The 72,089-nt window shown below is 32.8% G+C and overlaps 4 protein-coding genes across 7 annotated transcripts in view; 3 read left to right on the forward strand and 1 right to left on the reverse strand.

The window, feature by feature from the left end:
- Positions 1–19,559: 19,559 nt before the first annotated feature.
- Positions 19,560–22,067, reverse strand: LOC105777443 (sm-like protein LSM3A). Its single transcript, XM_012600719.2, has 3 exons — positions 21,823–22,067; positions 20,749–20,844; positions 19,560–19,875 (listed from the first exon to the last, which is right to left on the reverse strand). Exons 1-3 carry the CDS (start codon positions 21,937–21,939, stop codon positions 19,795–19,797), a joined length of 294 nt encoding a protein of 97 aa, XP_012456173.1. The 5' UTR covers positions 21,940–22,067; the 3' UTR covers positions 19,560–19,794.
- Positions 22,068–40,365: 18,298 nt separating this feature from the next.
- On the forward strand, positions 40,366–43,612 carry LOC105777419 (fructose-1,6-bisphosphatase, cytosolic). Its single transcript, XM_052626153.1, has 13 exons — positions 40,366–40,522; positions 40,626–40,788; positions 41,030–41,077; positions 41,169–41,243; positions 41,321–41,382; positions 41,498–41,564; positions 41,686–41,799; positions 42,107–42,193; positions 42,505–42,575; positions 42,652–42,717; positions 42,992–43,078; positions 43,201–43,276; positions 43,360–43,612. The coding sequence occupies exons 2-13, from the start codon at positions 40,630–40,632 to the stop codon at positions 43,471–43,473; spliced, it is 1,026 nt and encodes a 341-aa protein (XP_052482113.1). The 5' UTR covers positions 40,366–40,522; positions 40,626–40,629; the 3' UTR covers positions 43,474–43,612.
- A 16,797-nt stretch (positions 43,613–60,409) lies between these two features.
- LOC105763321 (probable sugar phosphate/phosphate translocator At3g11320) lies at positions 60,410–63,901 on the forward strand. 3 transcript variants are annotated; one of them, XM_052626167.1, is made up of 6 exons: positions 60,412–60,847; positions 61,309–61,604; positions 62,414–62,517; positions 62,649–62,877; positions 63,146–63,408; positions 63,632–63,901. In XM_052626167.1, the coding sequence occupies exons 2-5, from the start codon at positions 61,344–61,346 to the stop codon at positions 63,182–63,184; spliced, it is 633 nt and encodes a 210-aa protein (XP_052482127.1). In that variant the 5' UTR covers positions 60,412–60,847; positions 61,309–61,343; the 3' UTR covers positions 63,185–63,408; positions 63,632–63,901. The 3 variants fall into 3 exon arrangements, with proteins under 3 accessions (XP_052482119.1, XP_052482123.1, XP_052482127.1); XM_052626159.1 differs by having other exon boundaries at positions 60,410–61,604; XM_052626163.1 differs by having other exon boundaries at positions 60,411–61,604; positions 63,173–63,408.
- A 7,151-nt stretch (positions 63,902–71,052) lies between these two features.
- Positions 71,053–72,089, forward strand: part of LOC105777401 (RNA-binding protein 2) — a 3,203-nt gene continuing 2,166 nt past the window's right edge. The window contains exons 1-3 of one of the 2 annotated variants that reach the window (XM_052626171.1): positions 71,110–71,213; positions 71,320–71,428; positions 71,530–71,575. Coding sequence is in view for 1 of the 2 variants with exons in the window: in XM_052626168.1 (XP_052482128.1) it covers positions 71,341–71,428 (88 nt within the window). In the remaining variant the exon portion in view is untranslated. Of the gene's footprint in view, positions 71,214–71,319; positions 71,429–71,529; positions 71,576–72,089 lie in introns of both variants that reach the window. The other variant, XM_052626168.1, reaches the window with a different exon arrangement.

A 72,089-nucleotide genomic window follows, 5' to 3' on the forward strand; every position in this document is an offset into this window, starting at 1 on the left:
GTGTGACTTTGAAAAATCACAAAAAATGGTGGAGATTGAATTAGAGGTTGAATAATATATGAAATTGAAGCTGAATGAGTCTATTTTCACATAAAAGAAACAGAGCAAGAAAAGAGTTATATATTTTGAGATTTTTTAAGTTTAGTTAGAAAGAGATAGAATGAGTTTGGAATCCCCTATTTTGACTTTGGAAAATTTTCAAAAATTATACAAAAATAATTATGGGATAAAGTTTATATTTTTAGAATCCTAAGTGAATCTATTTTAGTGAAGAGAGGTCAGAACTATCGAGCAGTGAAACAGGGGAAACTTTAAAGAATAAACTGTACTATTTGGCTAAACCAAAAATTTTAAAAATTTTATGGTAAGAATATATGTGAATCTAATTTCGGGGAAAATTAACGGTTCTTAATTTGAAACTCTGTAGCTCCAAGTAAAAATAATTTAGTGACTCTAACTCAAAGAGACAGTTTTAAATATAAATGTAAGTGAATAGTGAAACTATAGAAACTGTTATTTCTAAGAGTGTTATGCACATTAAGGATGTGGAATGGAGAGGAGGAGGAGGAAAATTGGAAGATCATATGAATGATTTGTGTATAATCGGTCATATGCTCGATTATAATCGATAAACGATTGAAAAGAAATGATGTTTATAATTGTGCATTATTAGTTATGGTTAAAGTTCATGTGAGAAAATAAAGTTTCATAGTATGTGTATGTGGTATACTTGATATATGATTTGGTATGTAGAAATGTCAGAAATGGTTTATGAATTAACTCATATTGATAAGTTTGATACATAAATAAATGTGGTGCTTATCCATGCCTATAATGCTTATACTATATGTTTATTTGGCTAGCATGTTTGGTGTGTATGCTTAGGCTTTGGCCAAGTTGTGGCTGGATTACGCCACATTAAATTTATAAAATTATGCATTGAGATGGTAAATGCCTAGATGGAAATATGCTTGTGATCATAAAAGGGTGGTAAGGTTTAAAGTTTGTAATCTTTATTAAAATGGTTTATCATGTGGTTAGTCTTCAAAAAGAACTAGCTTGCGACTATGGTTGAGTGTAATGTTTATATCTTGTGTGATATGCATAGGAAACGGGAGTGGAAAGGAAATGAAATACTAAGTTCATGCTTGAAGTGTAAAATGACGCAAAAAGGGGACGTTAAGTTAAACGATAAATATGTATTAGTATTGAACTTAATGAAATTGAATTGTACGTGAATTAAATGGAAATTGCAAATGATCTGATTTGAATTAAATGAAATGGAAATGAAGTATTGAATTGCATGAGTATGTATTGGGTCTCAGAAGGCCTATTTGTTACAAATATAGTATTTTGAAGTTATAACGTGAAGATTTATAAAAGCATGTTAAAATTTGAAGAGTTTAAATTTGAATGAAATTTTATAACTCGGTTTAACATGTTTATAAGTGTATGTGTTCTAGTAATGCCTCGTACCCTATTCCAGTGTCAAACACAGGTAAGGGGTGTTACACGTCAATAATCTATTAGTGGATTAATAGAACTTTTAACGGCAATGACAAATTAAAGTAATTATCTTAATTAAAGTGACTAAATTGACAAAAAAAAAAGAAACTTTTAAGTGACCAAAATAGAAATACACTATTTCAAAGTGACCTATGATATAATTTACGCTATTTTAAAAAAAATCTAATTTTTAAATATTAATTTTTTAAGTGATTGAAATATATTAAAAAAAACCTTAAAGTAAAGTGGGGTCAACAACCATAAGTCTTCTTTTTCTACAACAATTACAAATGTCTACATATGATACTTCACAAATTTTTACTTTTCTTCAACAAATTTCTACATAACTTTGAATCAACTATCGATCCATTGTTGACATCACAACCACTTTATAGTTTGAGTTTCTTAATCGTAAGTTTTTATTCCTTTTTGGTTTATAAATTTAGTGTTTATTTGCTTTTTATTTATTTTTAATTATTTAAAATATGTTTTCAAAGAAATACATTTTAACAAGATTAAAACAATATATTCAACAAGCTCAAAGGATTTGAAATTTGCTTCACAAAAAATACTACATTGACAATTTTTATGTTTTTATTTATTTTGAAGAATTTTTATATGTTTTAAAATTACTTTTTTTCCTCTTTGTATGTGAAAACCAATGAATCTAGATGTGGTATATTTATTTATGTGTATATTATTTTATACATATACTTTAGTATTTTCTAGTAGGTTTTTTTATCGAAACTTTTAAAAATACAAAAATTAAACATAAAAAATTAGAAATTGACTTAAGATATTATAATCTAATACAAGCCAATACATAAAAGTACAAGCAATATTGATCGAAATAGACCGAACAAAAATTGACCCGAACAAAAATTTAAATTATTGGTATCCAAATAGTACTAGCTATTCCATTCCCTTGCATGTAAAAGTGTAGTTATAAGTTTAAGAAAAAATAGTTCTAATGTAAATATTAATTGTAAATTAATAAGAGAGAGAAGGCCAAAATTAGCCTAACATGTCAATTTTTTTAATTAGGCTTTTAAGCTTTTTTTTTAAATTTAGGGAAATAGGTCCTTTTTGGAGAGAGAAACGCAAAGCGCTTTATTACTCTCTCCTAGGGTTATGGTTTTAAATATTTTTAGGTTTAGGTTTTTAATATTCTTAGGGTTTAGGGTTTTAATATTTTTATGGTTTTTTGGCTTAGGGTTTCTTTAAAAGCGTTCGGGGTTTTCGACTGAAACCGGGGAATTTCAAAGGTATTTTTGAGGAGTCGAGAATGTGGTAACACGCCTCATAGCACATACATTTCATAAGTTGTGGCGGGATTGGACCATCACCTCAAAAACCCATTCTGGAAAAATTTGATTTCGAGGTGATTGTGATTTCTAAGATAAGGGATCACAGTCGAAGTGGAGGTCCCAGTCGGCGGCCTTGATTTAGTCACAGGTTTAAGTATAACTAGGGGCCAGTTGACGGTTGTTACGTGGTCACAAGTTCAAGATTTTTGGATACCCCACAAATGATGCCTTATATATACCATATATAATATTAAGGTCAAAATCATAGGGAAAAATGGGGAGATTTACAGTGTAATCAATATAATTTTTTTCTCTATTTCCACGTAGCCATTATCTTTAACCTTTCATTCTTATTTGAAGGCTGACATCGAGGTGGACACAAGAGGACTCTCGAGGAAGAGCGGATGTTTCGGTAGAAGTAGAAGTCAAACTTGGTTTGGCGTGGAAGCAGTTGTAGTTATTAATGGGTTGTTTAATAATGGCAACCCCTGTCAGCCTGAAAGAAGCATATACTATCTCCCCCGTTATACCTCGATCCACAACTGTGTAACGACCACTGATTGTGACCTTAGCATATACTATCACCCATGACAGTACAAAGCAAAATCATCTCACAACTCAACTTCCCCAGTATAGGCTTCAGAAGCAATGGTCCCATCTCGGCATGATATATGAAATGCCTGTGGCTCGGAGCAATATTGCATCACCGACGACTCAATAATACTTCGAACATCGACCAAAAATTTTTAGCAACAGAAAGTTTTAAGACCGAGAAGTGTTTTGTATAGGAGGGATGAGTAGGTTGTGGGAGAAGATTTTTGAGAAACGATGAAGCATGGAATTGAAAACACGTTGAAAGAGTAGTGTCTTCTAGGAATATATTCAAAAAGTGCCTACAAAAGGTTGAAAAATTGGAAGGGCATGTACTTTTGAAGAAAAAGGTTAGAGAAAGCACACCCAACTAGGCACGCTTTCCTACTAAATCAGTAGGTAGGCTCGCCCAGCTGGGCGTGAGTTCTCTAACCCTTTTCTGGATGAAAATTAAAAGTAGAGGGCCATAGGCAATATTTTTAAATAATTGATGCACGTTTTGAGGCGTCGAATACTATTAGGAGCACTATTTTCATGAAATTATATAACTTCAGGAATGTGCTCTCGAATAATACTTTGCATTCCATCATCATTGTTCGATGAATATGTGTATTCGTAAACAGATATTTATGCACTTATTCCCTCTCTCTTTGGCTTTATTTTCCTATTAAAGGATGTAATTTGCATATCCAAGACACACAACAAAAAAATATCAAAAAATGAATTTTTGAATCGCGAAACTCATTTGTACTTCTTCCGACAGCCCTCTACATTTTTTTTGGTTTTGTCAATCCAATTCATGATTGATATTGAAATGAGTCAACGAGTGAAATCTATTATTCACTACAACGGTCAAATCTGTAATCCAGAGGTCAGGTGGTATTTGTAGGAGCAAAGTCTATGGAATTGGCGTTCAATCATGACTACGGACTAGAATCAGGAGGAAAGTCAGAGGATCAACCTGGGGAAGAATTTTGAGGCTACAATATAGATACGTTGCTTCTGTTGACCCGTATAGGTACGACCTATTTGATATGAATTGTGAGCTCCAACTCAAGACGATCATACCATCACACGTTTTAAGCGAAAATGTTGTAATTGAGTTATACGTCGAGTTTGCCGAGGTTGATGAATCTGGCCTATCTTTGGCCACTGTTCCGGAGGAAGTTAGAACTGGAGTTGAAGCAGAAAGTCCCACTACACAGTTGTGTAGTAAGTTCACTGGCTTGTTAAAAAGCTGCTACTACGGTGTCCCCGAAACATCTATGAGCAGACACTCGTCGGCCTCTGATACAGATCAAAACTTTGAGAGCCAGTGCTAGTCAGGATTTAAGCATAACCCTAATCCCAACATTTAGGCTCGACATTCAATTAGTGCATTCGATTTCAAATTTGGTACGAGTTTAATGTCATAGGCTGGAAGACCTTATATTGGGATTTTATCGACATACACTAGACACCAAACCGATGTAGATTTTTGCAGGCACACGGGCTACAAAAGAACCTATGACTTACTCTTTCCACGGGGACCGATGAGGGTACATCGAACCCCTTACTAGAAGGGTACAATGAATGTGCAGATTAGGAAGAAGATGCGATCGAGGAAGAAAATCCTAATGAGCAAGAAGATGCAGTCAAGGAAGATGATCCTAATAAGCAAGAAGATACGGTCGAGGAAGAAGATGCAAGTGAGGAACAAGGAATAGTGGATGCATTTGACGAGGAGGAGTCAGACCTTGAGCCAATCCAACAGTGTAGACCTGATGGTTGGAAGGTGGCACTATTTTTCGAACCGGAGCCGGTTCCAGAGGAGTCAGACCTTGAGCCAATCCAACGACGACGGCTTGGACAATGCTCTGAATCCAAATCTTTGATATAGGGCTTATGAACCTCCGCCCCACATGACCAACATCGACCTATCGGCAGAGGGTGGTTTAGAGTTTTCGCATCTACCGCACAAAACACTTGGCCATACAAGTACATCGCGTGACGTACAAGTACTAGAAGTTCGTATGGAATACCCAAGAAAAGATTCTTTCTTTCCTATACTGAAGTGGTACAACTTCAAGAATGGCATGAACTACCACATTACGATGTCCGGATCTGAGAAATTCAAGGGAAAGTACGCAATTCGCTATGAAAGGTGCAAATAGAAAATCATAGCATCTTTACAGAATAAGACCAAACTGTGGACGATAAAGAAGTATTTCGGTCCACATACCTGTGTTTCAATAGGTGCAACTCAGGATCATCCCAGGCGATACCGACATGATTTTAGACATTATTCTACTGATGGTGAAGGCGAGTCTTAGGATTCCCGTCCCAATGTTGATTTTGAACATCTGTAGCCAGTTTGGCTACACCCCATCGTACTACAAAGCATGGGTTGGAAAAAAGGAAGCTATGGACAAGTTACACCATGGTTGGGACAGTTCGTACAACTGCCATTGCCAATGCTATCAGGTGTTGGATTGGTACATTCCAGGTTCCATAATCGATCTAGAAATGCACCCAGAATGCTTCGACGATTGATTAGTCCCTAGGAAATGAGCATTCCATCGATTCTTTTGGACATTTGAGCAATGTAGAGAAGTTTTTCAGCACTGCAAGCCTTTGATGCAAATTGACAACACCTGGCTGTATGGGAGGTAAGATAATAAGTTATTGATTATTGTTGCTCAGGACGGTAATCAAAGGATTCTACCGATTGTGTTTGGAATAAATTTTGGAGAAATGATAGATGGCTAGGATTTCTTCTTGAGCAGGTTAGGTAACACCCTTACCAGTATTCGTCACCAGAATAGGGTACGAGGCATTACTAGAACACATACACTTGTAAACGTATTTAACCAAGTTATAAAACTTCATCTAAATTAAAACTTTCAAATTATTAACATGATTTTATAATTCTTCATAATATATCCTTAAAATATTATATTCATAATAAATAGGACCTACGAGACCTGATACATATTCATGCAATTCACAAGTCTTAATAATTCAATGTTTCATTTCCATTTCATTCAATTCCCAAATTTCTCATGTTCACAATTCAAATCATTAAGTTCAATACTAATACGTATTTATCATTTAACTCAATGTTTATTGATTATACCATTCATTAACACATTTATGAAATTCTCAATTTTTGCAATGAAAATATCACCTTAGCTTATATAACAACATCAGTTCAACTCATCATCCTGGTATAAATTCACTACCACTTATCCATTTACTAGAATTCTTTTGGGCCCATTTGTCACTTACCATCCTTAATCAAATTAGGGAACGGTTACGAAAAATTGAGTACTTCACTTCCACTTTGTAATAGTATAACTATGGTCTTACGTATGATCACTCATCACTTGTCCCTAATCAGATAAGTGTAGTTAAGCTACCACTTATCACTTGCCACTTGTCACTGATCAGATAAGTGTAGCTAAAGCTACCACTTATCACTTGTCACTTGTCACTAATCAGATAAGTGTAGCTAAAGCTATCACTTATCACTTGCCACTTGTCACTGATCAGATAAGTGTAGCTGAAGCTACTACTTATCACTTGTCACTGATCAGAAGTACTCAAATCCGACGTTCCGCTCAATTTGATCATTTATTCGGTTTTCGTATTGTTATTTTATTCTCAATTGATTAACAAATATATCTCATCATACATTATATAATTCATGAAATTAATATGTAATCATTAAATTTCAGCCATATGAACTTACTATTTCATTATCTTTCCACACTCATTTCCTATGCACATCACACAAGGTATAAACATATCATTCAACCATAGTCGCAAGCTAGTGTATTTAAACATAACTCTTTTTGGAACTAAACACATGATAAACCATTTCACTAGAGATTACATTATCACAACTAAATATGTTACCATTTCAACCACTACTTGGCCAAAGCCTAAGCATGTACGCCAAATATGTTAGCCAAATACACATATAGCATAAACATTATAAGCATGGATGAGCACAACATTTATTCGTGTATCACACTTACCAACATGTGTTAATTCACAAACCATTCATGACATTACTTCATGCCAAATCATATACCGAATGTACCATACACACATTCTATGAAACTTTATTTTCACACATGAGCTTAGACCATGACCAACAATGCACAAATATAAGCATCATTTCTATTTCATCGTTTATCAATTATAATCAAGCATATGACCAATTATACACAAATCATTCATATATTTCCGAATTTTCCTCCTCCTCCTCTCCATTCCTCATCCTTAATGTGTATAACACATTTAAACAACATTATCCATACTATCACTATTTTTCCCGTATGTAAATTCAAGCTGTCTGTCTGATTCAAAGTCACTAATTTATTTATATCTCGAGCCACAGAGCTCAAAATTAAGATCCGTTAATTTTCTCTGAAACTAGACTCAAATATCTTCTAACCATAAAATTTCCAGAATTTTTGGTTCAGCCAATAAGTACAGATTATTCTTTAAAGTTTCCCCTATTTCACTATTCGATAGTTCCGACCCCCTTCACTAAAAATTAATTATCTCTTTGTATAGAATTCGGATGATGTCCCCTTTTGTTTCTATTGAAAATAAACTCATTAAGGATTTTAAATATATAAATTATAACTCAAAATTATTTTTATACAATTTTTAATGATTTTTCCAAGTCAAAAAAGGGGAACCCAAATTCATTCTAACCTTATCTAACAAAATTCATTATATTCTCATGATTTACAATTCCATTATTTACACCGTTTCTTCTATGAGAAACTGAACTCAATGAAATTTAATTTCATATTGTTTTTCATCCTCTAATTCAATTTCCATGATTTATGGTGATTTTTCAAAGTTAACCTACTGATGCTGTCCAAAACTGTTTTAGTGCAAGATGTTGATAATCAAATTTATAACATCCTCATTTCCTTTCTCTACAATATTTTCTATCAATTTCTCTTGTTTCCTTCACTAACATATCAAGAACATAGAACCTTATATAATAAAACCCTACATTAACATCAATTTCATACTTTTTCAATAATATCAAACTTAAAAATATATTGAAACCTTGATGTTCTTACCTTGCTCTATTGATTTCAATCTTTAACTTGATTTTCTCTCTTCTCCAGCTTCTATTTCTCGAATCTAACTTGATATTCTAGCTCCCTATAGTCTCCTTAACATTTTTCTCTCTTGGTAGCTATGGAAATTCTTTTGATTTCTAGGTGAAAATGGTAAATTTTTTGTGGAAGAACCAAATTGTAAAGAAAGCAAAATTTTTTTTCTTCCCTTCTCTTCTAACGTGAAATGCATGGGAAAGGAAGATGGTTCTTCATCTTTTCTTCCACATATATATATACTAAATAAAATAATAATAAAATGATAAAATGTCATTTAAAAATCAAATTAAAATATTAATAAACTAATATTTATTTATTTAATCTAAAATATCTCCAACATCATCATTATTTTCTAGATTTCTCTTTCTTCTAATTGACCATTTTTCCTTTAGATCTTTTAAAATTCCATCATTGAGTCATCACTTAATCTGGTAAAATTATAATTTAGTCCTCATAATTCTTCATCTATTCAATTTGGTCCCAATTCATCCATTTTCCTTAGTTTCTAGATTATTCCACCCTTAAAATATTTACACTATTTTTCCTTCAAATTTTTCATATTTACAGTTTAACCCCTCAAATTTTGAGTATTTACGCTTGGATAACAAAACTTTTCTCACTTTTGCAATTTAATCCTTTCTTTAATTAATATGTCATAATATACTTCCCAATGTTGTCATAACTCAAAATTCTCCTTTTTGTCACTTTACTTCATTACTATATCAAAGATAATATCTTATTGTAAAAATTTTCGGGTTATTACAGGTTATGTCACTGCGTTTGCCCGCAACCCGATGTATGTGTCATATCAAATAGGGGCACCGAAATCTTGTCTACTATAGAGCGCCAGGGTAGCCTTTGGGATCACACCCATCATAGGTATTGTATATGACATGTCGGATCCAACTACCACTCAAAATGGCCTTCGAAAATTGAGCGAGATGTAATCATCGACATGGGTATGTAGTTGGCACTACCTACACAGTCATGTCATACCCTATTTCATTCCTTGTTTGCATTCATAGGTTTGCTTTTCTTGACAAGTTACGAGCTTGTCCAACATCGTTTCCATGAAATGTTGAACAACTTGAGTGCCATCAACAGCTACGGTGCAGCATGCCTCGCCAACATACCCTTTGAACAGTGGACGCAATTGTATGACGGAGGTTTATAGTACGGGCATATGACACCAAACTTAACAGAGCGAATCAATTTTGTACTAAAAAGGACACGTCATATGGAAATAAACTCGGTTGTGAAAGAAATATACTTTTTACTGGCTATGTTGTTTCCAAATAGGGTGGCGGCATATGCTGGACAGATAGTGGGTGGCCATACTTGGTGTGAGTATGTAATGAAAGAAATCAGACGAAAAATGATGAAAGTGAAAAATATGTATTTAGTGTGCCACTCGCGTTAAAACCTGGAATTTTGAGTCATAGAGCACGCTAGGCCAAAATAGGACATGTTAGGAGCATCATATCGTGTCAACCTAACAGAAGGAACTTACGATTGCGATTGTAGGAGGTTCTAAGCTCTTCGGTTCCTATGTGCACACGTAATTGTCGCATGTTAGAACCTAAGAATTGAGTACACGCCTTACATCAACGATGTGTACGATCTAGAATGCATGCATAGAGTATGGAGTCTTGAATTCCCACTTGTCCCAGACGAAAGTACATAGTTGCCAGTGTTCAGCGTGCTATTCGAGTTGGCACTAAACATGAACCTGCGTTGCTTCCCAAGAGGTCTCTTGAATACCACTCGGATATGGAACAATATGGATATTCAGGAGAGGGACGGTCAACAAAGTTTATACAGGTACTGTAAAAACTCGGGGAATACAAAGGCAACATGTTCTATGTTGAGAGGTACTTTGGGGCCTCAATGTCGATAGCATTATTTTTGGGAAAAGAATATATTAATTATGACTCTTCCATTGTTTTAGTGTTCAAAATTTGTTATTTATTATTAATTTACGTATATCTTATCTCATAATGTAACGAAAACAAATATAGTGTAAGAATGAAAATCTATGGTTTCTTTATTTATGTCATTTATATTTACATCGCAGTAGTAATAAAATAAATAAATCAATAGCGTCATGGGGGAGAATGTGTACTGCAAGGCTGTGGACGACGCTCGCGAGGAGGATTTCTTCGCACAATCGAATTTAGGTTTAATTTTATTCCAAATTAATGTTTGAAATCATGAATACATCTATTGAATTCTAGGTAAACAACAAAGGCAAATACCTACAACAGTTGCAACCCAATACATTTGTCCAAAAATAGGGATTTGACCCGTTAATGAAGAACTGTAAAGGAATATGGAAAATCGCGACTGAACGGGAATGGACTACCTTTTGCCTACCACCCGAAAAACCGACAATAATACCAGTCATATAGGAATTTTATCTCTCATTGAAAGAAAGAGAAGCAACAAGAACATATTATGAAATGCAAACATATGTCAAAGTCAGAGAGGTCAACGTCTTAGTAACAGAAAAAGGTATTTTTCTATTTTATGATACTTCATACTACTACCATGATTACATGTTCAGAACAGATCTCAAACAATTCAAAAAGGAATACATGAATGAAGTTTTAAGATTTTTAACTGAAGGAAAAAAAGAAGGGATGTATCAACCAGGTACAAAGATACCAGTATCATTCAATCAAGCATTAATGACTCCAAGGGTAAAAATCTAGATGAAGTTCGTATGTTCAAGAATTTGGCCCACAGTAGATGTTTCTAATATCAACCTGATACAAGCTATTTTGGTATATGTGATCTTACAAAAGAAGTAGATATGCATTGGTACTTGGATTTATCAAAACATGATTGAGTGTGTACAGAATAAATCAAAAAGAACATTCTTCCCCCACCTAATAGCGGAATTATGCAAAATAGCAGGAGTACCTATAGATCCACTAGACACGTAGATGAACCCTTCAAAGAATTATTCAGAGACGATCTATATAAACAATTTGTAATACTCTATAGAAGGCAAAAGGAATAGCGGAGAAAACTGGGGCTACAGGAAGAAGATGAATAAGGGATTTCTTCTTAACCTTATTCTCTAAAAAAATTACGACTTATAAAAATATATTTTAGGATTAGACATATATAAGTTTAGGAAAATTTATTTAAGACCTAATTTGTTTAGGGATTTGTAATTAATTTAGGCAAATTTATAGAAATATTAGGATTAGATACTTTGTGTGTTTTTAATGGAAAACCTCACATGAAAGAAGCACAACATTTATAAGCTTATAACGAACAAGGATGGAAGCACCCACCATTAGACCATTGCAATGTCAAAATCAATCGAGTAACTTCTTTTCTTATCTATTTAGGGCTGCACATTAGGGACAATGTGTCATCTAATGTGTAGGGATAACATAGGAAATTTGTTTTAATTTTTTTATACTTTTCCTTTAATTTTTATTGTCAATTGTGTGCTTGAGCTTGTAGAAATACAAGTTATTGGTTAGGAGCATGTATATAGGTTAATTGTGTTTACTGTAAATTTGGCATAATAGTGAATGATTTTAAATTTTTATTCTTAGACTACTAAGTTCTATATATACACTATAAATAGGCATTGAATAATTGAATATACTAAATGATATAGAAGATACAGTGAAACGAGAATGCTTGTATATATGATAAATAGTTGAATTTGTGATTATTTGATTGATTAAATTTGTGAATATTGAGATACCTAGGGATGACTTATGACATTTTTTGGTATACACCCAGAGCCAAAAAGCTAACCTTGTTTATCAATCCTTAGTACCTATTTCGAGCCAGAAAAACCTCTTCTTGATGAACCTTCATGCAAAACCCGAGCCAAAACGTTAATTTGTACTTACCATTTTTATTTAGTCATGAATTGCATGAATCTAGATGTCTGGTCATACGTATTGAGGGTTAAGTAGACATATCAAGATGGATTTTGTAATAATAGAGTGAAATAGGAAGAAGTAATGTAATATAGTGATTATAGGTTAGTCAGTATGTGCAAAACAAAAGAAAACAAGAAAAGCGAGTAGAAAAAATACATGAAAATTCAAAACCATTATGAGTAAGATGTGTGAAAAAGAAAAATGTGACAAAGTTACGAAAATAGAAAAACTCAGTCAATAGTGCACATAAACTCCTAAGCTAGCTGTAGTTGTTATATTATGTTGTGACTTCCTATGTGGAGAAATAAGGTGGTGAGAGGGCAAGGGTTGCTAAGGAGGAAGAATAGGGAACAATACGATGTGCCAAACTATTTTTGTGCTTGAACCCATTTTGACGCTTCTTGTTCTTGAATTTCATATATGTCCTAAGCCTCAGAACCTTACAAGCTGAAAAGCCCTATGTGACTTAGGTTAGCTTATTCATGAATCAATATTATATTAATTAATTGCATTAAAGATTGCTTGTATTCTTCTAGGATAATCAAATTACCTATACGATTTACTGATGGATGCATATATTTGAAAACATTAATGCCTGTATACTTTGTAATACACTGAACTTAGGTATTTGATATTAAAAGTCGCAAGTTGTTTATATATCATGCCAGGATTATGTGTAAATATGAAAATGCCTAGTTATGTACTCCACAACCAATTTTTGTATCATACTTGCTCAAGGGTCGTCTTTTACTTTTGGCTTTATTTTGCATTGCTTAAGGACAAGCAATGGCTTAAGTGTGGGGGAGTTTGATATGTCGTAATTCGATGTAGCAAATTAAACTAGTTTTCATATTTAAGGAGCTTGAATACGAGAAATTTTAGTATGTTTTAGTTATGTTTTCTTAGTTTAATTTAAATTTAATAAAAAGTGTATTTTGAGTCTTTTATTGACCTTAGAGGCCGAATGAGGCCTAAAGACGAGCTAACATGCTTATTAAGTGTGTAGGAGACCATTCAAAGGCATAGGAACTCGAAGCTAGTCATTGTGTTGCCACACAGGGAGCTTGATGTCACAACATAAGGAGTAGAATACAAGAATTCCAAGTCTGCCTTAGGTGTCGCGACACAGCATTGGGATGTCGCGACACACCCATAAAGTTACCACTGAACTATGTATATTGCCTTCGATGTCACGACATAGACATTAGGGTGTCGCGGCACCTTCCCTATACGGGATTAAATACGAGTCAGGGGTATTTTGGTCTGTACAATGAAAATCAAACACGAGAACATCAGCTAAGCTAGAGTTAAGGATGAGAACTACCCTAATTCTATAAATAGGCTCATTTAGTACTTGTTTAAGGACAAATTTTTATATTCTAAGTTTTTCTCTATAATTTAGTTTTCAGTTTTCCGTTCCTTTAGACTTTGGATTTCTTTTCATTTGTTGTCTTTGGGAGACTTGATTTGTAAACACAATCAAATGCTAGTGGATTTCAGCACTTCTTCATTCAAATACAATCAGGATTCTCTAAATTTTATTCTTGATTTATTCTTATGCACATTTCTATTATCAATTTTGTTATGTTTATGGATTCCATGATAAACTAATCCTCTTATGAGGGATTAGCTAATAGAGGTGTGATTGAATAATTGTTATGTAGGGTTTTCTTAGCAGATCAGCTGTTTGGGAGAAGAAGAACTTAAATCATAGGCTTGACGACCCTAAGAAGTCATTTAGGAGGGAATTAACCCAAAATTGGTATTGCCTATTTGTGAACTCCTTAGCCCCGAACCAGTCCAGACTGTGAGGTTGAGAGATAAGTAGTTCTTGTCAACTCGTTAGTTTAGTGGAAGATTGAGAGATCCTACTAGGGTAGTGACTAGTTGATTGAACAGAAAACCCGAAATAGGAATTAGTTATGATTACCAAAGCAAGCTAATCACCTATGCCTACATTTGATTAAGTCTAGAAATTAGTTTCCCGAAGTCCATTTTTATTTATGCAGTTTTTATTTCTTTATTTATAAAATCCTAAAAATCTTTCATTTATGTTTTGTCATAATATAATTTATTTAAACTACTAATTAATTCTATTTACGTTTAGGTTAACTTTAATTTAGTACTCATCTCCCTTAGGTACGGTCCTCAGAATAGTCACCTATTACGTTGTAAAAACTATATTACAATTTGACCCGTATACTTGTGGACACTGCCTCAAATTTATATTTTTAGTTCTAGTATTCACACTCTAGACGTTGGTATGTCCGGAGGCAGTCACCTTTTTGGAGGGAGTTATTACAAACGCAATCGATAAAATTTTTCGATTACCATCCCAGGCAACGACAATCAACAACCGATGTTGATACCTTCTGTACAGTCAAGTATCGTTAATTTGAACCAAAGGCTTACAGTGCTAGAAAGCTTACCTACATTGATTGAATGTCTAAAAGAATCAATGGAACACTCTTTTCCCAATGACCAGATGATCGTCGAAGTACACTGGGTGCATTTCCAGATTGGTTACGGAACCTGGTACGTACCGATCCAATACTTGACACCATTGCCATAAATAATTGTACGAACTATCCCAGACGTGATGCAACTTATCCATAGCTTTTTTTTACGACCCATGCTTTGTAGTAGGACGACATGTAACTGTGCTAGCTACGAATGTTGGCAATCAACACCGGGATGGGAATCTTGGGACTCGCCTTCACCATCGGTAAAATAATGTTAAAAATCATGTCTGAGTCTAGCTTGGGATGATCCTGACTTACACATACAAATTACAAGTTAAAATAATGTAATAAAAAAATGAAGACCCTAACCAAGTCATATTATGTTAGAAAATGGAGTGATCGCACTGCGCACTTGTCATAACACAAGTATGTGGACCAGAATACTTCTTTATCATCCAGAAGTCAGTCTTCTTCTGCAAGAAAGCCATGATTTTCCATTTGCAGTTCCTGTTGCAATGCGTGCACTTTCCCTTAAATTTCTCTGAACGGGACTTCATGACGTGATAGTTCATGCCGTTCTTAAAGCTATATCGCTTCAGTGCAACAATGAAAGAATATTTTTGGGGTATTTCATGCCAACTTCCAATACCCGGACATTTAACGATGAACTTGCATGACTAGATATTCTGTGTGGTAGCTGCCGAAACTCTAAACCACCCTCGATCGAGAGATCGATGTTAGTCATGTAGGGCAGAGGTTCATATGCCCTAAATCTTGGATTTAGATCCGGAGCATTGTCTGAGCCGTCATCATCAGAATTGCAAGGTTTTGACTCTGTTGGAACCTGCTCTATTTCAAAAAAAATGTCTGAACCATTCGAACCACACTGTCGGATTGGATACGAGTTTGACTCCGATCCTTCAACTACATTTGATGCCCCTTCTTCGTCACCTGCATCTTATTCCTTGTCTGCATCTTCTTCTTCATCGGGCGTTTTTCCTCATCTGCACATTCATTGTTACATTTAACCAAGGGGTTCAATGTACCTTCGTCGGACCTGATCGTAAGAAGTTAGTCCTTGGTTATTCTACCCCATGTGCCAGCCAAAATCTGTACCAGATTGGTGTTTAGTGTAGGTCGATGCCCTACGGTATAAGTGCTTCTGCCCTAAGACATCAATCCACCGAAGTTAAAATCGAATGCACTGATTGAATGTCGAGGTTCGAGTTACGCTCATACCCCGACTGGTAGTGGCTGCTAAAGTTTAAATGTGCCGCAAACTAAAACATGTCTACCCATAGACGTTTCGGGGCCATCATAGTAGAAGTTTTCTAACAAGCCGATGAACCTATTGCACAATCGTGTAATAGGACTTTTTGCTTCAGCTTCGGTTCTAACGTTAGCCATAACGATGGCTAAATATGGATCACCTCCATCAGCCTCGACAAACTTATCATATAAATCCATTACATCATTTACGCTTGAGCAGTGTGATGATATGACTACCTCGAGATCGAGCTCGCCTTTCATATCAAATAGCTCATACCTATAAAGGTCAATAGAAGAAGGATATCTACATTGCAACCTTGAAATTCTTCCCCGGCTCGAACCCCCCAGTTTCCTCCTAATTTTAGTCCAAAGCTCAGGCAATTGAATGGCTCGGTTGATCGCCTATTCCACGGACCAGGCTCCTATAAATACCATCTCGACTTTCGTATTACAGATTTGACTATTGTAGTAAATGATGGATTTCACTCGTCGACTCATTTCAATATCGTTTACGAATTGGATGAGTAGAAGAAAAAAAATCTTCAGACGGTTATCCAAAGAAATGCATACGACTCTCGCAATTCAACTCTTCGAATATGTTGCATATCTAAGTTATGAATATATCGTTACTTTAATAGGTAAATATAACAAGTAAAGAGGGAATGTGTGCTTCAGAATTCGTTTTTGAGGACACGCTTTCATCGAATAATGATAATGAAATGCTCTTCGGTACTCAAAAGCACGTTTCACAAATCACATAAATTTTATTAGAAGCGTGCCTCAAAGGGTATTCAGTTTCTCAAAATGTGCATAAGATTTCACCATGATTCTCGAGGTCAAGTACTTCTTTTTTCAGCCTTTAAGAAAAACGTTAATGAAGGCTCGTCTAACTAGGCGAGCCTTCACTAACATTTTCAAAATCTAGAAAAAAAAGTACTTGACCCTACGAATCTTTCTGCAAATTTGAAGCACATTTTAAAGATATTCGATAAAGATGTCGATCCTGCGACGCATTTTCGACCACGAGAATTTTCTACTTTGCAATCTCACTCTTCCCGTGAGCCTATAAAAGGAGGTTTTCACTTCATACTCCATCATCCCTCAAAAATAATCTCTCCCAGCCTCCATCCCTCCACTATACAATATTTCTCTTTCTTCGTTTTCTTCCCAACTTCAGTTAAAAAAATTCGATCGCTAATAAAATTTCCGTTCAAGGTATTCTTGAGTCGTCAGTGATACGATATTGCTCTGAGATGCACACACTTCATATATCCTACCAAGATGGGATCATTACCTCCGAAACCTATCCTTTGGAAGTCAGGTTCCGGGGTGATTTTGCTTTGTACGATCACGTGTGGAAGTTTACGTAGAGGTCTCAATCAACGACCGTTATGCGGTCATGGATCGGGGTATAAAGGGGAACCAGTTGACAGTCGTTACGCGAGCACAAGCTCAAGCTTTTCAGATACCCAAAAATGTTGCCTTATAAATACCATACAGAAGTTTGATGGCATAATCATACGGAAAAACTATGGGGCTTCCCATTATAATCGGTGTAATTTTTTTTCCATTTTCAGGCAGCCAGTACCTTTAACCTTCCTTTTTATTTAAAGGTTTGCACCGCCGTGGATGCAAGAGGACTCTTAGGTGAGGAGCGACTGTTTTGGTAGAGTAAAGGTGATGCTCCTTTCAAGGCGACAAAGATTGTCGTTATTTAACAACCCATTAATAACTATAACTGTTACCGCGCCGACCTGAGTTTGACCTATACTTCTGCCAAAACATTTGCTCTCCTCCTAATAGCCCTCTTGTGTCCACCTCGGTGTCAGCCTTTAAATAAAAATGAAAGGTTAAATATACCAGTAATCTAGAAATAGAGAAGAAAAATTACGTTGATTACATCAATCTTATGTATAGTATATATAAGACATTATTTGTGGGTATCTAAAAAGCTTGAACTCGTGACTGCATAACGACTGTCAATTGGCCCCCGATTATACTCAAACTTGTGATCGTATCACGACCGCCGACTGGGACCTCCACCTAGACTTTGACTCATGATCATATCAAGCACTGTCACCCCAAATCTCGAGTTCCCTAGGATGGGTTTCTGAGGTGATAGTCTTATCCTACCATGATATATGAAATGTATATATTCTGACGCGCATTATCACATCCCCAACCCCTTAAATCTACCTATAAACTTTAACATTTTCACCCTTAAACCCTTGAAAAAAACTCTAACCTTAACAAAATTAATAAACCCTAACCTTAGGAGAGAGTATGAAAGCATGTCCTGCCGGACGCGCTTTCACACTCTCTCCAAAATTAACCTATTTCCCTAATTTTTTTTAAAAAGGCCTAAAAAGCCAAATAAAAAAACCTAACATATATAATTAATTTAGCCAAAATATATATTAACATGAATTTTATAATGGAATTATTGATATTTCTTTCAATAGTGAAATTGACTTTTTTATTTAATTCATTATTAAATATAATAAATTTAAATTTATATAAAATTTAACAAAAATATAAGTAAACTATTATTTATTTAATGTAAATTTCACAATGTCATTTTACATTTATTTTTAATATTATTCTATACAATCAAACAATTATTCAGATATTCAATTCAATTAACTAAACATTATAATATCTATTATTTTTCCCATTCCTACTAACTATTTCATTCTTACCATTAGAGTGACCCAAACCTGCCACTAGCTTCTTTGCATTTTATTCCCAAAGAATAAATTGAATGGTAAAATCAAATTATCAACTATGGAATTAAAAACCATTTCATTCAACCTGATAACATAATAGTAATACACATTACACTTTTAAAAGAGAAAACACAAATTCAAACCTTAAACTTGACACTGTTAGAAGAAACAGCCATAAACCCTAGTCATAAACAGTAAAATAGATAAAAGATTAAAAAAACATTTCATTCATTAAAGCCACGGCTCTACAACACCATTAGTTACTTTTGTCACGAATAATCATGTCTAGATGATCCACATTTAAGTAAAAATACTATGAAAACCCTTACATTAAGAATTGGATTACATTTTACATTCTTTACTCAAAAAATAGATAAATTAATCCCTTATATATTAAATCAAAGAGACAATAAGTTCTTCTATTACAAATTTAATTGATTTCTACGGTTAAAAACTGGTTCCTATTCGTCATCATGAAGTACAAGTAACGTGCCTAGTTATTTCATCAATCAAGCCATTTTTTAACAATACAACATTAAATTTTTAACCAAAAAAAAACCCAATTTACTCTTTGATCTAACGTATAATGATTAATTTGTTACTTTTTAAATTGAGGAAACAAAAAACAAATTAACTCCTAGAAAAAGGACTTCCACGATACTTTTACCTCCAAAATTTATCACGTTAAGCATGAAAACTATAAATGGTGGGGGAACATTATCTCTTCCGTCAAAAGGTAGATCAACAAAGTCAATTGCCCAATGATCTAAAAATGTGCAAAAACTCCACTGTTCCCTAAATACGTAACAATAGGGTCAATGATAAACGAGCAGTAGCTTAGTAGTAAATTTGGCACAAGGTGATTCCTTCGTGTGCTTGAAACTCCGTCCTCCCAATCAAGCAGTGCGTAGAGGTGGAGAAACCAGTATGACTCCATCTCCTCTAACAAAGAGGAACGGAACTGTACGCCTCGTAGTCTGAAACGGAGGGAGGAAATCGGGTCATCATCTAAAAACAATAAAAAAATCCTTTTTCTTTATCACATTCTGATTTGACTTGAAAAGTTCAAGTTCAATAGCGGCGTTAACATTTGTTTCTGCTGCAAATTCCTGATTCTTGCAATACCAGGATAAAATGAGTTCATTCTGTTTATCACTTGGCAAACACTTAAGTAGAAAAGTGCAAGGATAGAAATAGAACTGTCCAAAGGCCAGGCCAGGCTACAACCCCAACTTATTATTCTCTTTGCCTAGGCCTTGGCCAACCTAACCTGCTGGTCTGAATTCACTATTCAAATAATATTTTAAAAAAATTTTTATAGTATTTATTTTCCAAATCTACCAAATAATTGATGGATAGAAAAGTCATCTTTTTCCTATTTTTCTACCTTTCTAATCAAGCACAAAATATATATTTTCTATCTTTTCACTGTCAATTTTTCATATTTTCAATTTTCATTCTACCCTACCACAGTGTCTTAAATTAGTTCCTTCATTAACTATCCCTTTAAGAAATCTCAGCAAAATGCACTTAGCTGCCGGTATCAGCTAAAGGAAACACTTCTCTTCAGATGAAGGAAGAAACAAGTTTCAATAAAAAGTTGAACTTCATAATTCGAATGAAAAATTAAACAACTTCGCAAATGCTAACACCAAACAAAACAAGCAGAAGCATTCTTCATGGAAAATATGGGCTTTAAACCTTAACGTCAGAGATCTCAAGTTACCAGTGATCACTACAGCCAAAACTTATCAAACTCACATATCATCTATAATTCATATCTTAGCTTTCAGAACAGTTAATGCTATAATCCAAATTTTTGAAAAGGAGGCAGTGAAATAATAGCATACCCGAACAATCTCTTCATAGGTTTCATCATCTATTTCAACTGTTGTAACAATCTCTTCAACATCCCCCAGAATCATATTCAAATGCTGATCATATGCCTGCAAACCACATTAGAGAAGAACCGGGTATCAAACAGAAGGGCTACAATATTCTGAAACATTATGAGCAATTATATTGGAAAGTATTGAGAAAATAATTGCGAATTGATATTAGTAAACACAAAAACTCTTTTGAGAATCAAAGTGATTTTGTAAGCACTAAAGAAAGTCATTTGCAATACAACAGTTTATTGAGACTAAAACAATATTATCACAATAATAGCCACGTGCTGTAGTGAACCAGTGAATGGAATATGTTAACAAAACTAGAAAATCACGCGATGCATGTTTAGATTAGATCAACATTGCACTTTATCCAACCCCCAATATCACTAGTTGTCTACAAACCACTACATTTTGACTAAAAAATATTTAAATTATTATTAAAACAGATGGTGTTATTTGAAAGAAGAGAGGAAGAAAAACTGAGGATGAAGTTGGATTTAAGCAATACAACAATTCCATTCAAAGTTCAAAAATGATTTGATACCAAAGAACTTCAGCCAGAAGCATAGACTTTGTTTTGAAGTTCAGACACAGACATGAAAAACAAAAGGTGATCTAAAAGACTAGACTAGAACTTATCAGTGCTGTATGTCACAAATAAGCTTCTACACCTAACAACCATCCAATAAACTGACTCATATGTTTATCCACGGAACGATTTCTTCTGAAGCTGCAAATAAACAGAAAACTGACAATTCAGAAAATATACCCATCGCCCAAAATTTTGAATCATTCCGTTTAGGCATTCCTTAAGCATGGCTGTGCAATCGACTGAAATTCATAAATAACGAAAATAAAAATTGCAATATCCAAAATGTGCTAACTTAAACTAGCAGAATTAACAGAACCCAAGAAAACCCTAAAATGTGAAACCCTAAGAGCATCTGAACAGTAAAAATCGGAACCTAAAAAAGAACAAGTAAAGGGAACCCTAAAACTTTATAATGAAAGCATAACAAAGTTAAACCGTACATGGAGCTTGCCACGGAGCTCACGGTCGGAACGGAGCTTGACGTAAATACGCTCGTCGAGGCTAAGCCTTATCAGATCCAAGGGCTCCTTCACCGCGCTGTCTTCCTCGGTGGCCATTCCCGTTCGCCCCTATGTACACAAAGAGTAAACCAATGGTTTTAGCCTGCAAAAACAAAATTTTAAGTGCTACTGTTCTGCTGAGCCTGAGCGTGAGAAAGCGCCCGAATACATCTGGTAGAACCCGTGCACCCGATTTAACTGTCATTTTGGGCTTCGGCATTTTAGGTTCTAAAATTGGCCACTTTATTGTAATGGAGTTAAATGTAACTAGATTAGAGTTACATTATTATAATTATAATCAAATCGAGTCAAAGAAAATTAGTGTCAAGTTTGAATAAAACATTATGATTTATTCGCAATTTTTAGATAGAGTTAGTCTCATATAGCAATTATCTCTATATAGTTTATTTTTCTTCCAATGAAACTTTTGTTTAATGGGAAAGTGGATTCCTCGTTTAGATTAGTTTAAATTTTGTTGATTTATTCAATTAATTATTTAATTTTGTGCTTGTCTATTGATTGATAAAATTGTTATGACTTCCAAGAAAAATAAACACTTCCAAAGATGATATAATAACAAATTTAAAAAAAAACATTACTCAATAACTAAATCAAAATTTTATTAGCTAAAGATGAAGAATTTGAAACGATGATGCAAGCTCATTAATAATCTAAGCTCAAAAAGGAAAAATCATTTATCAACAACCACTAAAAATAAAAATAGAAACCCATAAAGAAAAAAAGAACATTTTTTAGCCAACAACCCACCAATTTGCTAACGGTGACAATGAAGAACACACAAATTGAGGGGAGAGTCATGATTCTAGTGAATGACTGCTCAAAGGAAGAAAAGAAAGTTCAAGGTAAGCAAGAAGAATATTTTATTTTATGGAGTGAATTAAGGGTCGATTTACCCAAAAAAAAAATTAATTTCACCTATTCGTTTTCTTTTTAAAAATGTTTTACTAATATATATTGTTTTTGCAGATAAAAAAAATGCATCCTATAAAAAACATTTTCAATCACGTTAATTGAAAACACATTCTGTTCAATTTATCTTTTTGGTCGATAGTTAAATATTAGTGTTTATGTCATTAAGTCTCGGGTTAGATTCTCTCTTATTCACATTTGTATTTTTATTTCATATTGTTTTAAGTTTTTTAATTAATATTTTTGGTATATTAGCTATTTTAGTTAGATAGTTAGATAACTGTGATTTCATCTTTGAGTTTTTATTTCATGTTGTTTCAAATTTTTTTATTTTTAATTAATGTTTATAATTAATAAATATATTGTTTTGAAGTTTTTTAATTAATAACTCTTTTATTTATAAAATCAAATAATAATTATATAATTATTTTTAAAAACTTCAACTAATTCTTTAGATATATTTTCTTTTATATATAATATTTATATGTCAAATATTTATTTTCTTCACCTATATTGTGGGGCATGGTGATTTCTAATATTATAAAATCAAATAATTACTTCAAATATCATTATTATTTCAAATAGGTAAAATATTTCAAATATCATTGTTTTTTCATCTATTATGGGTATGATATTTTAAATATTTTATATGTGAAATATTTCGAATATCACTATGTTTATATGTGAAATATTTTAAATGATTTTTCAAATACACATACAAAATATATAATATGTCAATTTACTACACTCATAATATGGATTGAAAAATAAATATTATACATATAAAAATTATTTATTAAAAATAAAATAACTATTCGATTTTATAAATAAAAATTTATTAATTAAAATATATCAAAAGATGAATTAAAATGAATTTTTTGAAAACAATATATTTATTGATTATAAACATTAATTAAAAATTAAAAAGAACTTGAAACAACATGAAATAAAAATATATATTAAAATGCTTATAAGAGGAATCAAACTTAGGAGTTAAAAGATGAAATCACAATTATCTAACATCTAACCAAAAAAACTAATGTGTCAAAATATTAATTAAAAAAAAACTTAAAACAACATGAAATAAAAAAAATACAAATGTAAATAGGAGAGGAATTGAACCCGGGACTAAATGACAAAAGCACTAACATTTAACCATTTGACCAAAAAAACTAAGTTGTTAATTTTCAGTGAAAATGTTTCCTATAGGACACATTTTCACTGATACGACAATAAAAACGCGCCCTATACGACACATTTTCCTTTCTGTCTCCAAAAATAACAAATATCAATAAATTTCTAAAAATAAAAACAACATAGATAATGAAATATAAATTTTTTTCAGCATATATAGGTAAATCGACCGTGACTTAAGTGATGAATATCTCCTCTTGATACTCTTGAAAATAAGAATAGGGAACAAATAAAATAAGATTGGAGTTTATATATAACACTTCTACATTAAAATATTCCAAATATATATAAAAAAAATCTCCGTTTTGTTTGTGAGTTGTTTTTAGTATTAAAATACTTGCAACTTAGATCACTTAATAATTAACGCTTTCCTTGGTAATGATTGAATTAAGTTTGAATTTTTTTTAAAAAAAATTAAACTCAAATAATTTAAAATATAAGTGTCTCAATTACATCTCTAGCCTCAACCTTGAATAAGTAAAAAAAAAAAAAAATCATTTTCACTAGTTTGCTATATTCTACAAAGTGGGTCAAAGTCTTGCATTGTGCAAGTTGTTTAGTCAACTTGTTGAGATGCACAAGGAGAGGCTAATGAAGAAGCTGAAAGAAGTTGTACTAGTTGAAGTTAGGGATTAAGAAATAGGGTGGTTACACTCCAAAGTTTTAAATATTTTAATATCGTATTATTCTAGGAAGTTTATGAAATTCTTGAAAACAAAATATTCGATTAATTACAATTTGTAGTGAAGTGACACATCAGAGAATTGTTATGAAGTATTATGAACTAAATTGAAAAGTTATTAAGTGATAAGGTATTAAAGTACAATTTTTCAAAAGAAGAAATTAGTGGAACAATTAATATGAGATTATTAAGAGGGTATTCTAAACATTCCATAAGAATTATTTAGTAATTAGAATTTATGAATTTTTTGAGTGCATGGGAATTATTGTTAACCTTAGATTTTAGTTTTAAAACATGAAATAAAATATAGAGCACATGTAACAGTTTATTTTTAATGATGTCGAAACCGTGATTTTGGGACTATAATTCGACAAACGAGTCAATAAATATTATTAATTTAATATTTACGAGTATTTATTAAAGTCATACTAAATTTTAGTTAAAAATTTTAATGTTTAAATAGTTAATTAAGTAAAAGGACTAAATTGTACAAGTTGTTAAAGTAAGTCATTATTAAATTATGTGTTGTATGGTTATATAATCAAGAATGGAGGGTTTTAATTAGTAAATTGACATATTGAAAACATATTGGATGGTAATGTAGTGGGTTAGTATGAAATTTGATTTAAAAAGCAAGGTTAATTAAGTAATTTAATAAATAAGTAAAAGAAAAGAAAAACTAAACTAATAAAACATGCTATCGTATTTCTTCTCCACTACCACCGAAATTGGAAAGGGAAAAAAACTATTGTTGCATCCATAAGGTTGAACAAGCTATAGACCATTGCATGGTATGAATTGTTAACTTGTTTTTAGTCATTTTTATGTTTTTGAGTTCGTTTTAACTTAATCTAGTTAATCTAGGGGTTAATTTGTAAAAAATTTAAAAGTTTAAGGACCTACCATGAATAAGATAAATGTGTTTGTGAATTTAGTTAATTGATTCTTGAGTTTAGTTGTTAAATAGAAGTATTTTATGAAATAGTTTTGATGATTTTATTGTTTAAGGATGAAATGGTGTGCATGGTAATTATTGTGAAATTGTGTTAGACATGGGTTGTAGTGAGGTCCTATGAAATTCGGTTAGTTTGGATTTTGTTTAAATGTGGTCGATTTGTGAGTTTTTAATTTAAGGACTAAATTGCATAAAGAGTAAAATTTTAGGGGTAAATTTGGAATATGATGTTAAAAGGACTTAATTTATAAATTTTGTTTATTTAAGTGTTGGAATTGTATTAATAAAATGAAATTACTATTTAGATCAAGAAACGAACCAAATGGATTTGAATCATGGGAAAACTAAATTAACGGAATAGTTATCGATCTTGTTCTTGCAACCGTTTTTGGTTAGGCAAGTTTGTAAGTTAATTTAATAGTTAATTAATTGGTGTTTTGTAATAAAATTCTTATCTATATATGATTGATTCATCAAATTCATTGGAAAGAGAAACGAGAAAGACCATGATGGAAAGATATCATAGCATTTTACCCGAAATGTGTAAGGCCATAGTTGAAAGATATTATGGCCCTAACCTGAAAATATGTAAGACCGTAGTTGAAAGATATTATGACATTAAATTCAATACAAATAAGACCATAGTTAAAAGATACTATGGTATCACATCGGTAACGATCAAGACCATAGTTGAAAGATACTCTGACACTACTTCGGGAATGCATAAGACCATGGTTGGAAGATACCATGGCATCCTTTGGAACGATGAATTATTTCGAAAGGTACATCATTGGAGTGAATACTTCATTAAACTATCGAGGTTTGTTGTACGAAAATGAATCAAATGAACATATAGATGTTTTATGATTCAATGCATAATTAAGTTTAAATAATCTTGATTTAGCATATTATGTTACATTCTATACGAACTTACTAAGCATAAATTCCTTACACTGTCTGTATTTTTCTCTTATAGATTTTGAAAAGCTTGATAGTTGGAAGATCGAGTCCAAGTACACACACTATCTGTTCATCATCTCAGTAGATGTTTTGGGTCATTTGGTTCTTTTGGTTAATTTGTTCATGTTTTCATGTTTGGTACTTGAAATGATGATATTTTGTAGTCATGCATATATGTTTGGTATTTTGGTTTAATGGTATTGTAGTAAATGCTTTTGGTCTTTGGTGGATGCTTTATGATGATAATTATAAATGTTGTTTAAAAGATGTGAAGAAATGAAATATGATTGCAATCATAAACCAACTAAAAATTTGACGAAGGCAAGTGTACCTATCAATTAATAGTATAGCTATGGTGAGCACAAATATTGTTCCAATGAAGACTAAAAGTACTAGTAATTATTGTCTTTCTATTATTTAACTAAAAAATTAGAGTGATTGATTAAAACTAAAATTAACTAAAGAACACGACAAAGAACGAATCAGGAAAACAAATGATTAACAACTAAGAAGCGAAGCAATACCTAGGAAAGAATTAACCTAGATTTCATTTGTCAATATCAATCTGAATTAAACAATTTCTTGACTTAGTATCTTGATCCGTAGAAATCCTTAAATTATGCTAATATCTCTTTTGAGAGTAAGAGCATCTGTCTCTAGGTTGATTAATTAAAATTTCTTTCTAAGTAAAACCTCTATTATCGTATTAACTCAATCTATAGATCCCCCTATTAGATTTGACTCTAATCCGGTAAATTTATGTCGTCCTATTTCTAGGATTGACTGCAACTCCACTCAATTATGCTAGATCTACTCTTAAATATGGTCTATTCTTCCTTTGATTTAAACACATTAAACATGGATCAATAATCTAGAAATATTAAACCAATAATTAAGCACACATAATTGAGAACAAGATCCAAGTATTTATTGCGTAAAAATAGAAATCAAATAGGAAAATCCATCCTAGGGTTCATCTCCCTAGGTATTTGGAAATTTAGTTCATGATAGCAAATAAAAACATCCCAAAGACAGTATAACCATAAGAAATAAAAAAAAACTCATAATAAACTTCAAAGAAATCAAAAGGAGATCTTCAATCTTGATGGAAATCTGTTTCAAAGTCGGCTTCAATGGTGTTTTCCGAGTTGTTTTCTTGAATATTCTACAATGACTCCCTCCTATCTTCTTATCTGTGTCATATATAGGTCTTAGAATGCCCGAAAAACCTAAAAATTGAATTTTCCCACATGTATGGGGTGTGATTCGTGAAATCTACATGGTATGGCATATGGTCGTGTGGCAGCCTGTGTGTAATGACCCAACCCATGTGGCTCCTGAAACTTGCTCTGATTTCCTTATTTTCGCTCGTTTTGCTTCCAAATGTTCTCCTAAGTATAGAAACATGAATTTAAAGGATTAGGAGAAAAAAAATCACCTTTTTAAATCGAATAATCATCCAAAAAAGCATTAAGAATGAGACTAAAATATGTTACTTTTGGCATTTATCAAATATCCCCACACTTAAACGTTTGCATGTACTCAAGCACAATCCTCAATCCACAATTAAATTAGCCTCCCTCAATTTATTGTTTTCACCAATCATGTTTTAGGACAATTCATAGATAATCATGCATTAAAAATTCAAACTAAAATGACACTAAAAAGAACAAGCAATTCAAGCAAAGATTCTTAACACATAAAAGCATTAGGCATCTCCCCTATCTCAATAACCTCACTAAAGATCACTCAAAGCACTCATAGTGTTTAAAGTTCTAGTAATATGCACTTAACAGTCGAACGGGAAATGTTATTACCATATGCTTGCTTGAAAATCAAATCTCTACCACTATAAAATAAGACGACACACCAATCAAGAGGTCTTTCCAAGGTTGTAATGGGGCTTAGGTTAAGAGTATGAAAAATGTCAGAAAAGTTGGTTATAATTGATAGTTGAGTTGATAAGTTATAAAACTAGAAAAACAATCCGTTGCTGAATTAAAAGAAACTACATCAACAAGAATACTCACAAATAGAAACGAGCTTGTCAACAAAAAATGACACTAATTATTCAAGCTCAATTAATTTTTTTCTCTTTTTTTATTTTTTTCTCTTTTCATTTGTTTTTTATTTTTCATTTTCTTTTTTAGAACAAAAATAATAATAAAATAAAATTCAACAATTCAAAAAAATGAAATATAGTTAGGCAACTAACCAAATCAAATCTCGACAAAAAGGTAGTCAATAAAAAGGGTACATTTACAACATAGATTTGAGTTAAGGGTTAATGTTAACGAGTTAATAAAAAAACACATGTTAAGATCAATAGGGTTTATTAGTGGTTAACATAACAATTAAGGTGGTTAAAAATTAGATGGGTTAAATCCTAAGTGCCTCTATTATGTTAGTATATCAAATCAATAATGTGGTCTCGACATGTATAATCGAAGTAAGTTCTAGAACTCCAAATCAAGTTGGCATACTCACAACAAAAAATAAAATGAGCACGAAATAAAATACTATAGGCTCAAAAGCTCACAAAAATTATGGTTTTGATGTCAAACTTGCAAATTTAAAATTTTAAAATAATTTTTCAGTTCTTGGAGACAACCTAAAATTATAAATTTTGAAAAAAAACTTATCGTGCTTGACTCTCTCGTGTCTTAAATTATAAACCACACAATGCACAAAAATCTACAAATGATTCCAAAACCGAATAAATAAAAACTCCAAATTAAAATAAATTATTTCAATGTTAGGTTCGAGAAAATTACTTAAACACAAATAATAAATTCAGGGGCTATATCGCATAAAAAATTGCCCACACTTAAGATGTACATTGCCCTTAATGTACAACAATTAAAATCACAGAATAAGTAAAATATCATAAGGAGGAAGATAACTGAAATTGCCTTGAATTTGGATGAATTCGTCGAAATATTAAAAATTGGAATCGTGGCAATTCTAAATGAAATGCATGTTTTCGATCAAACTAATAAAAAATAGAAAAAAAATGACTAAGAAGATAAAGAGATAACAAAATAGAAAAACAACCAACAAAACAATAAAAGTACAGTGCATTGTAAAATTAAAAAAAAACAAAAAAACAAAAACAAAATAAACAAAATATAAAACTAAATGAAATCACTTTAGTTGGGGTAGGAAGGAAACAAAAGAAGAAAAAAATTAGCTTTAAAAAGGAAAAAAAAGTTCATGGTCATATGCCATGCCATGTGAGCCACATGGCCGTTTGGCCAGGTCGTGTACGCCATACGGCCGTGTGAAATTACCCAAACCATGTGTGATTCAAAAATAGAGAAAAATAAGTCTAGTAATGACACGGCCTAGGACATGCCTGTGTGTCCAGGCTATGTGTCAGGCTGTGTGCAATGCTCTTTCGTTTCTCCCATGCTCATGTGTGAGCCCATGTGTCTCACACGGCCAAGTCTCTAGCCCGTGTAACTCTCTGTACCCGTATAGGGCAAATTAAAATTGTAAAAATTAGCTCTAGAATGCACATGGCCTAAGACACACATGTATGTGTGGACCATTTTTTTTCAATTTCTTTTCTTTCTTCTTTTATTTTTTCTCACTTAAAAAAATCTTTAATATTTTTTTCAATTTTTTTTCAAATTCTTTTTAAGGTAATAAAAATAAATGTACTAATTTTTATTTTTTTTTCAAAATTTTTCAGATATTTTTTGAATTGTTTTTTGTCATTTTTAAAAAATAACATGAAAGTAAAATAAATAAACAAAAATAAAAACACTCGGGTTGCCTCTCGAGAAGTGCTTATTTAGAGCCTAAGCTCGACTTCCTTTTTTAAGCTCACAGTTAAGGTAGATCTTAGAGCCAAAGCTCCTCTCTCTTGTTATCAGTATTACCACCAAAATAAAGTTTGAGATGATGAATGTTTACCTTGAATGTGTCATAATCAAGGTGTGTTACCTCAATGGTTCCGTATGGAAATATGGTTTTAATTGCACATGGGTCAGATCCTCTTAACTTAAACTCTAAAGGAAAAATTTGTGGATCCGATTTTTCTAACAGCACTTTGTCCCCAACTTTGAATTGGTTCATTCTCTTTACATGCACATCATGATGTTGCTTTGTTACTTCCTTTTGCTTTCTGGGTTTCCCATCAACCTTTGTTTGACTTTCATCTAGTTCGTCTAGCTGCAGCATTCGCTCCTCACTTGTCCCTTGAGTTCTATCACTTTGAACAAAATATGGCTCCAACATGTTTCATGAAGGATTTCCTACAAAGAACGTTGAGCCACATGATTACTAACATTAATAGAAAAATTAGTATCATCTCGCTCACTAAGGACTCAGTAAATCACGTGCTTGAAGAGTAATCTTTTCATCACCTACACGAAGCACAAGCTCATCAATACCCACATCAATAACAGATCAATATCAACACCTTAAAATAGGGCCTAAAAGTTTTAGGGGTATTTTAGGAATTTTAGCTTTAGAGTGTGCAGAATTTCTCAACATTGTATATCGGTATTGTTTTCGAATATGGTTTTTAGAAAATTAAATCAATTTCTAAAAATGAGTTTTAAATACCTTTAATTTTGGAAATAGAATTGATTTGTAAAAGAGTCAAAAATTAGAGTTTTTAAGAGACAATTAGACTAGATTCTATAATTCACCCTATATCTTCCCCCACCTAGTTTATTTTCACGTTAAATTCTCCCTTTTATTTGCTCTTGCCGTCCCATGCTCTCCCAACTCCTCTCATATAAATTTCTTTGTCAAACCTAAATTTCTTAGAATGCTATCACTTTCCAAATCATTAAACCTCCATAAAATCCAAGAAAAACTCCCAAAAACACCATAGATTCCTCCATAGTCAAGTTTGTGGGTTTTTCAGATTTTCAATCAAATGCTCGATTTTTTAGCAACTAAGGTAAGGATTCAATTCCTAATTAGTTTTAAATGATATTTGGTCTTTTAAACTAAAGTTTTAGCCATTAAATCATATGTTTTACATAAAAGCCAAAATTTGAGTCTTTAATGGTGGATTTCGTGATTTTGGGTAAAAACGTGGTTTCAAAGTGTTTTTCAACTTGTTTTAACATGATTAGAAGACTTCTAAACTTTATTTAAAGTTTCATTAAGGATTTCTAAGGATTTAATGAATATTCGTGAAAATAGCCATAAACATGTTAAAAATTTCGATACCATGAATTCAATAGTTTTGTATAGTTTAAAGGTTGAGAATTAGTCGTAGGTAAATAATTGGATGAGCAAATCAGTTGTAGGTGAAAAGATTAAGTATAGAGGAAGATATTTGAGTTTCAAGTTTGTTAGTCGAAATTTCAGTTTCATGAGGAATATAGCTTAAACTTGCATTTTTGGTTGGTTTAAGTGAGTCTTAAACTGAATATTTATTGTGTAAATTGTGTGGTTATTACGTGTAAAACACCAAAACTGTTGGAACCTTCTTCGAGCAAAGCGAAAGGCAAGGAAAAGCTAGTTTAAGCTTTCAGCTTTTTGACGAAAGCGTAATCGGTGAGTGCTTGGAATCGCTACTAGTAGACACGATTCATAGCGTTAATTGGGACCTTAAGAATAGCCTAAATCCCTATCCTAAGTTCCAAGTGTACACTTTCTATTGCCCTTGTTTTATTTTTGGTAAATTATGTGATTGTGAGAATATTTATGGATTGATTATTATGATGCGATATTGTGATATGACACATGTGTGATGACTATTGTGAATTGTATTATGTTGTGGGAATAGTAAATATGTCGAACAGTAGTGTTGATGTTGTGTTAGCAATATAAATATGCAGTGACAGTATGCAAAAATGGTAAGTATGTATGTGTTGAATTACGGAATGTAATACTAATGTAACAGGTTATGTATGTGATAAACTGATTTTAATGCACTTATATGTGGTTGGATACGTGATGGCTCAATGAGCATTATTATGATACTTTAAGTGCAATTATATTTGAATTGAAAGGAATTACCCCACGTATGATCTAGATTTGGCAGGTATAATTTTTTCACTAAAGCTCTGAAGACATTATCTCTACGGAGAAAGGTGCGACATCTTTTCTAATCACAAAAGTCTCAAGTACCTATTGACCTAGAGAGAATTGAATCTACACCAAAAGAGATTGCTGAAATTGTTAAAAGATTATGACCTAATCATCGAGTATCATCTAGGAAAAGCGAATGTGGTGGCAGATGTCTTGAGTAAGAAAACTATGGTGGTTTTTCTGTCCCTACGAGTTAAAGTGACAATGGCTGATAATGAAGCATTAATGGCAAAGTTGGTAGTAAAGCCAACCCATCTCTCGGAAATTCTAAAGGGACAAAGAAAGAATGTCCAGTGTGAAAGATACAAGAAAAAGATGTTGTCAGGCAAAGCAATGCACTTTAGTATGGGTAAGAATGGTGAACTCAGATTTATGAACTGAGTATTTGTACCGGTGGGAAATGATTTGAGAAAGGAATTATTGAGGGAAGCTTACCAATGGCCTTTTTTGCTTTACCCTGGTGGCGCCAAAATGTATAGAGATTTGAGAGACTCTTACTGATGATTTGGTATGAAGAAGGAAATCTCAAAGTATGTTTCCACATGTCTGACATGCCAAAGAGTAAAGGTGAAGCATCAAGTTCCTTCGGGTAAGTTGTACCCTTTGAAAATCCCTAAGTGGAAATGGGATAGGATCACTATGGACTTTGTTTTTAGATTACCCCTTAGTCCCTCCAAGAAGAATTCTCTTTGGGTGGTAATAGATCGGCTCACAAAGCTAACACATTTCCTGCCTGTGAATATGACATATTCTTTGGAAAAATTGACTGAATTATATATCACTAAAGTGGTACGCTTACAAGGAGTGCCATAGTCTATTGTGTCTAATAGAGATCTGAGGCTTACTTCGAGATTTTGGCAACAATTACAAAAATCACTAGGAACCAAACTGAGATTTAGCATTACATTCCATCCTCAGACAAATGAACAATATAAAAAAGTGATTCAAGTAGTAGAAAACACGATACACTGTTGTGTGATCAATTTCGAGATAAACTGGGAAAAGTATGTTCCCCTGATGGAATTCGCCTACAACAATAGCTACAATGCTAGTTTAAAAGTGTCTCCCTTTGAAGCTCTATATGGTGGAAGGTGTAGAACGCTTGCTTACTGGACAGAGCTAAACGAAAGAAAAATTGTGGGACCAAACATAGTACCCAAAACAAAAGAAAAAATTGTGATCATTCGTTATCACTTGAAAGCTACTCAGGATCAGCAAAAGTCCTATACCGACTTAACGATGAAAGAAATATCCTTTGAGGTAGGAGATAAGGTATTCCTAAAGGTCTCCCCTTAGAAGAGGATTATACATTTCGGTCAAAAAGGGAAGCTAAGCCCCAAATTTATAGGACCATATGAGATTTTGGACAAGGTTTGGCCAATGGCATATAGGTTGGCATTGCCTCTTGAGTTATCAAAGATTCATGATGTGTTCCACGTATCGATGCTGTGTAGGTATAGATCCAACCTTAAGCACATAGTACAAATTTAAGAGCTTAAAATGGAGCTAATTCTATCTTACAAGGAAAAGTCGATCCGTAATTTGGCTAAAGAGGTTAAAGAGTTGAGGAATAAAAGAATTCCTTTAGTAAAAGTACTATGGAGAAATAACAACATTGAAGAAGCCACTTGGGAAAGGGAGAGCGTGATGAGAGGACAGTATCCACAATTACATTCAGGTATGAATTTTAGAGACAAAATTTGCTAAGTGAGGGAGAGTTGTAAATTTCGCCTAGCGTAGTCTAGGGCATTTGAGTACTGTTTATGGAGATAGGCTTATAGAATAAATTCTAAACAAATAAAATGTTATGAACTTGTTAAGTGCTTGAAGACTATGATTATGCTCTCAGGCGAAGTCCATGTGAAGGTAAGCTTGGTGATTGGTGAAGCTCCTTTACAGAGTGTTAGCCACCCCAGCTTATAGACGGTAGTACTTATTTCTTAGTATTGTTTATCATTTTGGTTGAACTATATAGTTGACCTGGAGAAGGTTAGTTAGAATGAGACCAGATATGGGCATACATTTAAGAAGAGAGAAAAATATATTAGTCACGATTGTCGAAAGATGGGTAGTAGGGAGAATAATCTTGCCCATTAAGTTTTCCTTTAGTGCGTATTGATATAAGACCAAGCTTTGTTCTTTCTTTCGTAAACTTTATTTTCTCTCTAATTTCCCTATGCAACACCCAAGAAAGCTTTAGAACTAAGGCTAGCTTGAAGGTTTGGGTTCACTGTATTCAAAAAACTCCATCGACGTTTGATACCTGGTAAATATCAATGAAACTTAAGCTATTATCACAACTATTTATAGGGGTTTTAGGCTCTCATGCTCTAGGATCAGTTTAGAAGGAAAAAGGGGAGGAAAAAGGGAGGAAACTTTCAGATTCTAGATTTCCTGATTTAGTATTTTAAAAACTTGTTTAACTTTTTTGAAGAACATAATATGATAAGTTCAATATTCACCAATGGACGAATTGTATAAAGTCTGCTTGTGTATAATATTTGCCAATGGGCGAACTAAGTGTTTCACTGAGTTGGGAAGGTTCATTTGTTCATCTTATGTATAGTTATTTTAGTGTCTACTTTGGAACTCGCTAAGTTCTATGAACTTACTTCGTTATCTTTCCTTCTTAGGATCATTGAAGAAGTAAAGGAATCACCAAGGACCACACTAGAGGATATTTTCTGTTGTAAAACTTCTAATGATTTTTTTGTTATGCATGACAATGGGGGTGTCAAATCCCAAAAACCAGGTTAGTAAAAATTGGGTTAATGAACCGAGAGTGGTCATCACAGCCTAAGTTTTTTTTAGATGAACTTGGCACATTTATCAATAGATAAGTATCAAAAATAGTGATTTAGTAGTGGTGAAGTTGTTCTTAATTATCTGAGTTCGAATCCCTTCCCTCTCATTATTATATATTTGGTGCAAATTTACTTCAAACCTTAGTAAAAGTCACACCATGTTTTTAAAATAATTTTTATAGCAAGGAATTAAATGGCCTAGTGGTTAAGAGCTTTAATAATATCTTAAGGGTCTTAGGTTCAAGTTTACACATTTTGCAATTTTTTTATTTAATTTTTTTTGACAATTTTAGCATGTGCCAACCCCCTGTTGTCGTCCATACAAGTTACCACACAATAAGAGGATTTCTTTCCTTTTTTGCCAAGTTTACAAACGTGATCCCTTTTTTGCTCATTTGTCCCCTCAACTTGTCTTTCCTTCATCCTTGCCATGTGAACCAATTCATTGTGCCTAGACAAGTACTTTTCACCTTTTGATTCATTTTTCCTTACTCCTATATCCCCTCTCCCCTCCACATTGTCGTCCCTCTCCTTACCTCCTTATTTTCTTTCAATTTTTATTTGTTTTGGCCACCCTTCCACCATATTTACTTTTAGTTCTTCTCTTCTCTTCCACCACTCATTGCAAATTGAACCACCATCAGACCTTCTCTTTATTGTCGTTCATCCCATCCATTTTGCTCCAACGATGCCCATTGCACCACCACTCACCACCGTGGCAACCACCTTACACCACCATCGAAAAAAGTTTTCATCTTTCTCTCCACTTTTCTATTTTTTTCCTTTTTATTTTCTCCTTCTTCCTTCTAGTGCCGCAACACCCTTCTTCCCTCCTCCTCTGTCAAATTTTCGCCAGATTGTTGCCGTCGCCGCCATGCCTCCACCGGCTTTGGTGATTCATTTCTTTTCTTCACCATTTTCTAGTATCTACCATTCCTTTTAGTGAAAAAAATGATATTTCTCCTATTTTCATTAATTTTAAATTATTTTCATATCACATTCTAGTCTAATCTCTTTCTTGAATGATGATTTTTCTCTAGACTCGATTTCCTCTCCAACTCAAGACCCAGTGGTCCAACATCCCTTCAGATTTCGAGTTAGAGTAAGTATTGTAGTGGGATGAAAACCACTATTTCTTCCCTACTTTTTCCTTTAGGTCGAATGTCTACAAGGGATTATAGTGTATTTCCTTCGTGTATTAACACATCGTATTCTACTATTGATGAAGGGTCGATTGATACCATTCCAGAAAGCTCCTAATTTCAGAATATAAATCATCGTTACGAATTATTTATGAGAGTAAGTTCGAGATGGACAATTTAGTTTAAGTGAGTAATTTCATAATATGTTTAAAAAGACGATTTAATAGAAAATCACTTTGATAACATATCGATATTCCATTGGTTAAGATTGGAGTGTGGACGTTCTTTAGAGTGGTGTATCGCATCGGATCTACTATCAGGTGTGGGTTTAACTTATTAGAAAAATTACATATGAGATTTATTGTCAAATAATATATATTTATTTAAAAGTTAAACCTTGTTAAAAATCTCCATAATATGAAATATTGAGAACACGCTATGTATTCAAATAGGGATGCTAAATCTATAAAAAGGGTGATACTCAAGTAAGTACCTCGAACTAACTGTTTTATGATCGTATGTGATAATTGATGTGATTTAATGAATGTAGTGAAATTATGTGTACATTCCCATTTCTCATGATGTGTGATATGTTGACATTCTATGATAGGCATGATATATAAATCATGTCACCGATATTGGAATTGAGATATGATTCGTATTTTAAGCATGCATATAGTATTTTTTATGATGTAAATTCGATTCACATGTTAAACATGCCCTACATGATATTATCCAAGTTGCATGTTTCAACATACCCAATGTGACAAATGATATCTTGAAATGAAAATACCTTTACATATGTTCATTATAACCATATCACATGCATAGGGTGGGACATTGTAAGGAGGAAGAATTTGTGGCTTCATCCACAACCTACATGATGACTTCGTCCACAACCTACATCGCAGCTTGTCTACAAATATTGGTAGCATTGTTTACAACCTACATGGTGATTTATCCACAACCTATATGGCAGCTTGTTTGCGAATATTGGTGGCTTTGTCCACATATTAGAGTGTTTGGATGGATGAGTCCTGGGAACTCTTTTTGGAGTGTAACGGTGATGGGTAAGATGTTTTATATAAATTCATACAATTGTTTTACTAAAATTGCACTGCCATGATCATGTGAATAAAATAGATTATGTTGTATGATGAGTATGTGCTTATTGTTATTTAAGTTAACTAGTCATTGTGAATCCATTTGAATGTAGAAAATTTAAATATATTTTCTCACAAATTCTTTTACGGTAAATTTGTCTTGATTTTAACGGAATTAGAATTGGGTTGAGAATATTATTTAATTGAGAAATTAATTTATATAAATTAATTGATTAAATATATTTAATTTAGGTGGGTTGGAAAAAATTATAAAGTGCTAGGTTAAAGTCAAGGAATCACATATAATTAGACCTAGTACAGGAGAGGCTCAACTCCCCTAAAATGGAATATATAGGATGACAAACCTTAGTATTCCCACCTAGGGTTGTTGGCCCTCTCCCTAAATAATAGGGAGTTGGATTTTTTCTATCAAAATAATATTTCCTATTTAAGAGAGATTTATTTTCCCACTCAACGTAAAGAAAATATTTTTGGTTCTGTGATTGATTTGATTTGTTCGAGCTCACACTCGAAGTAGTTTGTGGTACGAGAATAGTGGAGAAGATCGTTTGGTCAAAAGTTAGGAACGATTAGGATCCGCCTATCCGAAAATACATGTACGAATTTAGTCCAAGATTTATTGCTATAAATATTACAAATCGGGTCGGTTTTTAAAATTTTTATTTTTTATTGTGCAAGAAAATTGTTTTCGAACCGAATTTTTTTTTCAAAACTGAACAATTTAGTAACCTAAAGCTTGGGTATGTTAGATCAAATTTAGTTAATAAAACATCTATAAAAATCTCGTGAAAATAACTTGGTTACCTTAGTTAATTGGGACCGTAATTTGAAGAAGGAAGCTTAATCTTCTTTTCTCTTTTCTATTCGGTTTGAGAGGTAGGAGATGACATTATTTTTTTGTTTTCTCTCACCCGCTAACTAACTAACTATATATATAAATAGTGGTAATTAATTACTTTAATTAACTTCTGGTTAACAATCTCTATCTAGTTTAAACTAAGTAAATAGAAATAGATGAGAAAGACTGTTTTCATCCACTAATTCACAAACTTTAATGGTTAATTAACTATTAAGCCCTTTGCATAATTTTTAATTGGGTCCTTATGCATTTTCCAATTTTAAATTCAATAGTGATTAAACTTTTACGATTTAGTCCCTACACTATAATTAATTTTTTCTGTATTTAATTTATTAAACATTTATTAATATATTTTCATGCTAACTTCTTAAATCCTTCTATTCATATTTTCACTGACTCGATTTACGAAATTGACTCAATTTTTCGGCACAGGCTAAAATCGAGTCATTACAATATTTAATTACAATTATAATGCTCAAATATGTATTTAGCGCCCCCCCCCCCCGAACTTGACACCTACTCCCAAGTTGGTACTTATGTTTTTTTGTCCCATGTTGGTATCCGAATTTTCATTCTGTCAAGAGTTTTGGTACTTTTTTATAATAGTGTTAAATATAGGACACATAGCTCTCTTTGGTTGCGATACGTGACATTGATGATGTCATCATCTATTTTTTATAAAATATTTAAAATTTTAGAAGTAATTACATAAAAGATTATATAATTTTTTAAATATAAATTATAAAAATATATGTATCTAAAAATTAAAATATTACAAAAAATCTAAAATTCAAATTAGAAAAGTAAAAACCCATAAAATGTACATCTTTTTTCTAAATAAATTGCAAACAAATTAGATGAAGATTAATTTTACAACAAATTTTATATGTAGAGATGGGTGCAAATTATTGCTCAATTATTCAAATTAACAAGAATGTAAAAGATGATGATTCAAAAAGGCTTATAGGAAGTTTTTTCATTTTTCTTTTTATTTATAAATTATTTGTTAGGTTTCATAGAAAATTTGGGTCTCTCAATTGAAAATGATATTAGCACGATCATGAATGAAGTTTATAAAATCACAAATTTAATGAGTTTTTAGGTGTTCTAGTCTTTGGGTTTGTCAAAATCACAAATTTACATTTAAGTTTATCAAGATTTTATTATATGTGTTTAAATATAATCATATTTATATTTAATTATATATGTTTGAGGATCAAATTGATAGAATGTGTAAATATTAGGGATTAAATGTGTTATTATACCAGTTAAAAGAAGTCCATATCATCACTTATGTTAACCATTTAACGAAGAGTGACCAAAATAGAAACGATCTAAAACGTGATTGACCAAAATAAAATGATTTAAAGTGTTAGTGACTAAATTGAAAATTTTCATAGTTGGGTGACTAAAATAAAAATTCGTTAATAATTGGTGACTAATTCTCTAATTTACCTTAAAATTTGTAATTATAAGTAACTAAACTTACACCAGTCTTCAAATATTGTAATAATTTTTTTAATGATAAGACGTCTTAAGTGTATATAAAACTTATATATCCATAAAATATTATCCTATAATAGGTGGTTTAAATCTCGGCTTCGCCGAATGACAAAATCTAAGATAAAATGAAGTTTCATGCATATCCTAGTGCACTAGCGCTTGTGCTACCTCGTCCGCCTCACATAAAACACGAGGAAAAAACCAGATAACCGTCAAATCCTGTAAGAAAAAGACAACGAAACGAAAACCCTTGACTCCTTATCTTCAGTGACGACCGCTCCTCGCTACCCTCCTCTCATCCCTCCACGTGTCTCCCGAAACTTCCATTTCCAACAGATAAACCCTCCCTCCACCAATCACCCACGGGCCACTACCCTCCTCAAACAATCTTTATCCTCTGCACCTCGAGAACAGCACTCTATTTTCTTATGTATATTAATATAACAATATAAATTATTTTTCTTGCTGCTTTATTGGGTCACTTTTTTTCTTTCGTTCAATATTTGGCTCTTTGTTTTTGTTTTTTGGTTTAGAGAGATGGATCATGCAGCAGATGCTCATAGGACTGATTTGATGACAATAACACGTTTCGTGTTGAACGAGCAATCCAAGCATCCTGAGTCTCGTGGGGATTTCACCATCTTGCTTAATCACATCGTTCTTGGTTGCAAGTTTGTTTGCTCTGCTGTTAACAAGGTCTCTTTTATATATTCTTCTTAATGTGGTTTTCTTTGAACCTTTTCTCCTTTGATTTCTTTTCCCAAGTAAGCTCTGGGTCATGTTCTGTTTAAACAAGTAAAAGTTGGGTCATATTTTTTCTATCAGATTATGCTATTGGGATAGTTAGTCTCTATTTTCAGTCTCAACTATAAATTTATTTTATTATCGGTCGTTTTCTTATTGGTGATTTTAATGTATTTGCCGTTTACTGGTGCAGGCTGGTCTAGCCAAACTCATCGGACTCGCTGGGGAGACTAATGTTCAGGCAAGTAGTTGCCAAATGCCAGATATGGAATTTGCTTCTCTTTTATGGTATTAATATTTCATACTAAGTACGTTATCTATTATGACTAAAGGGTGAAGAACAAAAGAAATTGGATGTGCTTTCAAATGAAGTCTTTGTCAAGGCTTTAGTAAGCAGTGGCAGAACAGTGAGTAGTTGGATGACTTTTTAGTAAGCGTTGGAGATGTTATGATTTTCTCTTAACATATTTGTATGTTATACCAGTGCATCCTTGTCTCAGAAGAAGATGAAGAGGCGACTTTTGTAGATCCCTCAAAGCGTGGGAGGTGCTTTTAGTTGTTCTTCATTATGTTACTTCCATTATATTTAGATGTATTAAATGTGTCTATATAAGATTCTTCCTCGTGTATATTTGATTTGAATTTATCTTAAGTAACGCAGGTACTGTGTTGTTTTTGATCCTCTAGATGGTTCCTCCAACATTGACTGTGGAGTTTCCATTGGAACAGTATGGCTCCTCATCCCAAACCCAGAAATGCAATGCCATACTTTGTTTTCATGGGGATAATTATTGTTCTAAGATAACTTGATATTGCAGTGGTCAACTTAATGTGTTCTCTTTCATCTAGATTTTTGGGATTTACATGATGAAAGATAACCATGAACCAACTCTAGATGATGTACTGCAACCTGGTAAGCAAATGCTGGCAGCTGGCTATTGCATGTATGGAAGCTCTTGCACGGTAAAATGTTTACTTGTTTATATATGTCTAGCTTTTGCTATGAACTTATGTTTTCTCTTTGTTTTTCTTTGGGGATAATTAAAATTTCCCTTTCATTTAGTTTGTCCCTTTTAATTCTTTTCCTTTTTCATTACTTTTTACTTTCTTTTCTCATGCAAAGAGAGTTGGGAACTGGGGTAATGATAAAATTACATTTCTGTTAAAAAGGAATTTCATTTCTATTTGCATATTTGTTGACCTATTTCAAATTATAATGTGATTGATTGCTTATGTACTATGCCTTGCACTTGTAATAATGATTTTTCAGCTTGTTTTGAGCACCGGAGAAGGAGTTAACGGATTCACCCTTGATCCATCTCTTGGAGAGTTCATACTAACTCACCCAGGTATAAAGGTATAATCATTATGTAAATATTGGAATAATCACGTGATTAGCTATTTACTCGATTTGCTTCTTTCACCTGAGGACTGAATATGACGACTCTAGCTTTGTTTGCTTCTGGTTTACGAAATTATAAATTATAATTACAAGAAATTCTGTAGTTTCTTAAACCATTCATGATTTACAGAAAACATGATCAAAATGGTTAATATGTTCCATTTTTAGTTGTGTTACTTTATAAGGTCCGGATTTTGTCTCTGTATAACGACTCTGATTTGTTTGAGACAACTTACAAGCTTTGATTTATCATGTCTTTTTCAAAGATTCCAAAGAAAGGGAAGATCTATTCAGTTAATGAAGGAAATGCTAAGAACTGGGATGGTCCAACGGCCAAGTATGTCTTAATTCAGTTCAGAAATGTCTTATTTTTCTCTGCAGTTGTCTCAGTTTCTTTTTCTTTTTAACTTCAGGTATGTGGAAAAGTGCAAGTTTCCCAAGGATGGTTCTTCTTCAAAGTCTCTGAGATACATTGGAAGGTATCACGGATTCTATCCTTACTGCCTGTTTTATTTCCGGTTATCATTGAATACTTTGAAGTTTGAACAATTCTGACCTTATGAACCTGTAATTGAATTACTCTCTTTTTCGGAGCACTTGTATGTTTTTCATTAGGTTACTAGGATAGTGCATTGTTTTTGGGCAAGTATTCATCAACAGTGACTATATTAATTCTCACATCTACATATGTATGTTTGGTATTAGTCCTAGATTTGTTTCTTTAACATGGACTCTGGTTTTGTGATGAAACAGCATGGTAGCTGATGTCCATCGTACATTACTCTACGGGGGTATCTTTTTGTACCCTGCAGATAAGAAGAGCCCCAGTGGAAAACTACGGTATATTAAATGCAATTACGGATATAGCACTATTATTATTATTATTATTATTATTATTATTATTATTATTATTATTTTACTTGCGGACTCATTACTAAATTTGAGCAATGTGTGTGAAACAGTGTTCTGTACGAGGTCTTTCCAATGTCGTTCCTGATGGAACAAGCCGGAGGTCAGGCCTTCACCGGAAAACAACGGGTATTTAAACTAAAACATTTTCAACGATTGTATGAGATGATGTTTTTGTGCTCATAGTTACTTGATTATGTTCTTGCTTGCAGGCACTTGACTTGGTGCCAACAAAGATACATGAGAGATCTCCAATATTTCTTGGCAGCTTTGATGATGTTGAAGATATCAAAGCACTCTATGCTGCTGAAGGGAAAAAGGAATAAATGTACAAATTCTCACTCTCACTCTCACTCTCACTCTCACTCAGATAGCTTCACTTGGCTTCGGTTTTAAATCGTGTTTAAAAGATATATTGTATTTGTTACGGGACTATTACTGTTTATCCATGGATATATTTTTAAATTTTTTTGCTCCTGTCATGTTAAATCTTTTCTATATCTTTTTGAGTATCAACTTGGGAAGAAATTTTGTTCGGCCTCTTCACTTAATTTTATTTTAATCATCCAAAATAATATCAGTAAATGCATTACTTTCAGATGATAGGCAAATATCATGTTTTACTATTTATTAATCAGATATTTTTAGATACTTTTTCAAACTTGTAGATACTAAGTAGCAGTAAAAATTTGTATCTATTTTTCATGATATCATGCATGGATCAAATATATTATAGCCAATTCTTTAGAAAAAAATGCATCTTCCACAAAGGAATTTGATAAGTGAGATTTCAAGTAAGTGTTTATATAATTTTCTTTTGTCTGAAAAAATGATTCATCAAAATAACGAGTCACCATTGATATCGACACATCTAAGATCGCCAAATGTTTAGAAGGTTTCTCTATTTAATTGGTTTCCTTCTTCTTCTTGTTGGATATCTTGTTCGTACATACATTCTCTTTGTTTCCTGGGCCTATAGTGAGTTACAGGCAAAGTTTGAAAAGATCAAATCTTTGATGATTTTATCATACATGATTAAGTTGCGAAAACTTCTGCATAGATATCTTACATCTGAGCTGAATTATTTCTGGTTAAAAATCTCTTTCTAGTTGCTCTGGAATAATTAGGTCAAATTTTATGAAAAAAATCTTTTGATCTTAAGATTATGCTAATCAAATCCTTAATACTGCATAAATATTGATTTTAGTATATTCAGAATAATATGATTTTACAAGTTCAAGAAATACCTGATGCAGAATTGGAGTTGGCCAAAGGACACTCGATAAATTGATTTCTCTCTCTTAACATTTTCCCTTAATTACACAAATTCTGAGTGATGGAAACTATAATTTTTATGTGTATTTGTGTGTATAACCCTAATAGGTAGAGGAAGGATCCCTTTATAATGATCAACTTTTAATCTAGCATGTCTATCAAGTAACTGAATGAATGAATAATATTAAACTTGTATTAAAAGTAAAACTCTTATCCCCTTTAAATTGAGTCACATAATTTTAGACTTAATTGGGTCCACAATAATGGACTAAAAATTTTATATTCTTCCACTTGTCCTAATGAGGTAAAACATATCTTTAATAGAATAAACTTTGAGCACACATGAAAATAACACTCATCATATCTACCAGATTAAAGTGAATTGAAAATGCGAGTTACTAGTAGTTGTATATAACTTAAATACTTCTTTCCGTAAACTACAATATTACAACTCAATACAATAAGTCTGTAAATAACTATAAATATTTTCCTATTTTAAAATTTATGTGCACATAATCATAATAAACAAGAAATACATCCATTTTATTTTAGAAACACCATAATTTAGCTTAGAGTGTCACAATATCATAAACTTTCTGTAACACCCCTAACTTGTTTCGATCGCTGGATTATGGTTACGGAGTATTACGGCACATATCGAATCAAATGACAGTAGAAAACCATTCAATTATTTAATTAAATACTAAATATTCAAAACCAATCATAATTCATAGTATATATACGATTACATGCCTTATATTGAGCTTACAAAGCCTAAAAATCAATTCAGGAATAGACTTATTTGAAACAAAATAGAAAAATGTAGAAAAACTTGAAAATAATGGTCACATGGACGTATGGCCAGGCTATGTGACATAGCCTAGGCCGTGTGGCTCAAAGACATGGTTATGTGACCAAATCGTGAATAGTTTGAAAATAGGGTCACACGGTCGTGTCACAGACCGTGTGCCCGCCCATGTGCAAATCGAAATAGAGTCACACGACTGTGTCGTAGATCGTGTGCTAGATTGTTTGTGATTCGAAATAGAGTTACATGGTCTTGTAACAATCTATGACTGTGTGGGTCAAACTTGCACCAAAATTTAATAGTCCACACGGCCGTGTGGTGTGACCGTGTGTGGCACATGGTCGTGTGACAGCCCGTGTCCCAGGCCATGTGTAGCTAAAATAGCTTCCAAAACAAGGCAAAACTATATCAATTCTTTAGGTGCCAAGACAAACCAAAATCAACCATTAACATGCCTTTAAAACACATTCAAACAAGTTTAAAACATACCAAAATATTCAACCAAGTGCCTAACCAATGTGCCCTCATTGGCACCACATTTTAAATACCAAACTAAAAGCACATTCAAAGGTCACAAATCTTACTTTGTACACATATCAAACATGCCATTACATCCCTTCTATTTACACAAGATTTACCATATTTCAACCACTTTCAGGAAGCAATAACCACACAACTAAAGACACTAATAAAAAAATATATGTACAAACCAAAACAAAGATATATACATAAGTATGTTTAACCAAAGTTAAACAATATCATTATAGCAAAATGACCCAAAAGCTCCTAGCATATGCCATTTATAACAAACTCAAAAGTGACCAAAACTTCTACCAAGATGGAGGGTGGATAGTATGTGTGCTTTGACTTGATTCCAACCGATCAAGATTTTCGATAATCTATAGAAAAAGAAAACAACTAATATAAGTAACTAGTACTTAGTAAGCTCGTATAAATCATAAACGTAAACTTACCAAATAGAATTTAACTAAAAATTCATGTATAAAATTCATTTAATAGCTCGTGAATTCATTAAATTCCTATACACACCACAAATCTCACAATTTAATGAGTTCATATACATTTAAAACTTGTAATCACACCATATCATTTAACATTCATCAGTAACATATGAAATTCAAAACATCCATTTCATTTTCATATTATATGACACATTTATCATCCGATACATTTTACCTGAAATGATGCCATAGTGTCTTTCAACTATGGTCTTATTCATTTCTATCATGTTGCTATAATGTCTTTCAACTATGGTCTTATTCATTTCTGGTATAGTGCCATTGTGTCTTTCAACTGTGGTCTTATTCATTTCAAGCCAATGAACTCAATCTAAACATACATAAATAGATATTAAATTACCAAAAGAACAACTAATTAATTTAACCAAGTTACAAACTTACCTAGACAAAAACTATTGCAGAAACAAGGCCGACGACTATTCCATTACTTTAGCTTTTCCGCAATTCGAGTCTGGTTGATTTGTTTCTTGATCTAAATAATAATTTTTCATTTAATTATTCAATTCAAACATCTCAAATAATTAAAATTAAGATTATAACCCTTTTAATATAAAATTACAAAATTACCTTCAACATTTTCCTTTTTATGCAATTAGTCCCTAAACCTGAAACTTACGAATTATCCACATTTAAGCAAAATACAAGCTAGCCAATTTCTATATAGTCCCTATTCAGTCCAGATTTATCACAATTTCACAATAAATCCAAGAAGTTTTACTCTTTTAACATTTCAATCCTTGTGATCTATCACAGAATATTTCAATTCCTATCACATAGGATATCTCTCCCATATCCTTCATTTCAAAGTTATTCGATAGAAAAACTTTCGTCTCATGCAATATACCAAAATCATTTGCAGCGAGCAAAATATTGTCAACATATAAAACTAAGAAAATAAACTTGCTCCTATCAATCTTTTGGTAAATACAACGATCAACAAGGTTTTCTTGAAAACCAAAAAAAATTATGGCATCATTAAACTTAATGTACCATTGTCGCAAGGCTTGTTTAAGTCCATATATTGACTTCTTAAGTTTAGACACCATATGACATTTTCCGTCAATTGTAAACCTTTCAAGTTGGTCCATATAAGCTTTTTCCTCAAGATTTTCATACAGAAAGGTTGTTTTCACATCCATTTGGTTTAAATTATAATAAGCCACTAACGCCATAATAAGTCTCAAGGAGCCTTTCCTAGAAACTAGAGAGAATGTCTCTTTATAATCAATATCATCTTTCTGAATATAACCTTTCGCAATAAATCTAGCTTTATATAATTCATTATTGCCAATTGAGTTATTTTTGGTTTTAAAACCATCTACAACCAACTCGTTTTGAACCTTTTGGCAATTTGAAAACGTCCTAGAGTTTGTTTTGTTCTATAGATTTCATCTCATCTTTCATGGCATTTAGCCATTTGTCAAACTCGTCACTATTTATGGCTTTTGAAAATGAAACTGGATATTTATTGTTTCCAATATCAAAATCTGACTTTTGCAAATAAACCACATAATCATTAGGAATGGTTGATTTTCTCTTTATTTGAGATCTTCTTGATGACATTATTCGTGGTTCATTTTCATCAAAATTTTGTGAGTCAGTTTCCTCTATTAGTGTTTCATCATTTAAATGTTGTTCAACATTATTAGAGTATTCGTTAATTGTTGGAACAACATTTGTAGTAGTTTTAGATAAATGACCATTTATAATTGTAGGAAATTATACTATAATTTAATTTTATATCCACAACTTTTTTTTTGAAACACTCCCACTAACTTTACTTTTCTCAAGGAATCTAGCATTACCGGTTTCTACAATTCTTGGACTATGATTTGGTACATAGAACCCATATCCTTTATTTTCTTTAGATAATCAATAAAGTATGCACTTACAATACGGGAGTCTAATTTTCTTTATTGTGGATTATATATTATTGCTTCTGTTTAGCAACCCCAAACATGTAGGTGCCTTAGGCTAGGATTCCTTCCAGCCCATAACTCGAAAGGAGTTTTTGGAGTTGTTTTACTAGTAACCCTATGTAATAAGTATACAATTATTTTAAGTGCATGTATTCACAATGATATAGGTAATGAGGTGTAACACCCTTTACCCGACCCGATCCCAGGGTCTAAGCTACAAGATGCTACGTTTGTTGTAGGAGCAAACTACAGTAAATTATAAATCACACAACTATTTATACACATAATTAAGTATAATTCACATTCCTATTATGCTACATAATCATTTTTAGGTCCCATACGAGCTTATGAAAGCTTTTCTGCTAACTCAAGGTAAAATTAGGACCAATTTGCAAAATATTCAAAATCTCAAGTCGACGTCGTGATATCATGGCTTCCACTGCAACACCCGGGTATCTTTATTGAATTAAAATCTAAGGAAAGTTAGGACTAAATTGAAAGTATTAGTAAATTTCTGGACTCCACCAGGAAATTTAGAAATTTTAGTAGCCAAATTTCGGTTAGTTAGATCCCAATCCTAGTTCAGTTAGGATGGAACTGGTTGGTTCCAAAGCGAGAGATAAAATGATTAAAGATGAATGGTAGTGACGATCGGTTAAAATTGTGCTAAAGGTGTATATATATAGGAGTGTGTGGAGATACAATTTTCTCAATTTTGTTTACAAAATTTTCACTCTAAAGTATCATCTTCTTCAGTCGCTCTAAAGAAGGAGAGAATTTAGCTGAAAGAAGCTCTGCATGCTGCAGCAGCTGTGTGAATTAAAGTTTGGTAGTAAAGAAAGTGAGGAACTGGTAAGCTTTCTTACCCCTCTGAACTCGTGAATTAAAGGAAGAGCTAGAGTAAGAATTCTTAAAAGCTTCTGTACAATGATGGATTCTAGATTTTAAGGGTTGAACACTTTTAGTTTAACCAATAAGTGGTTGTCATACTTAGCAGCCAAGACGAAAAAAGCTCTAGCGTTTGGACAAGCTAAGCTAATGGAGATAAATGAATCTAGGTGAGTTTCTGTACTCTACCTTTTGGGTGGTTTATCGTGCTAATCTCTAGATCAAAATACCTTTTTTTGTTACGTATTGTTCTTAGGACGTTGATTTTGAATGGAAAGTGATAAATAAGTGTATGCAAATGTGGTAGGAACGATTGTTGTTTGTTTGATAGTTACATTTCAATGTCTGAATAATTGGTGTAGTGTGTGTATGGAATGCATGAATTTTATGTTTTCAATGGCGAAGCATGGTGGGGAAATTATTGATGGGACAGATAAAGTTAGGACTTAGGGGACGAGAATTTCTATTAGATATCGCTATATAATATTACTGAGTGCAAACTGTGATGTTTGAAGCTCCCGACCTTTTGAAGGGGACACTACGGTGTTTGAGCATCAAGGTTTGAGCACCAATAGATATTAAGTTCCATAGAGCAACAACACGACGGTGGTTAGTAGGCTTTATAGGGCGACATCGCAACAGTGGTAATGTCCCATGGGGTGACACCACAGAAGAGGTTTAATGTGTAAGACCATATCTAGAATATGGTTGTATAGGGAGTTCGTCAGGATAATAAATATAGGGTTAAAAAGTGTAAGACTATAACTCGACTACGGAAACCAATGGAGTCAGCCTGACAGGATGTTAAATATTGGAAGCACAATTGGAAAGTCCACAATTCATTAGGGACACTAAGGGTGAAAGTAGAATTCCTAGTGTGACGGGTATGGTAAGTCATAGCAATGAATGAGCTTAGCGTGTCTAAGGAATGGACCCTTGGGTCAATGTGAGAGTTCATTAAAAGCAGTAATGAGTGGGTCCAAGGAAACGTCTTGAACTAGTGAGGTAGAATATAGGAAGAGAATCATTATATAAGAAGGTATACAAAATGTACGTCAAAACAAGTCCGCCAAGGAAGCTGTGGAGTTCATACAGTTTAAGCAAACATGGATTAGGCTGTTTAAGATGCAGTCACAAATCAATATGTAAAAAAATAGTTGAAATTTTTATAGAAAGATAGGAGTTTTCATGACAGGAAATGCTTGCTCAAGGCTAAAAAACCAGTAGAGCTCGTTAGAGAATAGTGGACAATAGAGATCTGTTAGGACCACGAAAAAAATAATAAAGATCTTGGTGATCTACAAAAGGTAGGATCTGAATGTTTAATGAAACCTCTTTAATGAATGGATTGACAAAGCAAGTACATGGTGTTGTGGACACTAACACTCTAGGTTAGTGAGGACATTGTATTCTAGAAAAGACAGCAGTTATGGCGATTACTTGGCTAGTCACTAAGTGTTGCCAGCCAAGAATAATGAAGACGAGGATCAGAGAGATAGAATAATAGGAAATGGGAAATGGGGTGATTCCCAAGAGTGAACATGGTCAGGATCAAACTAAGGACTAGTCCGCTAATAAACAACATAGAATTCGTATGGCATGAGCCTTGACAATTAAGTTCAGAAATTCTCCTACGAAATTAAAGGAGTTTAATTTTGAGCCAGAAGTCTCTAATTTTTCTTAAATTCTATATGCGGATCTCACTAAGTTCTTTTGTACTTATAAAATTACTGCTTGAATACAGGTTAGATAGTGACTTGGATGAATTAAGAGAGACCAAGCAAGACCCAGCCAAAGTTAAGTGGTGCCCAGTAGCTGTCCATGTATATAGAGGGGCACCTGTGGAGAGCTTGCCTCAAGGTCTAAGTTAATTATATACGTTATCAAGCCTTAATTCAAAAGTTGTAAATATTTGTTTTAATTAAAGTCTTAGGAATTTATCACTAGTTTTGTACAAGTTGTATTAACAACTAGATTTTCAAGAATTTGAGTCATTTAAGTGTGCAAATAAATTGGAAACTGAAATTTTGTTAATTACTTCAGGTTAGTGTAACATCTGGTACTTGAACCCTGCGATCGGGTCAGGTATAAGGTGTTACAAATTGAGTGGTATCAGAGTACGATTTAGTTGATCCTTTAAACATAGTAAACTTTGAAATAACCTCTGTATACATGTTGCAATAGCTCTGGCTTAGTCCCCCTAAAATTGATATAAGATAGTGTGACGAGAATAACTATAAGAATGGCGGATCATAGTCAGATTGGTGAAAAATGTATTGTAGCAAAATAGAATGAAAGAGAGAGGTGGGAGTTCTTATTACTATAGAAAAACTATTATAAATTCAAAAAAAAATATTTAAAAATATCCAAAGTTGGCGGATCAGTCGTTCCCTATGTGTTCTCCTCTTTCTCAACATTAGTTTTCCCTTGGGCGAAAGAGATGGAGGCCTCATCGAAGGTTCCATCCTCTGAGGCAGTACCATCCGAAGAATCTGAGTTAGATGTGTTTGAATCATGGTCATAGAAGAGTTAACCAGACTCCCTCCATTTCTTTTGGAATTTTCTCCATACAACCTCTTTGGGATTTAGGACGCCGAAGCCAAGGTTGGTCTTGACAAGAGGCCGCAGACATTTGAAGCTCATGTGGCATAGACCGAAGGGACCCATAGCTTCTTGTAAGGGTATTATTAAGCTAGACCATAAAATTGGCAAATGTAACTTAGTACCTTTTTTGGTATCTGCCATAAATTTTTCCAGAGTGCATTGCTCTCTTTTTGTATTTTCTCTTTTTTGGCAATGTGTTGTTTCTCTGGGGTCTCCAAATGATGGACTTTTTCTTCTAACTCTTTCTCTTGGGCTGTCGATGGGGAGACAGATTGAGTAAGTTTGTGATTTTGTAAAGCAATGCCATCATAGGATTGGTGGAGATGGGCGAGAGACTATTCTCCCAAAAGGATAGTTCTCTCAGAAGCATCCTGACAAACCTCAAACTCTTTGCAAGCCTGTTCGATGGACCAAATAATAAGTTCCCACTCTGCAACCATTATAGAGAAAGAACTCGTCAGCTCAACGACGGTGGACTTGTGAATACCTTCGGAAGAAGAGGAGCGGTAGGCAAATCCTTTTAGCTCTAGAGATAAGTCCCTATCTTGTTTCTTCTGAATTAAGAAAGGAGAAAAGGGGTACTAATAAATTTTGAAAAGATTTATAATTTATACTTTTAGAATTAGTTAACTGATTGTACTTAAGTAAAATTAGTTTCATTTTAGGTAATTGCATGATTATTTTTAGTGAATCGAGCATTATATGTAAAAACTTGGAATGGTGATTGCTTTAGTGCATCTATACTTTGAATTGTTGGTGGAAAGGCCTTGTGGTGACAAGTTTGAGGAAGAAATATAACAAAGGATGGAGATTTGCCAAGGCATTATGAGAGATTGCCATGGTAATGCTGAGGAAGAAAACGACAAATACCCAGTCATCAATTAGAGCATTCAGCAGTTGGCCCTCCACATGCACGTATAATGGAAAATATCCACCTCAAAATTAGGGAAAAAATAATCATTGGCTGACGGCTTTTACCTTAGAGGAGGACCCAAGTATAAAAGAAAAAGGAGAGAGGTCTACCAAGAAAAAAAATTGAAAGGTACGACTGATTGCAAATACGGAGCTTTGATAGAGTTTCTTTATGACAATAAGGGTAATTTGAGCTATTAGGAGCTTGGGTGAAGACGCGCACTAGACGCCAAGTTGTGGGATTTGTGTTCTAAACCCAAATTTCTCTATCTATAATTTTTTCTAAATCTGCTAGTTTAAACTGTTATTTTAGGATGTTGATGACATTAAAATACTTAAATTTGCGTAGCCCAGTCATGAGCTAACTTAGCACAAATGAGGATTACTTTTGATGACGTTTTAACTCTAATGAATGTTTATGGATGAATATGATTCAATTTACTACTTTACCCAATGTTTATTTATGTTTATATGCTTATTAGAGCAATGATAAATGCTTGATAAATCTAAAAGCAGCTTAATATCGACAGAGTTTGGTTGCTTGGACCAAAACTGGGTAATATAAGAGAGCGTTACCTTATATGATTTAGAAGATTGTGCTTCATTCATGGTTGCTAATTCTTAGTCTATAGATGTATAGTGTCTTAGAAGTGAGCAGCTTTAGGTCTTGCTTTCGACAGAGGTAGACCACGTTAGTACCCAATCAAGCAGTAGGTTACATATTTTTTACATGGCATTTTTCCCGGGTTATTAGTTCATTAGTAATCCAGCCTTTACAATCAATATTCCAATTTTGCTAGAATCCTTAGTGCTTTTATTCAATTTTTTGCAAATGCAATCTACGATAGTACATTTTATTATTTTCACTTTTAGCGTATTAATTGCATTGTTATTTCTCAAAATATCATTCAATTCATTTATCTTTTCTACTCAATTGTGATAATTTAGACAAAGAATATTAATTCAATCCTCGTGGGAATGATACTCACTCATTACTTTATTACTTGATTCAATATGTATACTTGCACAATTCGCACATTATATTCACACACGACAAGTTTTTGGCACCGTTGCCAGGGATTAACAATTGGCAACTTTAGTTTTTGTTACTGTAAATTTTATATTAGCCGTTAATTTATTTATTTCATTATACAATAGGTCTGTTACTAGTTGTATGCATAGAGGCATTCATGTTGAAGAGCTCTATCCCTTAGATCCATAAAAAAAGGAGAAGACGATAAAGAGAAATAAATTAAGGTGGTAACAATCAACCTGGTTTGAATGAGCTACTTAATCCGGGAGCTAGCAATGGTAATCCTTAGGTTGCTTAGATGTTTGACGATTGTGATAGGCCAACTTGAGAGCATGTAGTTCCTATTTTAGATTACCTAAATCCTGGAATAGTCAGGCCTCAAATTCAAGCTCCTTACTTTGAGCTGAAACGTATAATGTTTCAAATGCTTCAATCAATTGGTCAGTTTGGTGGTGTGCTAACTGAAGATCCTAGATTTCACTTGCGAATTTTCTTAGAGGTCTACAATTCTTTCAGACAGTAAGGTGTCCTTGAAGATGCCTTAAAACTCAAGATGTTTTCTTGTTCTTTAAGAGACCATGCTAGTGTCACAGGCCGTAGTTCAAAGCTCGTGACCATCATACCAAATGCATCCGATAGAGGTCTATTGTGTAGATGGGGATCATTTGGTCCGCAAAAACTGGTCCGATTCGGTAAACTTTTGGAGAAGCCTGTCAGATTGAAGCCTGGTTGGCTTGATAAGAAAGATTTAGCAACTTAGGCTATTTTGGTAACTAATTTTAGAATATTGATAGAATCATATCTTATAAAGATTAGATTAGATTTGATATGGCATATCTTATAAATCCCTAAAATTAAGGGATATAGTTAATCTCATCCGTCGATGTAAATATATCTTGACTGTCGATTTTAAGGGAGCTCAACTATAAATAGAGAGCCTCCCCCTCATTTGTACTCACTCCATTCATTGTTTCATTATTCCTTGTGAATAAGAGAATATTGAGAGCATTTACTCGAACACCTTGTGTGCGTTCTTTCTATTATTCTTTTGTTGCTTCTTTTGGCATAAATCGTTTCCGCTATACAAATTGGTGCCTTGGAGGACTTCTAAAGGAATTCTCACTTGAGTAAAGGTTGACTTAGGCAAGTTTGGATGAACAGATTGCCTAAGGCTGCACGGATTACGAGATGAAAGATCTATCCCTGTAACAAGTGGTATCCGAGCTATTGGTTCGAAGGCACCGTTGGGATGTCAAAAGAAGAGTTCGAACAAATGTGGGCTAGAAAGTCTTTGAGGGAGACACTGTCGATAGTAGAAGAACGTGTGGGTAAACTCGTGGGAACCATTGAGGACGTAAAGGAGGCACTTGATAGGGTCGAGGATCGCATAAACAACTGGAAGAAGCAATCTAGAGACTATGTAAATATGTCTCTTGATTCCACCATAGATAAGGTAAACGAGTTGTTTAATTCACACAGGGATAAGTTATAGGAGAGAAACTATGCTCTTGAGGCCATGATGATGGCTTTGAAGAAGGAAACAATGGCCACGACAATGGCTTTGAGCATATGAATAGAGGAGCTCGAGGTAAAGCTAGCCTTGTGTCGAGTAGCCTTTAGGGAAGGAGTGTCAAGTGCAGCACTTAGATACGAGGATGTCCCAAAGCCGAAAGAGGTGTCCAAAAGCTGCCAAAAGCCATGACGATAGCGAAATCTGTGGTCAAGCTTGGCCTAGGGAAAGACAAGCTTGGGTCTTCCAAGTCCGAGGAAAGGGGCATATCTGAAAAGGATCACAAGGAAGATAATGATGGCAATGGCATTGGCGACAATAGTGGTAATGGGAAACCACGAGTTGGAAAGAAGAAACCCAATAGGAAAAGGGACAAGTTGAAATGTTTTCTCTGCACTGGTCCACACATGTTGAAGAAATGTCCGAAGCAATCCGCGTTTAAGGAGAAGCTGGTGGGTAAGGCCTTGGTACTTGGTTTAAGCGCAAGGGGTATCGAAGCCAATGAGGCCTAATGTGAGAAGAAGCCAATGGAGTGCTTCTTATGTCATGGTCTGTATAGGTTGCGGAAGTGTCCGAAGAAGTCTATCATTGAAGGGACGATGGAGCAGACAGGGAGCCCAAGAAGCTTGGTTCGAGCAAGGGAAAAGTCGAAGCCAAAAGGGCAAAGAGGAGAAAAAGAAGCGAGTAAAGTGCTTCTTGTGTCGTGGTTCACATAAGCTACGGAATTGTCCAAAGCAAGCCGTAGTAAAAGGAAAGACAACGTCTGAGCTTGGTGAGTCATCGGAAAGGCTTCCACCCAAGGAAGTGGTGAGTTTGTCATCAAACTTAGGGGAAAAAGTTGCGATGAAAATAGTGAAGCTGGGACCAATGAGGCTGAATTCGAGTGAAGCATCGGAGTTGGCCAAGTCATTGACAAGGCTTCCACCTATGGGAGAGGTGGGTGGTGCATCAGACTTCAAGGGAAAAGAAGTGATGCAAGTTGAACAGTTGACTAGAGTAAATGCAACAAGTAGGACTATTTGAGTTAAGAAGTGACGTAAACCGAGGAAAAAGTCTCGAAAGAAGGAAAAAGCTAAGCCATCGAGACAAGACTGAGGCAAATCAAGCCAGTACCATTAGGAAGTCGCAACGAGGGCGTTGCGAGAATGGGTGGGGGAGAATGTCATGGGCCGCAGTTCAAAGCCCGTGACTATCATACCAAATGTATTTGATGGAGGTGTATTGTGTAGATGGGGATCATTTGGCCCGCAAGAACTGACCCGATTCGGTAAGTAGTTAGAGAAGCTTGTCAGATTGAAGCCTGGTTGGCCCAATAATGAAGATATGACAACTTAGGCTGTGTTGGTAACTAATCTAGAAGATTGATAGAATCATATCTTGTAAATATTAGATTAGATTTGATATGACATATCTTGTAAATCCCTAAAATCAAGGGATATAGTTAACCTCGTCCGTCAATGTAAATGTATCTTGACCGTCAACTTTGGGAGAGCACAACTATAAATAGAGAGCCTCCCCCTCATTTGTACTCACTCCATTCATTATTTCATTATTCTTTGTGAATAAGAGAATATTGAGAGCATTTACTCAAACATCTTGTGTGCCTTCTTTTTGTTGTTCTTTTATTGCTTCTTTTGGCATAAATCGCTTCCGCTATACAAATTGGTGCCTTGGAGGACTTCTAAAGGAATCCTCACTTGAGTAAAGGCTGACTTAAGCGAGTTTGGATGAACAAATTGTCTAAGGCCGCATGGATCGTGAGACAATTGGGAGAATTTGAAACAGTCGCACTCACCGTAGGGTGCACTAACATGCTGACAAATAAATTGCCTCCAAAGTTGAAAGACCCAGGAACCTATGTCTATGATAGTTAATTAAGAAAAAAAGGACTAAATTATAAAAGTGATAAAATTTAATCGCTATAGATTTTAAATAGCTAAGGGATCAAAATGACGAATAGACCATTTTCAAAAGTCCAAGACGTCGTGAATGTCATTAAATCCCATTAACTTTTGGGTTAATTACTATTAAGCCCTAATTAATTAAGGTTTAATTAAATAAACCTCAATTAATTAATTAAAAGACCAATTGAGTAATTAGACCACTTTCTAAATGTCAAACGGTGGTGGAGGCTAGTTGTAAACCATCCACCTTGTTAATTAAGTTTTTGTTATGAATATTTTATTTTGATATACTTTAAATTCTAATAGTCATTAGAAGTATATCTCTACTTCTTTATACTTCTTATGCCTATAAATAAATACTTTGGAGAAGAATTGTCAATATTCCCGATTGATCAATAAAATACACTCTCTCTTTGCTCTTTCGTTCTCTTTGTTCTTTATTCTCTATCTTTTATTTTATAACACGTTATCAACACGATTCTCTTTTAATTGTTTTTCTCCAAAGTTACAAAAATATCCCAATATTTGCTATTGTCGATTGCCTTCTAGAGTTGTTGCTATTTCAATTGAGGCTTACACACTATGGGTAATCATTAAAGCTTTTAACCACCGAGGTACACATAAATCTCTAAAAACAATTTATGCCTTTTTATACAAAGAAATTTTTTATAATCCTTAAGTGGTATATTTTTTTCCTTTGTTGATTGATTTTTGGTAAAATTATTTTATCAAAAAAATATTATTACTTTAATGTTTCTTTTAAACTAAGATTATTTTATTAAATTATAGTATGCATGATATTTGGATGATTAAATTTTTGATGATTAAATTATTGTCATTAAATATGCTTGAAATTTGATTAAAATTGTGAGAGAGAGTATTACTAATCAATTTGCCTTTGATTAAAGGGAAAAGGAAATTCAATAGAATCTAAATTACTCATTAATTTGTTATAGTTGAATGATTGTATAATAACTTTTAGATTAAATTATAAAGTACAAATAATTTATTAGAGCATCATAAGATTTTATAACTTATATGTGGTATGTTCTTATGAAAGTATAGTTATTTTAGTACTTGTAATAGTGCTCCTAATAATAACCAAGGTGGTGACAATGATGTTAAAAATCTTCGTATATTTTATTATGACTTATTTATTATATCATGTTTATTATAATTAAAGACTAACCATGACAACATGAATAGATAGATTCTGATTTGAAATCTACGTATGTTTGCGATGGTGATTATGAAATAAAGAATCAATGGAGGCGTTTGGAAGTCTGTCCTACTAGATTTGTTGCATTCTCCGAAGTGAATGCAAACATAAAAAAAATAAAAGATACAATCATGGACCACTAAAAGTGGAAACATAATAATAAATAAGAGAACAATGAGAGTTCTCAAGATAACTTTTAAAAGGGTAAAGATAACTGATGCTATCAATGTGATATGAAAGATTATTGGCCACATATGTGGCATATGCCAAATATTTTTTTTATGTTACACTACACCAAAACAGGCTTTTAGCGGCAGTTTTAGTGGCGTTTGGATACAAAACGCCGCTAAAAATCGAGCATTAGCGGCGCTTTACGTAAAACGCTGCTAAAGATAGAGCATTAGCGGCGCCTTAGGGAAAGCGCCGCTAAAAATGAGAATTAGCGGCGTTTTTTGAGAAAACGCCGCAAAAAACCTAAGCCCAACGGCATCGTTTTCAGACCATTCGAGGCTTTAGCGGCGTTTTTGGAAAAGCGCCGCTAATGCTCTGTGCTTTAGCGGCGTTTTTGGTAAAGTGCCGCTAATGCTCTGGGCTTTAGCGGCGTTTTTGATAAAGCGCCGCTAATGCTCTTGGCTTTAGCGGCGTTTTTGAAGAAGTGCCGCAAAAACATTTTATCTGTCTAATTACTATTTAATTGTTTATTTATATTAATTAAAATTCAATTTATTTTTAATTGAAAATTTGTTAAAAATGGATAAATTTGAAATAATGACACTTATAAATAAATTGAAATAAAAAACATAGAAAAATATTTGTTAAAAATGGAAAAATTAAAATACTATTATTTAAAATAATTTTAAAATTTTTGGGTACATGACTGATTGATTTTTAATTTATATATTAAATAATTTCATATATAATTGTAAAAGATACGGTAGTATTAATTTTAAAATATTTAAGTAATTGTCATTATAGTTTAGGGTTTAATATATATGATTTAGGGTATATGGTTTAGGAGGTATGGTTAATTTAGGATTTAAGGCCGGTTTAGGAGTTAGAATTTTAAGGTTTATAGATTATGGAATTAGGGACTATGGATTAGGGGTTCTGGTTTAAGGGTTGTGATTTAGGGGTTAGGGATTAAGGGTTAGAGATTAAGAGTTAGGGATTTAGGGTTCATTGATTCGATGTCAGGTTAGGGTTTAGGGTTTAGATTAATTAGTGTGTTTTAATTTATATTAAATAAGGTTTAGGGGTTAGGGGTTAGGTATTCGGGTTGGGATTTAAGGTTTAGATTAATTAGTATTTTTTAATTTATATATTAAATAAGGTTTAGGGGTTAGTAGTTAGGGGTTAAAGGTTTGTGGTTAGGGGTTTGTGGTTAGTGATTTAAGGTTTAGAGATTCGGGCCGGGTTAGGGTTTTGGGTTTAGATTAACTAGTTTTTTGAATTTATATATATTAAATGGTTTAGGATTTAAGGTTTACTTGAGATTTGTTAAATGATGAAATTTTATTCAACCAATTAATGCTTTTATATTTAAAAATATTTAATATAAACCATTTGATATATTTAAATATTAGATTTAAAAAAACATTGATAAATAAATAAATAAAAGTAATTGATATGGATAGGTAACTATCTATTTTCGATAGGACTAAATTATAACAAATAAAATGAAATAAAAAATTAAAATCATTTCACATCGAACATTTAGCAATATATATAGTTATATTTTAGTTAGGAAGAAATATCTCTAATAAAATAGAGATTAGATTGGAAAAGAATAATATAAAATCATGATTAACTAATCTTACATTGGATAATTCTAACTTAATAATTAAATACAACCATTTAATCATTTGTTTTCTTATTAAAATATACGATATTTATTTTGAAAGTACTTGTTTTTTTATAAAAATCAAGTTTATAAAAAATAATAATAATAAATATTTTATAAAATCACTTAACTAATAATTTTTAGTAGACAAAATAAAATATTTTTAACTGAGTAAAACGGGGTCGTTTTGTTCAAAATGAAATAATGTTTTGCGGCGTTTCTATAAAAAAAACGCCACAAAAGATTCAAAATCTCTTTTTTTCCCACTTTCCCTCCTCCCAGTTTTCCCTCTTCTATTTTCATTTTTTTTACTCTCAGAATAAATAAGATTTTGAATCTTCCACAAATTTCTCTCTTTCTCTCTTTCTTTGTTCTCTGTTGAAATGTAGGAACGATTGAATTGAGGGGGAAAAACAAGATTTTAATTGCTTAAAAACTCTTTGTTTTTTTTTTTTTAAATTGGAGTTAAGTTTGACAGACGGTTGTGCGTGGATTCAGAGTGCAACCTAAGTCCGATGGCTACAACTTTCAGTCCAGCTCGGAGCCCGGGAGTTCAATGCTTCAGTTAGGAGCAGGCAGTGGAGTGTCGAGGCTTAGATCTTCGTCGCTTAAGAAGCCACCGGAGCCGTTGCGTCATGCGGTGGCAGATTGTCTTTCGTCTTCTTCGCTTGCAGCGGTGGTTGGAGGAGTTAGCTCGCATCACCAAGGGGGTCCTTTGATTTTAACTGAAGCTTCAAGGACGCTTCGGGTTCGTAATTTTTGTCTTCTTCGTTTTCTCAGAGAATTTTGCAGAGAGGCAGCCAATCCATAGCTATTTTCATAACATTAAAGCTTTACTTTTTCTGTACCTTTTTTTTTAGTTTAACTTTTAATTTTTCTTCTTTCTGGGTTTCATTGATATTGTAATGAGAAACTTGAATCAGATCCATGGGAGCTAGTTCCATCAAATCATCTCAAAGAACCCATTTTCACACCAAAACACCCATAATTTCCCAAGCTCCACCCAGATCCATCTTCTATAATCCCAATTTCCTTTTCTATTAAAAACCCATTTTTTCTTCATCTAAATTAAGACACCCAGATCCTCAAAACCCAAAAAGAAACCATGAAAAACCAATCGAAAATGTTCACGACAAGTATTTGTTAAGTATTTACTAAGCAATTACGGTTTCAAATACCCAATCTTCTTAACCATGTGTCACATGACAGCTTGTTCTTTGTTAAGCTACTTCGCAATTGCATGGATGAAGATGGTTCCAATGCAGACCATTCGATCTAGGGTTCAGTTTTTCAAGATCACGACTTTGAGTTTAGTCTTTTGCGTGTCGGTGTTGTTTGGGAATATTTCTTTGAGGTATTTGCCGGTTAGTTTCAATCAGGCTATCGGTGCTACGACACCGTTTTTCACTGCGGTTTTCGCTTACTTGATGACATTGAAGAGGGAAGGTTGGCTTACTTATATTACTCTAGTCCCTGTTGTTACTGGGGTTATCATTGCCAGTGGGGTATGTATTTTACTCTCTTCTTTTTTTTTTAAGCAAATTTTTAGCTTTCTTTGTGGAATGGGTTGGCTTTATTTTGTTGGTTTGATGTGATTGATTGAATATTTGATTAGAAATTGGGTTTGTTTTACCATGTTAAAATTTTTATTGGTTTGTCTGATAACTTTGTAAATGGTAGCTTGTTTTAGGGGACTTATAGTTTGCTTTATTTTGTTCACAATTGGATTCTTTTTGCTATTGGAACTTGTGGAAATGCCCAACTTTTTAGCATAATTTGGATGTTTTGTCGATAACAATGATGATTGTTCTTGGATTGTATTTCATCTTTTGTTGGTTTCGAATGGATGATTAAGTCTTTAACTCTGATATGAAAACCTTGGTTGTTTATGGTTCATCAATGGTTAGTGTATATACTTTCTATTTCCTCATTTTCCCATGCATTTCACATATTGTATGTTTTGGTGTGTAGTCTGAAATTCAATGATACTCGGACTCAAGTCTAACTATTGGATATGGGTTTATGTACAACACGTGAATTTTTTTTAAGTATTTGGAGGTTGTTAGAGGATCCTATCCTCATACCATGTTTGGATACCTGTTCAATACAGGTGTTGGACGCCGATACTTGAAAAGAAAATGAAAAATCGAAGTAACATAGCTGGAATTTTCCCCTCTACTTGATTTGAAAAAACCCTTCAAATTTCTTCCATTTTACGTTTTATAGATTTAAATCGTGTTCTACATTAATCACGTTGTATTTCATTTGCTTAATCCACTTTCGAATTCTTATTTTTCATTATTGTTGCATATAGGGTGAACCGAGTTTCCATCTATTTGGGTTTATCATGTGCATTTCAGCTACGGCTGCACGAGCTTTCAAGTCAGTTTTACAAGGAATTTTGCTTTCATCCGAAGGGTGAGGAATATTTATGCCTTGGCATTAACATTTATGGTTGATGGCATAATTTTTAATTTTTTCCGTATATTTGCTTTTGTTCATAGACTAGGAATTGTCACTGAAAATTTCTTGTAATTCTATTTTTTTAGAGAGAAGCTGAATTCCATGAATCTCCTCATTTACATGGCTCCGATAGCTGTCGTATTTCTACTTCCGGCAACACTCATTATGGAGGAAAATGTGGTGGGTATAACCCTTGCCCTTGCCCGAGATGATGTCAAGATCATATGGTATCTACTATTCAATTCAGCACTAGCATACTTTGTGAATTTGACCAACTTTTTGGTCACGAAACACACCAGCGCCCTAACTTTGCAGGTATGGCATACGTCGGCTTTTTAGGAGTTTAACTACATTTCTTTCGCATCTTTTCTTTGAAAAATAAGGATGGATTCTTTAAATCTTTTGTCTGATATGGAGTTAAATTAAAATTAAGTACACTTGTTCGATCTTTCAAACAAGATGGTGATTTAGAGGTCTTTAATGCTTCAAACTGTGAGGATTATGATAGCATGCATCTTTTAGTTGTTTATTAGCATCATAGTTACTACAATGGTTACTTTTTTACTAAATCGAATTAACACAGGTACACTTATCACCCGTCTTCTTTCAGTTGTTCATATAACAAACACAGTTCCTAGTAAATGCAAGAGACATCAGTGCTGCTGGAGGAGCAACTGCAGTTTTTGGTCAAGCAGCTGCTCTTTGTGTTCAAAAGCAGTACGTGGATCATGGGGCAGCTAGCCCAAATTTGTATATTTCCAGTGAGGATTATAATTTGGTTTTGTCGTGGAATACATTGAATCTGAGAACTTGAGTGATCTAGAAGATGTTGATACATGTCTTAAGGTATAATTTACTTTCAGTTTACATTTGTCATCTCTAACAAATGACTCAAACTTGAAAGTTACTGCAGCTTCTGTTCTTAACATTAGTTGTCTTAAAAGTTGCATTTGAATGAATCTGAAAATTATATAATCCTAAACTTAGTGTTCCTGAACACAATTATAACATCTTTTCTTAGCATATAAACTTAGCATGATCAAGTCAATAATCAGTTTAATCTTTTCAGGTTTGGAGCCATCAAACACTGGTGGTGTTTTCTTTATGGTTCAGACTGCGAAAGTGGAGAGGAGGATAAATGGGACAGATAACAACAGCAAATTGGTGTATGTATAGGAAAGCTTAAATTTTTATTTTGTAGCATTAAGTTTTCTGTAGCATTAAGTTTTTATTTTGTATGCATTGGTGTATGTGATTTTATCATAAGGATAAATGTTTTCTGTAGCTATCTTCCATTGTTTATTTTAGTTTTGATTCTAAATTTTTATTTTTACTTTAATATTTACGACAACTTGAGTTCTAACTTTTGGATTTTAATTGTGTTATTAATTTATTATTTTAAATTCTAAAACTAAATTCATTAATTTTTATATTTAGTTTTAAAGTTAAAATTTTATAGAAAATTTAATTTACATAATATTTTTATTTATCCTTAAAAATATATTTAAAGTTCACATTTAAAAATAAAACATAATATAATATTTATCATAAAAATAAATATTATTTGATTAAAATATATTTTTTAAAGTTTATGTTTTTAGCGGCGTTTTTGCTAGAAGCGCCGCTAAAGGTCATGGTCTATAGTGGCGTTTGTGATAAAAGTGCTGCTAAAGGTCTTGGTCTTTAACGGCGTTTGTGGGAAAAGCGCCGCTAAAAGTCGTGGTCTTTAGCGGCGTTTGTGGGAAAAGCGCCGCTAAAGGTCTTGGTCTTTAGCGGCGTTTGTGGGAAAATTGCCGCTAAAGGTCTTGGTCTTTAGCGGCGTTTGTGGGGAAAGCGCCGCTAAAGGTCTTGGTCTTTAGCGGCGTTTGTGGGAGAAGCGCCGCTAAAGGCCTAAAAAAGCGCCGCTAAAAGCCTGTTTTGGTGTAGTGTTAATATCCTTTAAGGAAGGATATGAGAATGTAGTAATGAATTCTATCATTACAGATAAAAAATATTTATCTTATTTGGTACTGAAACAAATAAATATTATTCTAAGATTTGATAGTACAAAATTAGTTGAAAGCTCCAAAAAAGCTAATATATCAATATCTAAAAAGAACAAAATTTGTGATGGTTAATTCATTAGTTTTAAAAGGTATTCATTATAATGGATATCATATTGAGATTGTGAATAAAGAAAAGATTACATTTCATATGAATCAAAATTGCTATAAATATCTATTTTGAAAGGATAAAAAACAAAGGGAGGATTAAGTTATTGATTTGAATTGATTGTGAGTATCTTTGTTATCTTCTTTTGTCATCATCCCCATTAAGGGATTGAAAGAAAAATATTTGACTGTGAAAGATCTATTTATGAGCAATCGAATATGGTAATTCTATCTAAAGCTTGTTATGGTTGGATGCGCCTGAAGTTGCAAGTTTTTTTTTAAAAACTGTGAGTATAACTCTACAGTATTCAGAATAAGTTCTCAATTAAAATCACGTAGAAAACTATTACTCATAAGAACTTGCAAGAGAGAAAACTTATGTATGAAAAGTCATTGGTTATGTACTTGTTGTACACCTGGAAGATAAGATTCACTCTCAAATTTCGCTATTAATAGATTTTGATTGGATTCAAAGTCTACTATTGAAGTTTAATTTGCTTACTTCTTGATAAAATCATCAAGACTCAACGCAAAAAGAAAAGGTACATCTTTAAATATTAAATCGACTTGATATATGGTTTAAATATTTGAGATGGTCTTCTTTTAATTTTGATTACTTGGGTTACATATTGTTTTAAGCATCTCATTTGTTCATGAAAATGAATATTAATGATTTATTTATGTTGCTATAGTAGGTTTTATAATTAAATAATATATTTTATTAAAACATATCTAGTATGCAAATTTTGTTAATAAACCAATGAATTTTATAGTATTGAATTTGATTTAGTTCAAAGAATTGTTAAAGGTAGTAGTTCATACGTTTTATATTATTCCATGTGTTAATTATTTAGAGAAATGCCTTGAGCAATTGTAAATGAAAAGTTCTATGAGCATGAATAGTTGGATTTTGAATTAAATTTCATGCATGGTTATGAAAGAAAAAATTGATAGTTTTTCATTATGTCATATTTTTATGTTTGAGATCCGACCTTTATTGATATATTTAATTTAGGCTTGTTTCTATATATGACCTACCCAGTTATTTTTGATAGTTAATTTATTATGCAAAAATCTTGTTAAAAAGGCTTTAAAAGTATTCTAAGTTGATCGCATATCTCATTATGGCTAAAAATAATAATGAGTTATTTGTTCCACCAGTTTTGCTCCATTCCCTGAAGTGACTGTAGCAATTCATAACAATTATGGAAATTTGACTTATTGTCATTATTGACAAATTGATAAGAAGAAGATGAATGATTCAAAATATTGTCAAATGTTTATACTTAGTACATAATGTTTAATGATTTATATTAATTTATCATTCCTTGAAGCATATGATATCTATATAATCTTATTAGTAAGAAATATGATATATGCTTACATTATTGCTCGAATTACTTTTTGCACATTCCTTAAAGTGAATGTCGCAATAAATATAATAAATTTTATAATCATTTCTTTTTGTATATTTGAAGATTTTGACATATTCCCAAGCGAATATTTTATATAATTGTTTGGAAATTATGTTTATTTTGTTGACTTAGTGGCATTATAAACTTCACATTAATTTAGACATTTCATCGTAAATGTCACAGTAGTACTTGTATGTGAATACAAAGTAAAAGGAATGACTGTAAAATTATCAAATTGTCACAATTTATGTTGACAGTATTATTACAATTGAAATGCATGTCAAAGTAAACCAGAAGTTTACTGATACAAATACATCTACTACTTGGCGTGACCAGTTAGACCATCCTGGATCATATATGATGCGAAAATTAATTGAGAATTCATATGAGCATTCATTAAAGAAGAACCAGAAGATTCTTTAATTTAAATCATTCTCATTTGTTACTTTTTCTCAATGAAAATTGATTATTAGAAACTCACTAGCTAAAGTTGAGATTTAATGTCTTGCATTTCTAAAATGAATATGGGCTCATTCATCCACCACATGGATGATTTTGATATTATATGATTCTTGGTAGATACATCAATAAAATAATCACATGTGTTATCAACTTGCAACTTTGTCATTTGCAAGATTGCTTGTTTAAATAATTAATTTTAGATTATGCAATTAAGACAATTCATCTTGCTAATGTTGATGAGTTTATATCTCAGTCTTTTATTGATTGTTGTATATGAGTTTGAAATTTTTTTGTAAAAGTTTATTATTTATGCGCATAATGGTTTAGATAAATTATTGATTGAACGCATCTGATTAATATTTAAACCATTATTTATGAGAACTAAACTTCCTATTTCAACATGAGATTATGTTTGTTTACTTGTTGAACGTATCAAGCCAATAAGTTATAAATACTCCCCATTACAATTGGTTTTTGGTCAAGAGCTAAATATTTCTCATCTTTGAACTTTTGTATATGCGTATATATTCCAATTGCTCCACCACAACGCATAAAGATGAGTGAATCCTCAAAGAAAGTTGGGAATATATATTAGTTACGAGTCTCCTTGTATTATTAGATGTTTTGAATGTATTGGAGATTCAATTATGACATGATTTGTGATTACTATTTTGATTTGATTTTGCAAGTACATTCAAATAGTAATTTGAAAAACTAGTATTCAAGATTGAATACGTAGAATATGAAATATTATGTGATGTTTTCATGAATGGTAGTAAATACGCGTTGTACTCTTTTTCCCCTAACTGAGGTTTTTTCCCATTGGGTTTTCCTGGTAAGGTTTTTAATGAGGCAGCATATTATGTGTATTATAGATATGTGTACTTTTTTTCCTTCAATAGAAAATTTTTCCCATAGGGTTTTTATCTTAGTAAGGTTTTAACGAGACACATTATCTACAAATGAACATCTAATGGGGAATGTTATGAATATTTTATTAAGTGGATTTTCATCAAGATCTAGATAAGTTTTGATATACTTTAAATTCTAATAGTCATTAGAAGTAGATCTCTACTTTATTTATACTTCTTATCCTATAAATAGAGACTTTAGAGAAACATTGTAAATATTCTCAATTGATCAATAAAATAAGCTTTCTCTTTGCCCTCTCATTCTATTTGTGCTTTATTCTCTGTCTTTTATTTTATAATTTTTTTGTTTAATTAAATAATGGTTAATTAAATTAATTTGGTTTAATTAAAAGTTATTACAAGTATAAATAATAAATTAAATGAAAACAAACATTTCATCATCTTTTTCATTTTCACGAAACAAAAGAAGAAGAAGAAAGGTTTGAAGCTTTCGAACCTTAGTTCTTCAATTGGTAATCCATTTTATGCACTTTTCTTGTAATTTTATATATTTTTGATATCGTTGCAACTATGTCCAATTAACTTGTATCTCCATTTTTAAATTTGTTAAAGATTCCTAAAGTTGCCATTGATGTTAATTGAAGTTTTTGAATGTTTATGGTAGATTTTAAAGCTTTGATGGAAAATAAGACTATTTTATAAAGTAATTTCCTTATTATTGAGCATAAAAACTAAATTGTTAATATTTTGAAATTGGCATGTAATTTCGTAATTTTTATAATAGGAGGCTGTAATTGGATATATTTGAAATTGGTTTAAAATTTGGAGTCCAAATTTAGAAGTTATGATAAGTTTGATTCTAGGGACTAAATTGAATAAAATGTAAAACTTGAAGAAATAATTGAAAGATAAAATTGAGCTTACATATATTTGTAACAGCAATTATATGATATTTGAGTGATTAAATTGAAATAAATTTATATTATTGATCAAGATTTGAATAAGACGATTGATAATTGAGGAAAAAAAAGAAATTTACAGGCTAGTTCCTAACACTTCCACTTTTGTTATTAGCCCCTTGTAAGTTCATACAGTTTAACTAAATTGCTAATGCTAATATGTTATATTTGATTTGGTAATGATGATTGTTGGTAACTATGAATTGTGGTACAATGTAAGATAAATCCCGATGAAATTAGTAAAAGTCTCATATACGAGGTTACGGGTTATTGCCCACCGATTCTGAGCTCCAGCATGTGTTGCGGACTCGAGAATACATGTATATTAGCCTTGGTCAGACTCTCTTTTGTGTAGGTTAAGTCGAACGAGTAACTAGACACTATATTTCTCGTGTAGGTTAACCCAAAAGGGTAATTAGGCAATGTTGATATTTCTCGTGTAGATTTAACCCAAACTGGTAACCAGGCAGTATATTTTCACCTGTATACTGAGTTATTTTAAGATGTTTTATCGGGTAGATTTATAAAATGGAAATGTGACGATATGAAGTTGATATTAGCAAAATGATCAATTATGATATGGATATTTGATGCAAATTTGATTATAATGGAAATATGAACAATTGAGGTTATACATATGGTTTGAGCTTAAAACCTTATGTATTTGATGTTGTTTTATCGTGTCTTGATAGGGATATTTATTTTGCATGATAAATTGAATGTGTGATAAGTAATTAAGGTAAGTAATCATTTATATTGTATGAGCTTACTAAGTATTTTAAATACTTACATGTGTTACTATTTTAGACGTCCGAAATGAGTCGATCGGATCAGTTAGAAGCACACACCTACCATCTCTTGACTTGTATACTTTGATGTTTCAACTTGAATTGGTCATCTGTGGCATGTATATAGGATGGTTGAACCGGTTAAAATTGATGGATGTGTTTTGCATGGTTGTGCTTGTATAAATATTCATTTTGTAACTCAATATGAGTGGTATACTTTTGTGCCAAGTTTGGTAATTAGAAGGTTAATGGTTATGACAAGGTTTAGGTGATGTTATACCTATTAACTAGTAAGTGATTTGGTTTGAATCATAGTGTTTTGAGTTTAATGTTATGTTAGTGCCAATGAGGGTATAGTGGTTGAATGTTTATTTGGTAATATGAATTGATGTTTTGGTCTTGAATTGTATATGTTTTGATATAGGTTTGAATGGTATAACATAACATGTTAGGCCACTTGTAGGAATGTCATGATCATTTTTTCAAAATGGTTGATTAGGTTGTACACGTTTACCACACGGCCGTGTGTCGCACACGGGTTAGTGGCACGACTATGTGCTTTGTTTATTCAGGATGGCTTTGAATCCACACGGTCACAGTCTCTTACACAGCTTGGCTACACGGTCGTGTGAGTGTTTATAAATTTTACAATTAGGTCCAACATGGCCTCAGCTTGTTACACGGCCGTGTGACTTAGCATTACACGACATCAACCTTATACACAGTTTGAAGGCACGACCATATGATCTAACATCACACGAATTCAGCCTGTCACACGGCCTAATCATACGGCCGTGTGACCTCTATTTTTTCTTTTTACCTATCTATTTGCAAAAGTTTCAAAATAGTCCTAAATTGCTTCCAAGCAAATTAAGAGTTCTCATACGCTTGTTTGAAACCCAGATTTGTTTGAACTACATGTTAAACATAATATTGACTCGTACTTAGTGAATAATTGAATATTGTTGATGAAAATAGATGTGAATGTTTCTCTTTACTGTTGTAGCATCCTGTAATTCAGGTCCGATGATTAGGCCAGGTAAGGGGTGTTACACCTTCGTTTTTCCCTATGATTATGGCATCAATATTATGTATGATATATATAAGGCATCATTGCGGCCATCCAAAAAGCTTGAACTCATGACCGAATAACGATTATCAACTGACCCCTAGTTATACTTGAACCCATGATCGCATAATGGCTGTCGACTGAGACCTCCACTTAGACTTTGACTTGTGACTGTATCAAACACTGTCACCCCAAAACCCGACTTCCATAGGATGAGTTTCTGAAGTAATAGTCCTATCCCAACATGACATATGAAATGTATGTGTTTTAAGATGCGTTATCGCATCCCTAACTCCTCAAATCTACCTATAAACTTTTACGGTTTCACTATCAAAACTTTAAACCTAATAAAAACCCTAAATTCTAAAAAAACTCAACCCTAATAATCAACCCTAGCCCTAAAAAAATTAGTGGCTGAGGAGAGAGAGAGCTGGACGTGCTTTCCTACCAATTGTGTAGAAAACACGCCCAGCTGGATGTACTTTCACACACTATTTCCAAAATCAACATATTTTCCTAAATCTTGAAAAAAAAAACTATTTAGCCAATTCAAAAAAATTATCATATATTATTTATTTAGCCTAAAAAAAATAGGTAGATTGTTGAATGTGTATTCCATTAAAAGAAAAGAAGACAAAAATATTAATGATAGTGGCCAATTCACAATTTTTATTTAAAGAGATTAAAATAAAAAAAATAACCAAAATAAATTCACAGTATAAGTTACCTTAAAATTTTAATATTAAGGGACAATTAAATTACTACAAACCTTTTTTTAACTTAAGCCCATAGGAGAATCTCCTCTGCAAATCTTTTTTGGGCTTTGCAAATAGAAAATAAATAAAAATAAACAAAAATAAAAATCTCGACGAAAATAAACGGAAGAGAAGGACAAGTTCAGAGCCAGGGCTAGGGTTTCCTTAATTTTGAGCCAAGGTCATTTCTTTCTTTCTCTGTCAATTAAATACCTTTTCCTTTCTTTTCTTTTTTTTTTTCAATCTGGTAAATATGAAAAATTAAATATATATTTTTGTTTTTGCAGAGGGGATTGAAACAAAAGTTAATGGCGGATAATTACTGGAATCGGCAGCAGCCAACTCCTCCGATGCTGTCCTCAGGAGGGATGCTTAAACGACCTCGTACTGACTATGGTATGCTTCTTTCCTTTACGTTTCAAATAATTTTCTTGCCCTCTATCTTTTTTACCTATCTTGTAAATTTTTTTTGTTCAATTGTGTTTTAATTTCTGCAGCTATTGATATCAGCTTAGGAAACTTGGAGAACTTTTTAATGGAGTGGTAGAATTTTGTTCAAACTTCATGTTGGGAAAAAGTTGGTTTCTTTGTTATTGGGTTTAATTTTGTTCTATTGTATTTTAGTTTTAGCCGCTTTTGATACCATTTTAGGAAAATTCAAAAATTCGATTAGATTGGTATACTTTTGTTCAACTTTATGTTGGGAGAAAGTTTTCTCTTTTAATTGTTATTGAGTTTTATTTTGTCCAATTAGATACATTTATGTATAAGGATCCTCGAGAAAACAAAAAGAAAGCCAAAGAGAAAACATAACAAAAGAATGAAAAGGGAACTTAGAACTTATCTTCTTTCTTGATTCATCACCAAAAAATCTGATCTGCTCAATGAAAAACTGAATACTATAACCAATTTATAACAAAATATACAAAATGCTTTTCTAACGACCTGCCAACGTCAGTGACCAACAAACTTAACTACCAAGCTAACACTAACAGCTTTTGAACTAACAACTAACTGCTAATGCTGTAGACAGTTTGAGTGCTCTATGTCCAAATAA

Source organism: Gossypium raimondii, chromosome 2 (assembly GCF_025698545.1).
Source record: "Gossypium raimondii isolate GPD5lz chromosome 2, ASM2569854v1, whole genome shotgun sequence".
NCBI classification, from domain to species: Eukaryota; Viridiplantae; Streptophyta; class Magnoliopsida; order Malvales; family Malvaceae; genus Gossypium; species Gossypium raimondii.

Coding starts and splice junctions, on each gene's coding strand:
- LOC105777419 (XM_052626153.1), top strand. CDS start 40,630: ATGGATCATGCAGCAGATGCTCATAGGACTGATTTGATGACAATAACA. Junction 41,800..42,106: donor TGTATGGAAGCTCTTGCACG/GTAAAATGTTTA, acceptor ATGATTTTTCAG/CTTGTTTTGAGCACCGGAGA. Junction 42,718..42,991: donor TCTCTGAGATACATTGGAAG/GTATCACGGATT, acceptor GTGATGAAACAG/CATGGTAGCTGATGTCCATC.
- LOC105763321 (XM_052626159.1), top strand. CDS start 61,293: ATGTGTCACATGACAGCTTGTTCTTTGTTAAGCTACTTCGCAATTGCA. Junction 62,518..62,648: donor ATTTTGCTTTCATCCGAAGG/GTGAGGAATATT, acceptor CTATTTTTTTAG/AGAGAAGCTGAATTCCATGA. Junction 62,878..63,145: donor CCAGCGCCCTAACTTTGCAG/GTATGGCATACG, acceptor GAATTAACACAG/GTACACTTATCACCCGTCTT.
- LOC105777443 (XM_012600719.2), bottom strand. CDS start 21,939: ATGGCCACCGAGGAAGACAGCGCGGTGAAGGAGCCCTTGGATCTGATA. Junction 20,845..21,822: donor AGCTCCGTGGCAAGCTCCAT/GTACGGTTTAAC, acceptor TGTGGTTTGCAG/GCATATGATCAGCATTTGAA. Junction 19,876..20,748: donor CCTATGAAGAGATTGTTCGG/GTATGCTATTAT, acceptor CCTCCGTTTCAG/ACTACGAGGCGTACAGTTCC.